The following is a 72,089-nucleotide window of genomic DNA, read 5'->3' on the forward strand; positions in this document are numbered from 1 at the left end:
TTGTTTTTATTTCTCCCCCTAAATTTGTGCATAGGAGAGAAACGAAAATAAATGCGCAAATTTAAACTATCCTAAAACAAAAATTAGTCTTTAAAGTGAATCAGGTTAAGAAAAACTCAGGAGTATAGAGAACAAAACGCAAATCGTAATTCACCGATTGAATCTGCATTCAGAAGGTCTGAGAACAGCAACCATAATCTCAGAACAGATCCGAAAATTCTTCATATCATTAAGCACTAACCCCATGTGATCCCTTCTTTTTTTCCCTTCTTTCCTTTCCCGCAAAGGACATAAACTCTCGAACAAAGTTATGAGTGATGTATATTTGAGAGATGTCCCCTATCATATGCCAGGAGCAGCCACTACCAACAAACCGAAGTCTGATGATATGCCTCCATAGCTGCTCTGACGCAGAGCGAGATCAGTTGGTCTTTGGAACCCAGTCCATTTTGAAACTGGGTCGACCTTTGTCATCAACGCACGATACTCTCTCCCATGATATATCCTTTGGTGCCCATCTATATTCTGGTTTAACCCATTTCTTGTTCGATCCGATAGGTGCCTCGGCACTAGCTTTGGAACTTGAAGCCAATCTTCGAGATGAATTTGACTTAGCTGGTCTTTGTTTCACTGGAGCATCTCTTGGATTTGGCTTCTTGGCAGGAATTTCCTTCTTGCCATTGGGATTCAGATTCTTTGCCTTGTGGGTTTGATTCTGAGCCTTCTGCGCGTTCCAGTCCCCATGGTCTGAACGTGACCTGGAAGGGTTTCTTTTGAAGTATTTCCCACTTGGCACGTTCTGCCAGCCTTGTGCGTAGTAAGGAATGTATGCGCGATTAGGACAATTTCTGGCAATGTGTCCAGGTGTTCCATAGTGAAAACAAGTCTTTTTCTTCACTGTGAAGTTATCTCTTCCTGCCCCTGGTGGCGTATCCTTGCCTTGTCTTTTGCTTTTCCCACACGCACAGTTGCAACAGGCACTCTGTTTAGCTTGAAATGGTGGCATGTATTTACCAATGGCAGGTTGATTATAAGCAACAGATTTAGAGTTCAAGGGGTCGTTTGTTTGTTCAGAAGAACTCTCCTTATTCTCATCCTTTGTTACTTTGCCTGCACAAGAAGTAGCATCATTAGTATCTTCAATATTAATAACTCCTCCTGACATATATCCAACTCGTTTGCCATATCGAAGATGTGCCTCCCTGTCAATTTCTTCCTGTGTCATTGGGATGGATGTGTAGTTATGATTGAAAGGTGGAGTAACACTATCATACCCTAGACCCTTGTTTTGATTATCTTTGAATTTTAATTGGGTTTCATATAAGGACTCGACTGTCTGACTTGATGTAGTATAATTTTTGAAACTGACATCTGTTTTTCCACACTTAATTTTCAATGTGTCAAGTTCTTCAGTTAAAATAGCAATTTGTCTCCTAATATAGTCATAATTTTCACATTTGTTGCTATACTCTTCCTGAAGTTTCCTAAAGTCCTTGGTTTTTGCTTCTAATTCAGCCTTCAGGGGTTTCTGTCCTTTCCTGAGTTGATATCCTTCATATCTCAGGTCCTCAACTTCTCTTTTTAATAAATCAATTTGATCCCGAAGAAATTTAATCGTATCTTTACTAGATAGTGTACATGAAACTTCACATGATTGAGAACATGAAACTTCATTGACCGGGAGGTTTGTAGAACTCATTGTTTTTCCACACTTCAAAGCGTCAATTTCTTCAATTATATCAGCTAGACTAAGACGATTGAGATCTTTTGTCTTCTTGATGACCGCCACGTTCATATCCCACGATTTCGGAAGTGAATTCAATAGCTTATTGTTTATCTCAGATTTGGTCAAGAAGATCCCAGCTATATTCATTTTAGTAGTGAGTGTGGTAAATCGTTGCAACTGAGCTTCGACGGTTTCTCCAGGGATATAATCAAAAATATTGAAATTTTGTCTTAACATATCCTGACGACTCTCTTTCATGTTTTCAACTCCCTCGTAGACCTTAAAATCAATTAAAAAGCACAACTAGAAGCTAAAATAAAACTTAAAAGTCAAACACAAAAGTCAAATTTGAAAAAGTCAAACTTGAAAGTCAAACCGAAAAAGCTAAATTTGAAAATTTAAAAGTTAAACAAAAAAGTCAAAGTTTAAAGTCAAAGATCAAACTTGGAAGTCAAAGTCAAAATTTAAGGTCAAAAGTTAAAAAATAAAAGTCAAAAATTAAAATATAATTTTATTTATTAATTTTAATTTTAATTTAATTTATTTTTATTTATTTATTATTATTATTTTTTATTTTTTTATATAATTTTTTTTTTAATTTTGGATGAAAAGGAATTTAAAATTAAAAAGGAATTGAATTTTGGGTTAAAAGTGTCAAAATAGGAAAACTTGCTGCGAGAAAGACGGGTTATAGTTTAAATTTCGAAGGAAAGGAACAAGTGATCAGGTAGCCGAGTTGGATGAGGTGTTGAATTATTGAGCAGGAGGTCGCGGGTTCGAAACCCGGCACCTCCAAATGCGCTTCTGATTTTTTTATATGTGCGAAGCGAGGCTGGTTTTTGTGAGGCTACTGCTTGCGAGGCCGAGAACTCAGAAGCCGGAAACGTGCGACACCGAGCCGTATACTCCGAGCCGAGGCCGCAAACCTCGGGCCGTGAACTCCTCGGAAACCCTAGCTGCTGGCCGCCACCCCCTCGCAGGTTACGACCAAAAACAGTGATTTTTGCCCCTTTTTTGCTCCAAAACTCGATCAAAAAACTCTTTTTTATAAAAAACACGAAGAACAAACCCCCCTTTTTTTCAGAAATCTATCCAAAAACGCAAGAATATTTCGAAAATAAGATCAAATAATGCTCTAAATCTGAGAAATTGACTGATACAACCAAGCTCTGATACCAATTGTAAGTCCCTAATTTGCCTGTGTATCAGTCAGATCTATTTGATGGTGCGGAATCCCAATCAAATGGATGATGTTAGATCAAATAGAAGAGAAGGAGAAGAAGACTAATATGAATCTCTGTATGAATTGATTAGAATTAAAGTTCCAGATACAAAAGATTCACACACACAAAATGCTCTCTAGTTTCTCTCTTCCTAGGCCGTCAACTCTCTTCGTGTTCATCAATCTCTACTCACCCTAACACCTATATTTATACTTGGAGAACATGGGCTGTAAATGGTTTTACGGCCGTAAGGTGTTTACGACCGTAAACTCAACCGTAAACACGACCGTAAACTCCAGAAATATTACAGAAAAATATAATTGCCCAGAAAAGCAAAGTATAAACCATATTTTGACCCAACAAATGCGGTTGATAGTATCGCGCTCGTTAAAAAAAAGGAGTTTGTAGCTAGGCATGCTACATGTTAAAAATGTGATTATATCACATTAGAATATGAAGGAAGGTATATTCCATTCTAGAATTTGACTCTAAGAGACTTGAGTCTAATCGTTGCATCATACGATGAGAGGTCATTAGAACATGACCCTTCGATCTATTGCAATAGATGAATGAAAGTACTTATCCTAAGAAGAAGAGGGAGTCGTCAATAAGGATCTATTTTGTAACTCGAAGGTTACGATTGAAAGTACAACATAGTACGAAGAGCAGATGCAGCATTGAGCACTACCTACTATTGAGAAGTCCAAGAGTTAAATACTCTTTCGAGAAAACATAGAAGTTACGGTTATTACCTAGGATGAAGAGATAATGTGTGGAATCATTATGCAAGTCTTATTTCGTTGATGATTCTAGGACGTAATCATCCTAAGGGGGAGATAATTGTAACGCCCGTAGATCCGGGCTAGTCAATTTAGAGACGATAAGCAACAAAAATGACTTTTTGATAGAATATTATTTATAAGGATTAATCTTAACCAAGTTGTAGTATATTTCACAAGGTTTCCGTGCATATAAAGAACGCCAAAATCCGAGTTATAACAAAGAAGTTATGACCTGTCGAAGTTTCGCGACAAAACCGACACGACCCAGCGCGACGTAAATAGTGAATTTAAGGTGGATATATATATCTATCCTTAGTGATCTAAACAAGAGTAGAATATTTCTTCGATAGTAGTCCAATGATAAAAAAAGACAGACGCAAACGGAGTTCAGATGAAGGAGTTATGAATTTCGAACGGAGTTTTCCTGTCATCTCCTACTAAAGATAATATATAAGTAATATGTTTATAATATATTAAAAATAAAGTCAAAATTAGCCAATGGAGTCTACATGAGAGTTGTAGATCATAATCTCACCTACGCGTCAATATAAAGAACGTCGAAAACGGAGTTCGTATGCGAAATTATGAATTTCTGAAGTTCGGGGCGCGAAACCCCAAAACTGTCAGATACCACGACGTGGCAAGCAATGCAACGATATGGCAAGTCTTCTGACACCTTCGGGAGTCCGCCGGATGCAACTTGAGATGACGCATGCAGTGACGACCAAGCCCACGACGTGGAAAAAGGTGCCACGACGTGGCAAGGGCAGAGTTTGCCCTATAAATAGATTTGAAGGGCCAGTCGAGTTTGGTTGCTCATTCTATCATATATCTCCCATATTACATCGTTTTACGTGCAATTTTAACCCCCTGAAGCCCCGGTATCACCCCGAGACCCGAAGCAAATCCCGAAGCCCGAAGATCCCGAGAAGAAAAGAGTTTCCGAGCCGAAACTCTACCCGCGAGAAACCCGGTGTGTGAAGTGATCCCGGTTTCACCGAAGAATACTACCATTGCAAGTCGTAGTACTGTCCGATCATCTTCTGATCAAGTGAGTGTGGTCACTTTCTTCTAACACATAAATATTAAGTATTTGCTATGAAATACGTGCTATGTGTTTATATCTTGTTGTTTATTTGAGATGTTGGTGGAATACATTAACTATATAGGTTTTAATGAGTTAAAGCGTATATGTATTTTGTAACTACAAATATGTTTGGTAGGACATGGGTAGATGAGATCCGTGAGTATGGATCAGATCAAAAGATTAGCTTAGATCCGTGAGTAGGAATCAGATCAAGAGGCTAGTTTTAGATCCGTGTGTATGGATTAGACCAAGAGGTTAGTTTTAGATCCGAGAGTATGGATCAAGTAAAGAGATAAACTTGCTATTAGTCCGAAAGTATTGATTAAGACTAAGCTACTTGTCCCTAGTCCGGGAGTATGGATTGGGCACAGTTATAGATCTGGGAGTATGGATCAGATCAGGATTACGGTATAGTTAATTGTCCCTATTTCGGGAGTATGGAATGGGTACAATTATTGATCCGGGAGTATGGATCAGATCAGGAGGTTAGTTTTAGATCCGGGAGTATGGATCAGGTAGTTTTAGATCCATGAGTATGGATCAGGTGAAAAGGTAGTTTTAGATCTGTGAGTATGGATCAGGGGAAAAGGTTAGTTTTAGATTCGTGAGTATGGATCGGGTGAAAAGGTTAGTTTCAGATCCGTGAGTAGGGATCAAGTAAAGAGGAAAATTTTAAATATGAGAGTTTAGATCGTGTCGTTGTGAGGATCGATGGGGTGGGATAAGAGTTGCCTTTATATGGTGAAAATGTACAAGTTTGAATGTTCGATATTTATAAATATATGATATAACACTGTGGGATGAAAACCCAATACGCTCACCAGGCTACCAAGCCTGACCCACTCAGTTTTCTTTGTATCACAGGTATCGATACGAAGACATATTTCACAGAGAGATTTAAAGGAGATATAAATCATTAGTGTAATTAAATGTACGTTCTGTTTATGCTTATACATATTTATCGGAACATGACATCCCGAGGTTTTATTATTAAATGAAAATACATTCTCTTTGAGAAATGTTTTGATAAGTTATTATAATATCTTGTTTTGGGAACAAATTCCGCAACCGTTTTCTTTAAACGAATACTCTGATTTATAAAACAAAGCATAAACAAATCGGTCTTTTCTGGCCGTGAAATTGAGGATGTCACAACATGAGTCAGCCAGAGGGTTTTTTTCAATATAGAGTACCCTAATAGAGTGTGTAAGCTTGAGAAATCCATTTATGGATTAAAGCAAGCACCTCGTAGATGGAATCTTTGCTTTGATGAGAAAGTCAAAGAGTTTGGCTTTTCTAGGAGTGAAGATGAATCTTGTGTGTATGTCAATGCTAGTGGGAGTATTGTTAGCTTTTTGGTACTGTATGTGGATGAGATACTACTCATAGGAAATGACATCCCAACTCTGCAGGAAGTTAAGTCCTGGCTTGGGAAGTGTTTCTCTTTGAAGGACCTAGGAGAAGCTGCCTATATTCTAGGGATAAGGATCTTGAGAGACCAGAGTAAAAGACTAATTGGACTTAGTCAGAGTACCTACTTGAATAAGGTGCTGAAGAGCTTCAGCATGCAGGACTCCAAGAAAGGAGAGTTACCCATCCAGAGTAACGCCATATTGAGTAAGACACAAAGCCCGAGTACTGAGGCTGATATAGCAAAAATGAGTCGAGTACCTTATGCTTCGGCTGTAGGATCGATCATGTATGCTATGACATGTACTCGACCTAATGTAGCCTTTGCTTTAAGCATGGTTAGCAGGTATCAGGGGAACCCTGGCAAGGCACACTGGATTGCGGTAAAGAATATCCTCAAGTACCTACGGAGGACTAAGGACTGGGTCCTTACCCTCGGTGGGAGTGATGACTTGAGAGTTGTAGGGTATAGTGATGCTAGCTTTCAAACTGATAGGGATAATTTCTGCTCTCAGTCAGGCTGGGTCTTTACCTTAAACGGAGAAGCAATTTCTTGGAAGAGTTCCAAGCAAGAAACAGTGGCTGATTCAACTTGTGAATCAGAGTATATAGCAGCAAGCGAGGCAGCAAAGGAGTCGATATGGCTGAAGAACTTCATTGGAGACCTTGGAGTTGTACCATCTATTAAGGAGCCAATGGAAATTTTTTGTGATAGTGAAAGTACTGTTGCCTTAGCCAAGGAACCAAGGGATCATGGGAGATCCAGACACATCGACAGAAAATACCATTTCATCAGACATCGAATAGAAGAAGGACTCCTCGTGGAAAAGAGGTTATCATCGAATGAGAATCCAACAGATCCCCTCACGAAGGGACTACCTCGGGTTAAGCATCTCCAGCATGCTCGGAGCATAGGGCTGAAGAATGATATTAGTTTTAGTAGTTAGATAATTTTGAAATTTGTAAAGTGTAATTGACATTTGATGATGAATAAAAGTTGTGTTTACTTATGAGTAAAGTGTTGCTATCTCTTGTCAATCGTTTACTATATTTCTTTTTGCATGTTTTGACTTCCAGAATAATTACATTTGGTATATTATATTATTCGAATCTCCACAGTCGGTCATATGTTGGAAGTAGGTATGAATCAAGACTATCATGAGGTGGTTGCAGAGGTCTAAGTTGTTGGACATGGCTACAACACTCATGAGTGTTCATAAGTTCTGAGTATTGGACTCAACCCACGCTCACTGGTATCACTTCATGGAATTTATCTCGAGTGATCGTGAGACGGTAATATCATATAAGTCTTCAAACCTAGAGATATCATGTGTTGCCTATAAGTTATGCATTGATTATATGAAAACGCATTGTTAACTCGATGTTATAAAACGAGCTTTTGTGTATAATTCAACAAGTAGTAGAGCAAACATATGAGTCGAAGTCTATCTGTTCCTTCTTGGATTAGAAGCTGATACCTGGGCCCCTCGATGATTTTGTTTTGACCTATGTACCGGGCCCGGTCAGAACCAAATTGATGTGTTCAATTTAGTTCTGTGTCAAACAAATCGGAAATTGGGAAACAAACTGTTGGACAATAAGTAAGACATTGTTCCATGTATTTGTCCGGCTGATATCTAGAACAGAGGATTATACGATCACTTATCTTAAATGGTGTATCATCATCTTCTCAGTTCCGAGAGACCTTGAAAGAGCTACGATTGCTGATCGGTTCCTGAAGTCATACTTGCAGTTATAGTTATTAGACTTATCCAAGTGGGAGACTGTTGGATAAGGTGTCTAAGTCCATAACTATTTCTGGTATGTACTTGACCCGACCCGGCATGGTCCATTTGGGTTGCATGGTATCATGCATTTGGATAGACTAAATGAGAGAAATAACACTTGTGGTTTATTAATATATTATAAGTTCTAATATATTAATAATATTATTTAATTAGTATTGATCAAGAATTAATTTGGAATTAATTAAGTGATCAAAAGATAACTAATTAAATATATGGGTTGATTATGTAAATCATCCATAACTTGTATAGTAGGCTAAAAGGCTTCATGGATTATCAAGTTGGGTTAAACCCATAGGATGCTCCATGGATGCTCCATGGGAGTTACAAACCCATGGGTCATGGAAATCAAGAGTCATGACACATTAGGGTTTACATGGTGTAACCCTAGATGTGTCACATTATATAAGAAACATGCTATCTACCAAAATCGGCTACACTAAGAACATAAGAGGGCTAGGCCGATTTAACAAGTGTGTGCGTTCTCTCAAAGGTCATTCCAAAGGCATTTGGTGTTGTGTGAAGCATTTGAGGCATCACACTTGGGGTTCTAGGCTCACAAGGTTTCAAGGAATCAAAATCAACTACAAGGTATGTAATTCTAGCCATCCTTTTAGGATAAAAGTTCCCTATGTATGCTAGATAGGATTATGAACCTTGGAAATTATATTTTGCAGGTATTCTAGAAAAACATAGATCCAAGGTTTATTAGGGTTGCATGTATACTTAGGAAGTGTTAGAATGCTCAAAACCTATCACTTATGGCCTTCATTGGCGGCCACACACACTTAAGAAAACCATAACGAACCATAAAGCATAGAGAGTGAGGGAAGGAGCTAATTTCATCACCATTAGTACATTCTTGCAAGAAGGAAAGAGGGGATTCAAGCTAGGCTGATTGAGGATCTCAGATCTACTATCACTTCATCAAAGGTTACTGTTTAACGTATGAATCCATGCCTATTTTCGTGTATATAGTAGATCTCATGAATCTAGGGTTTCTTTACCCCCTTCTTTAGTTGGAATATGGAGCATGTGGAGTCCCATTGAGGAATAGACGTTAGATCTGGACCTTGAGAGGTCCAGAGAGTCCCAATCATCCAGCTTTATGCAGTCCCATAAGAGTTTTGAGTCTAGGTTACCATTATAAGAGTTATTTCATCAAATAGAGCCATATGTGTGATGCATGAAGATAAAGATGGGACCTTTACGTGACTTTTGGATGTTAGAAGGTCAAATCTATAATTTAGAGAAACAGATCTAACCTTAGAAGTTCGTTTGAGCATTTCCATGGAGGAAACTCGCCGAGTCCAAGAGAGGACTCGACGAGTCGGATCGGGTTGCCCCGCGATTCGTGATTAGTGGTAACCCGTCGAGTGAGAGGATAACTCGACGAGTCGAGTGAGGCCTTAGGAGGATTCATAGGACACGCATGGACTCGTCGAGTCACCCGAGTGCACTCGACAAGTCTGGTCAAAGTTGGACCGTTGACTGGAGTTGACTTTTGTTGACTTTTAGGGTTTGGTCAACAATTGGACAATTGGACCATTGGAGGGGTAAAATGGTATTTTCCCCTTCTGAGATATTATAGGAAGGGATTAGACTAGCCTTTGAGAATCATTGTTAATTAGAGGTAAATTACTTTAGGTGATAAGGCGGATGCTAGATCAGTATTTCGGATTCAATACTTTCCAAGATTACCCGAGGTGAGTCTTCTCACTATACCTTACCTAGAGTGATAATTATGTGTGACCGGAAGGTCTTATGTGTTATGACAAGTATGTGATATATGTTTCTATGTCATATGTATATGTTATGTATATTATGAGTAGTATGGTATGGACCGGAAGGTCAATAGAGTATGGACCGGAAGGTCAGCAGTGGATGGACCGGAAGGTCGACAAAGTAGGACCGGAAGGTCTACTCAGATTGTGGGACCGGAAGGCCCCTGAGACACATTGACCGGAAGGTCTCGTAGAGCTATAGCCTCGAGTGGCTTATGTGTTGTATGTAGTATTTTGGGAAACTCAATAATCATTTATGCTTACCGTGTTATGTGATACGTGTTTCAAGTATTAGCGACGATCGGGGGAAGGCGCCGTCATTATTTGTACACGCTGACAGAGGATTTTGTATTTGAGATTTTGGGATATGTTTTACTATGATAACATTTGATACACTTGTGTTTTGAGATGATTTATGTGAGACATGTTATGTTTAAAAAATGAAAAATTGTTTTAAATTTTCACGTCGTTACAAGTTGGTATAAGAGCTTTGGTTTGAGGGATTCGGATGCACCTTCGGGCATATCTGAACTAAAACTGAGGATTTGAGAAATTTTTTCATAAAAGAAACATTTTTTCTAAGAAGACTAAAAGATTGTGAGAAAAGAAAAAAGAGCAGTGTGTACGATCAGCAAGCGCCCGAACGGTGATTTCCCAAAATACCCTTACATTATGTGTTATGAGATATTATGTGACGTGCTATGCATGCTAGAGTAGGCTAGGTAAATAATATCTTAGGAATACGGTGGCCTGATATGTGATGCCTTAGCCTAGGAGTTTATGATGCTGTGAGTTGCTCTGAGTGCATGTACGTAGCAGAGAGTAGCTTGTGAGAAGTCTGCTTGAGAGTAGGCTGACTTCAGGGGGTATATAGTACTTGCGAATTGGGATCCTAAGAGGAGGACTTGGTGTGGATACGGATATGGAGTGGAAGGTAGTATTGGGCCAGTACTACTGAAAGCACTGGATCGGTCAATATCCCAAGTAATAATCCTTAGGGTGCTAAGGAACAAGTAGGAACGGTTGATCGAGTGTGAGTAATATCGGTCAAGTCTCTGATTACTTTATGTCATATTTTAGAGGCATTATGGTAGGAATGCGCCACAACCCAGGAGGCAGTGGTACCAGTGGTACTAGTGATGAGGAAATCCGTAGGATGATTCACGAGGAGGTGGCAACAGTCATTCGGGCCGAAATACCGAAGATGTTTGGGTCTATCAAGACCATGTTGATTGAGACATTTGATGAGTGATATGCTGCTCTGACTGAGGTTGTTGCTACCGCAGCCACCACAACTGTTGCCGCTGCTAGGCCGTAGGGGGTGACTCGTTATTGTACCGAGAGCTTAGCAACACGAATCCACCAGAGTTTGATGCGACACAGGATCTGATAGCCGTGATGAGGTGGCTTTCTGACGTTGAGGGATGTTTCTTCACTTGTTCCTGTCCGGAACATTTGAGAGTACGGTTCGCGCTGAACCAGCTTCGCTTGGGAGCGAAGGACTGGTGGAAGTTTGTGACGACAGATTTTACTCTTGCAGAGCTTACCACGGCAACCTGGGAGAGGTTCACCACTATGTTCAGAGACGATTATGTTCACTCGGTGGAGAGGGAACATTTGGCCCAGGAGTTCTTGTCCCTCAAGCAGGGGACGGAGTCTGTGATGGTGATCACGCAAATCTTTCATGAGAGGGCGTTGTTTTGCCCTGAGCACGTGTCGACCGAGCAAGCATTCATGAGTCGATATTTAAGCACATTGAGGAGAGACATTCGGGAGTTCGTGGCGAACTCGACGTACCAAACATTTTCCAAGATCCAGACAAATGCTCGGAAGAGGGAGATTGAGCTAGAGACTCAAGCCAGGGAGGAGGCCGAGTCTCAGAGAAGGGACAGGTGGCCGGTGCAGTCTCAGCCGGCTGCCAAGCAGGCAAAGTCCTCCGATACGAGATCTGGAAGCCAAAAGGGCCGCACTTGTGGGAAGTGCGGTAAGGGACATGATGGATTTTGTCGATCAGGTGCTTGCTACAACTATGGCAAGGAGGGTCATATAGCCAAGGATTGCCCCAATGGATTCATGGTTTTCTTTCATTGCAACCATAATGGCCAAAGGAAGGCCGAGTGCCCACAATTGATTCATGGATCTGCACAGGGATCTGTGCCTTCTACCACTCGAGCTACGGAGAGTCGGCCTGTGAAGGCCGAGGCGCCGAAGGCTCGCGGCAGAGCCTTCCTGTTGACCGCGGAGGAGGTCCGCGCAGCACCTGATGTTGTGGCTGGTATGTGATCTTTTGTTTATTCTTTTGTTTATAAATATGGTGCTAATATGTGATATGTTTAGGTACTTTTCTTGTGAATTCTGTACCTTCTTTGGTGTTATTTGACTCGGGTGCGAGTCGATCTTTCGTGTCATTAGCATTTAGTCAGCATATTAGTATTCGACGAGAGGCGTTGAGTCGACCTCTGTTAGTTTCTATAGCTGACGAGCGAGTGGTTTTTGATACTGATGAGATTCGAGGATGTGTACTCGAGATCTTCGGTGTTGAGTTCCCGATAGATCTGGTCTCGATTGCGATGGGGGACGTTTGTGTCATTGTGGGCATGGATTGGTTGAGCCGATTCGGAGCTGTTATTGAATGCAAGTGTCAGCTGGTGACCATACGAGACCCTAGTGGGGGATTATTTACGGTGTATGGCGAGGGTACCTGATCTGGGTCAACATTTTTCCCAGGTGCCAGAGCAAGACAGAGTCTATAGCAGGCCTGTAGAGGGTTTGTAGCTTATGTGATGGATACACAAGTTGCTACAGAGAGGCCGAGTTATGTCGGTGAGGTTCCGATAGTGCGAGACTTTATGAATGTTTTCCCCGAGGAGTTGCCAGGTGTGCCTCCCGAGAGGCAGATGGAGTTTCGCATCAATTTGGTTCCGGGGGCGGTGCCTATTACCAAGGCACCCTATCGCCTTGCGCCACCGGAGATGCAAGATTTATCCTCGCAGCTTCAGGAGCTCTTGGGGAAGGGATTCATCCGACCGAGTAGCTCTCCGTGGGGAGCGACGATCATTTTTGTCAAGAAAAAAGATGGTTCACACCGGATGTGCATCGATTACCGGGAGTTGAAAAGGTTGACAGTCAAGAACCGTTATCCGCTACCAAGGATCGATGATCTGTTCGATCATTTGCAAGGAGCTTCTTGGTTCTACAAGATACACTTGAGGTCTGGATATCACCATATGAGAGTGCGAGATCAGGGTATCCAGATGAGGTTGGTCACATGAATACCAACTTTCCACAGCTCGCCGCCAAGCCGGCGCATGGTTCCACATCGACTACTTTGAGGATTGGGGATGGGTGGCCAGTCAAGGTGGAGCCTCCGAAGTCTCAGGGGCGCGCCTTCCAACTTACGGCTGAGGAGGCCAAGGCAGCACCAGATTTGGGTTGCTGGTATGTTTCTATTTCTCTGTTTTAGTTATTATATATGTGTTATGCTTATTGGTTGTACTTGTGTTAAGGTACGTTTTAAGTAAACTCTTTGCATGCTTTGTTTTTTTTCGACTCGAGGGCGAGTCGGTCGTTTGTATCTCATACTTTCAGTAGAGGGTTTAGTGTGCCGGTAGATGAGCTTGAGTGTCCGTTGTGGGTTTCAATCGCCAACGAGCACAGGGTCTCTGCTTCTTCGATCTACCGGGGATGTGAGTTGGAGATCTTCGGGGTGTCCTTCCCGATAGATCATATTCCTATTCCCATGGGGGAAGTATGTGTGATCGTAGGGATAGATTCGCTTAGTAGATTTGGAGCCATGATCGACTGTGAAGGATAGCGAGTGGTGGTTTGAACCCCAAGTGGGGGAGAACTGGTGGTATATGGCGAGGGCACCAGGATGGGATCAGGGTTTTGTTCGGTGGCCAGGGCTCAACAGTATATTCAGCATGGGTGTGCCGGTTATTTAGCGTACGTGGTGGATACGCAAGTTAGGGATCAACCCTCGGTTTCGGAGGTCCTAGTAGTTAGAGAGTTTGCTGACGTGTTTCCGGAGGAGTAACCCGGAGTGCCTCCGGAGAGGCAGGTTGAGTTCAGGATTGATCTAGTGCTGGGTGCGACCCTTATCGCTAGGGTGCCATACCGTTTGGCATCGCCTAAGATGCAAGAGTTATCATCTCAATTGCAGGAGCTGCTGGGTAAGCAGTTTATTCATTCGAGTAGTTCACCATGGGGAGCACCGTTCCTTTTCGTCAGGAAGAAGCACGGTTCGCACAGGATGTGCATTGACTATAGGGAGTTGAATAAGTTAACGGTAAAGAGCCGTTATCCACTCCCGATGATAGATGATCTTTTCGATCAGTTGCAGGGTGAGGGAGGAAGATGTGGAGAAGACCGCGTTCCAGACTCGTTATGGTCATTACGAGTTTGTGGTGATGTCGTTTGGGCTCACCAACGCGCCGGCTGTATTCATGGATTTGATGAACCGAGTCTGCAGACCGATGCTCGATCGCTCGGTTATTGTGTTCATAGATGATATCTTGGTGTATTCCAAGACCCGAGAGCAGCACGAGGGGCATCTCAGGGAGCTGCTGGAGGTTCTGCGGCGAGAACGGCTGTATGCCAAGTTTTCGAAATACGATTTTTGGTTACGAGAGGTCCGGTTCCTCGGACATCTCGTTAACCAGGAGGGGATTTTGGTCGATCCGGCCAAGGTGGAGGCAGTTATGTAGTGGGAGATTCCGAAATCTCCCTCAGACATCTGGAGTTTCTTGGGTTTAGCAGGGTACTACCGGAGATTCATTCGAGATTTCTACAAGATTGCAGTACCCCTCACTCGTTTAATGAGGAAGGGTTGGATTTACGGTGGGGCCCTGAGCAACAAAGGGCATTTAAGACCCTCCGACAGTGTTTATGTGAGGCGCCGGTGTTGACACTCCCTGAGGGAGTCGAGGATTTGTAGTATTTTGTGATGCATCCATCTCGGGTTTGGGGCAGTCCTCATGCAGAGGGGACAGGTGATAGCTTATGCATCACGACAGCTGAAGTCGCATGAGACTAGATACCCTACACACGATCTTGCGTTGGGAGCGGTGGTTTTCGCTCTCAAGATTTGGAGGCATTATCTGTATGTTGTTCGTTGCATTATATATATGGATCACAAGAGTTTGAGACACATCATGGATCAGCCAAACCTGAACATGAGGCAGCGTAGGTGGCTGTATGTGGTCAAAGACTATGATTGTGAGATCCTTTCCCATCCTGGTAAAGCGAATGTGGTTGCGGATGCTTTGAGCCACAAGTCAGTTGGGTCTTCTACCCCAGCAAGGTGTATGAGGGATAGCGGTGGATTCCCCGCTTGTGAGCTTGATTAGGGATGCTCAGGTTGAGGGTATGAGACCGGAGAACTGGAAGTTGGAGAGAATTAAGGGCGAGAGCGCCCAGTTTGTTCAGGATAGCCGCGGGTTGTTGACCCGATACAGTCGGGTTTGGGTTTCGATGTCCGGAGGGGTTCGGCAGACAGTGATGGATGAGGCTCATAAGTCTCACTTTTCTATTCATCCGGGGGCCACCAAGATGTATCGTGATTTGAGTTTGAGTTATTGGTGGCCTGGAATGAAGCGAGAAATTGTTGGGTATGTTGAGAGGTGCTTGACCTGTAGGATGGTCAAGGCCGAGCATCAAAGGTTGTATGGTAAGCTATAGCCTCTGGAGATTCCCATGTGGAAATAGGAGCAGATCACGATGGATTTCATTACGAAGCTGCCGAAGACGGCGAATGGGTTTGATGCTATATGGGTCATCGTGGATCGGTTGACCAAGAGCGCCCATTTCTTGGCCATATAGGAGAGTTCGTCGGCTAAGAAATTGGCCGACATGTATGTCAGCGAGATTGTCTCATGCCATGGGGTTCCAGTTTCTATCGTTTCTAATCGGGATGTCAGGTTTACTTCCCGTTTTTGGCAGAAGTTCCATGAGAAACTAGGTACGCGATTGCATTTTAGTACAACATTCCATCCGCAGACCGATGGCAGAGTGAGCGGACCATCCAGACCATCGAGGATATGTTGAGGGCGTGCGTCATCGACTTTGGTGGGAGTTGGGATTCCCACCTACCACTTGCAGAGTTCGCCTACAACAACAACTATCATTCCTGTATTGGCGCCCCTCCTTTCGAGCTGTTGTATGGTCGGAAGTGTAGAACCCCAGTCTACTGGGGTGAGATTGGGCATAGGGTGATGGGGCGGACATAGGTAGTTCTGCAAACTACCAAAAAGATACATCAGATTAGACAGCGTTTGCAGATCACTCAGAGTCGGCAGAAGCGTTATGCCGACAGACGCTGATCTGAGTTGGAATTTTAGGTGGGTGACATGGTACTTCTAAAGGTCTCACCTTGGAAGGGTGTGATTCGCTTCAGGAAGAGGGGAAAATTAGGTCCCCATTATATTGGTCCATTCAGGATCATTGCCAGGGTTGGCAAGGTGGATTATAGGCTCGAGCTCCCGGAGGAGCTTACCCGAATCCACAGCACGTTCCATGTCTTGTAGTTGCGAAAGTGCATTATGGATCAGGAGGCAGTAGTATCATTGGACGAAATTCAGGTCGATGAGCGCCTGAATTATGTGGAGAGGCCGGTGGCCATTTTGGAAAGGACGAAGAAGAATCTTCGGAACAAGGAAATAATTTTGGTGAAGGGGCAGTGGGAACATCGGAGGGGGTCCGAGTGGACATGGGAGCCGGAGGCGGAGATGCAAGATCATTACCCAACATTTTTTATTTCAAGGGACTTCGAGGGCGAAGTCTAGTTCAAGTGGGGGAGAATTGTAACGCCCCGATTCTCAGGTATGGATTTAAATAAAAGGTTCTTTGGTTTTAAGTCCTACTCGACGAGTTGGTTGCCCTACTCGTCGAGTAGCAGCGAGGTGGGACTGTGTGTTTAGTGACCTACTCGCCGAGTCTAGGGAGGGACTCGATGAGTAGGAGCTGGCAGAGGAAACCCTAAATCTCGGGGTTTTGCACCCTATTTAAGGAGGCGTAAGCCTCCTTTGGCCTCTTTACAATCTGTGAGAGCTCAAAACCCTAATTCGTGTGGTACTCTTTTTGGTGTGTTTTAAGCCTTGGAAAGAAGGTTGGCTAGGAGGGAAAAGCTTGAAGAGAAAAGGGGTTGAAGCAAGGAAGGTGTGGGAAACAGAAGTTACCTCAGCTAGCATCTTTTAGAGGTATCAAGTTGCAATCTTTACTCCCCTTTTCTTCTAGAACTCTTGGTGGTTGAGTTTTAGGGTTTTATGGATTATTCGAGTCAAGTTGGTGAGCTATGGGCTAGATCTAAAGTTGTAACTTCAGATCTGGACCCTTCTCAAGTTCTAGAACCATAAAGTTTCTGTTTTGGTCGTGGATAAGGCCCTCCTTGTGCATGAAACCCCATTAAGAGCTTATATTTGGCATCAAGAGCCTTTTTAGTCATGCATGCACGTAAAGTTTGCAACTTTGCGTGAAAAACATGCCCTAGAAGCTTGGATCTGTAATTTGGAGCCATTACATGGCTTAAATGAGTCTGTATGGCTTAAGGACTGAAGGAACTCGCCGAGTCGCAAGGTTGACTCGACGAGTCACATGAAGATGGTCATGAACTCAACAAGTTGGATGAACAACTCAGCGAGTCCGATGAAGATTGCCATAGACTCGACGAGTTGTATGAACAACTCGGCGAGTCGGATGAGTTTTCCCCAAGTTATGAATGTGTGCGTATCTGTCGTGTTGCCAGAAGGAAAATCGACGGGTGGTCTTAGGGTTTCGATCGAAAATCGTAGGAACTCGATGAGTCACCCCGGTGACTCAGCGAGTGGGATAAAACTTCAAGGGAATCGGCGAGTAGCCGAGGGTACTCGGCGAGTTAAGGTCAACATGGACTGTTGACCTTGACTAAGGACTTTGACTTTGACCAGGGGTTGTCTAGCTGGTTTATGGAGTACCTTGTGAGGTTGAGGACTTATGAGTATATTCGTACTATGGTAATATGTGGAGGAATCTTTGGCAAGTGATCCGAGAGTTGGGATTTATCTACCGAGTCGACATCTGCGAGGTGAGTTATCCTCACTGTATCAAAAGGGCCTAGGGCACCAAGGTCGGCCCTGTAGTTGTTATGGTTATGATATGATATATGCGATTATGATCTGACAGATCGAAATCAGGATAGACAGTATGTTATGTTTTGTGATCCTTAGGGATTGGTATGTTAGTGGTCGGCTAGGCCTGTGCTCTAGTCATGAGAGATTGTTATGATTGATGATCCATAAGATAAATATATTTGATGTCTGTATATGCCAGTTTATTTTAGTTATACGCACATGATTACTTGTTTGTTGGTTGGGTTGAGGCGGTCCTGCTTTGTGCTGAAGGCCAACATACCTTATGAGCGGTCTGGGGAAACTATAGGTCCATGTGGCGGCCCAGTCATGCCGAAGGCTCAGTATAGATTCACTTAGACTGTAGGCCCTATAGGGCGGTCCAATTAGACCAATGGCCCAGTATGCATATTGATTGATTTGATTATTACTGATATGATATTATCAGTGTGGTATTGGTATTTTGGGGGTAGCTCACTAAGCCCTCGGGCTTACAGTTTACAGTTATTGTTTCAGGTACTTCGGGAGATCATGGCAAGGCGAAGGCGTGACCGTACCATTCCTCATCCTTATGATCTGACTTTTGGGACACTCTGATTGAATAATGATTTGAAAACATTTTTGTACACGATACTATTGGGGTTTTATTTATGATTGAAAAAGTTTAAATTTGGCTTAAAATTTATGGTTGTTACAACTTTGGTTAAGGTATAAAAGGGATTGCATAACTTAACTATATTTAAATGATTGCATACCTTAACATCCACACTTCTGCATATGTGTTTCTATGAATAGTCTTTTTGTAGATTTATTCAGCTCCAATTAAATCTATTAGCAAGCAAAACAATAAGATTATAGTAACAAATCTTGATTTGTATATATACAAACAAAGGGTTCCATCCTCATAAAAATGTAGTCCAGTGATTAACTAAAATGCAAATTAGTAGATCATAGATGAAAACACAATGAAATAGAAACATACTTTGAAACATTATTCACTCAGACATTCATGAGGCAATTAATCTACAAACTTAAAAGGAAAAAAAATTCATTGTAGGCTTTAATGGGCTTTTATGACAAGATGAGTTAGTTTTTAAGGTTTGAGTGTGCCTACTTTCTGTTAAGTGTTTAACATCAAGAAACTATGTTATAGCCTTTTAAAGGATATTATAGTTATTTCCTTCAATGTTTGTTTGCTTTGTTTAGATTTCAAATATAAGTTATAAAAAGATGGAGTATATGTGTTTTATGGCAGACCTACTTTGAAATGTTTTGTCTTTGTCTTTGTTCATTGAAGGGTGAAATTGAGTAGAATAAACAATTGATGAGAATGAAATATGAATTAATAGGGTAGGAAAGATGTTGAAGTATATGACCTCTGTTGTTCTTTTTAAACCACCGAAGAAACAACCACTTAAGAAATATTTCGAAAAATAATAAACACTTGGTGTGCGTGTAATCCATGTCCTAAAACAAAGGGTAAAGAAATAGGAGGAAAAAAAAAAAGCAAACACCTGGTATGCATTATAACCAACCAAATAGGAAGACAATCTTATTATACAAATAATATCAATATTTAGATAAAGAATAAACCATTTAGAGGGGGAAAACGCATACGCATATGAGAAACAAAAACAGGAGGTGGATGTTACTAACGTGAAAGTTTCATCTGGCAAACTTGAAGGCATTTTAAGACTTTGTAGATTCATGAAATCAAATATCCATTACTTGCACATGTCATATTTGAAATCGATGTCATTTTCGATCAAGTATATATATATATATATATATATATATATATATATATATATATATATATATATATATATATATATATATATATATATATATATATATATATATAGGAAAAGTAAATATACCCTTAAAGGTATATAAGCTTAGGTACTCAAACCCACCATAATACGTCATTTTGTTTGATATGTTCATTATAATGTTCTTAAACTTCAACCCCTAACTTGATTTACTTTCTGGATTTTCAAAATTTTACTATTATCTTCCTCTTACATCACATCTTTTTTGTCGAACACTACTAGACTATATATATTAGAGTTGAAAATGAATATTATGTAAAAAGAAGATAAATATGAAATTTATAAAAATCTTCGAAATAAATCAAGTTAGAAGTTGAATTATAAGAACATTGGACAGTTACAATGTATATATATATATATATATATATATATATATATATATATATATATATATATATATATATATATATATATATATATATATATATATATATATATATATGATACAAAACGACGTAATATGGTGAGTTAGGGTACCTAAGCTTATATACCCTTAAGGGTATATATATATATATATATATATATATATATATATATATATATATATATATATATATATATATATATATATATATATATATAGTTAAAAACGAAATTGGAAGAAGAAGCAAAAATATCCATACATTTTTTCTTTGACTGTCACAAATTGGAAATGTAAAGAAAATTACTAAACATTAGAACTTACTTTACTTGTTTGGCTAAGTTGGAGGCCGACGGATAAGAAATCTATATAAAAAAATCCTTACATAAAACCAACAAATCTTTGTATACACGCACACAGAATAGGCACATAAGAATGTAAGATATATGAAATTTGGGGAGGTATAATCGATAATCAATTACATTAAATTGAAGCAACAAAATTGAAATATAGAAATTAAATCGAAGCTAAACAAAAACATATAAGAAATACCATATGCAAAAAAGCAACCAGATTAAAGAAACCACACATTTGTGGCCTTCATCCAAACATGCACCAGTGGCGGAACATGGTGCGTTGGGGTACTATAGCATCCAAAAAAAATTATATATACATAATTTTTTTTATAAACATGCTTTGTTATTGTATCCCCACTCCCAGCTAAAATGTTTGTACCATATTTAGATTTTAGATATGGAATAAATAAATACAAAACTCATAAAAACTATATATATTGATTATATATTCAAATCCAAACCTAGTTGAGCCCAAAAAAATGTCCGCTCCTATTTTATAAAATAATATTTATTTTATTGTGGGTCTCAGTTGCCTAATAACTTCCATTCCAATTTGACGTTTCAATTTCATTAATTTGACGTTTCATACCCTTGCCGGCAAGTGCAAATAATTCATCCCAAGTTCGCAAGTCGCAACAAACTAAGACAGATCGACATTTACATCAGGTATGTTTTCGCTTCTTATGTTTTTTAAAATTATTTTCTGTTTTATGCTTTCAGAAAATTATATTTAGGAATATGATTTTAATTTGTGTCATAAATGCTTCTGTTATTGATTATTGATTATTGAATATTGATTTTCTTAATTTTATATGTTCGGGTTTGTTTAAAATAATGAGTAATTCATCCATATCAAAAAATCAAAGTGAAAACAACCCGATCTTCGACAATTTATGTTAAAAAAGATGAAATTTGAAGACACTCAATGTTCTTCACCAATTGATTCAAATTTGGGTGGTTGAGATGCTAGTACTATATCATTAGAGGATGATGAATTAGTTTATGATGTTGAACTTCTTCCTCATGATCCGGGAGAAAGAAAAAACATTATGGATTATCCTCCAAATCAACGAAATGTTGTTTGGAGAGCATACATTCTTAAAAAACATTGTCAACCAAAAACTTATGTCTTTCCTACAAGAGACATTGGAGGTCCACGTCGGTTTAACATTTCTTGGTATAAAAAAAGGTATTGACTTTAATATAGTATTTACAAAGATGCGACCTTTTGTTTTGTTTGTTACTTGTTTAAGAGTGAAGTTGAAACTAATGTAGGTGGAGATGCATTTGTCAATGGCGGATTTCGGTCATGGAATAAACGAGATAGATATACGAAAACATGTTGGTGGACTTAAAAGTGCTCACAACCTTGCTTATGAGAAATATGTGAATTTAAGAGATGGTAAAAAGAAATCAATACATGTTGCTTTTGGTAATGGAAATGAAGCGGTTCAAAGTGCATATAAAATTCAATTGAAAGCTTCAATTTCTTGTTTATCTTATCTGTTACGACAAGGATTAGCATTTCGTGGGCATAGAGAAAATGAGGAATCTCTTAACAGAGGTAATTTTCTTGAACTTTTGAAGTGGCTAAAAACACATAATGAAGACGTGTCAAATGTCATACTTGAAAATGCTCTAGGTAATTGCCAATTAATATCCTCCATGATTTAAAAAGAAATTATTAATTGTTGTGCTAAAGAAACTACTAAGCGAATTATACATGATATTGGTGATGACTACTTTGCTACCTTGGCTGATGAGTCAAGTGACGTGTCCCAAAAGGAACAACTAGCTCTTTGTTTGTGTTATGTCGAACGAAATATGGGAAGAATAGTTGAGAGGTTTCTTGGACTTGTTCATGTTAGAGACACCACTGCATTCACTCTAAAAAAATGCAATTATTAGTTTACTTGTTGAACATTCTTTAAGTCCATCTATGATTAGAGGACAAGGATATGATTGGGCTAGCAACATGGAAGGTGAGATAAATGGCCTAAAAAATTTAATTCTTGTTGAAACTCCTAGTGCTTACTATGTTCATTGTTTTGCTCATCAGCTTCAACTAACACTCGTCGCAATGGCTAAAAAGAATAGTGATTGTGCTTGGCTTTTTGATATACTTACAACATTGTTAAATGTTGTTGGAGTTTCTTGTAAGAGAAGAGAGATGATTCGAGAAATTCAAGCTCAAAATGTAGCTCAAGCATTGGAAATGGGTGAAATTAAAACAGGAACAGGGTTAAAATCAAGAACTTGGTTTGTAGAGACCCGATGAAACCCGTTGGGGATCTCACTACAAAACTATTTTAAATGTGATCGGCTTGTTCCCTACAATTGTTGTACTCACTAGAGTCATTTGATTTTATCTTTATGGCGCAACTAATGTCTACTATACTTGGATACACCAATGATTTGTCTCTTTCTTTGCAAAGAAAAGATCAAGACATTGTTAGTGCTATGAGACTTGTTTCGGTGACTAAAGGAGTTTTGCAAAATATGAGGGATCTTGGATGGGATAACCACATGAATAAAGTCACATCATTGTGTAATAAGTATGACATTGTTTTTCCGAATATGGAAGATCAGTATATCCTTCAAGGAAGGCCAAAGCGTTTTGTCCAACAAGCAACAAATATTCATCATTTCCGAGTTGAAGTGTTTATTGGATTAATTGACTTATTGCGTCAAGAACTAGATGGCCGGTTTGATGAAGTGAATATGGATTTGCTTACATGCATGACTTGCTTAAGTCCCAAAAACAGCTTCTCTTCTTTTGACAAAGATAAATTACTCAAACTTGCTACTCTCTATCCTTATGAATTTTCAAGCACGGATTTGATGACTCTTGATTGTCAACTTGATATCTTCATAAATGATGTGAAAAAAGATGTTGAGTTCCAAAATATCCATGACGTTACTTCCCTTTCGGTGAAGTTTGTTGATATAAATAGACATGTGGCTTATCCACTGGTGTTTTTGCTTATCAAGTTAATGTTGATTCTTCTAGTTGCTACACAAATGTAGAGAGAGTGTTTTCTGGAATGACATGTCAAAAATAAGTTGCGGAATAGGATGGGTGATCAACTTTTAAATAATTGTTTAGTCACTTTTATTGAGAAGGATGTGTTCCTACAAGTTCCAGATGACGATATCATTGATCAATTTCAAGATATGACGAATCGGCGGATTCAATTGTAACTTTTGTTTAATTTATGTTTTTCCGATTTACGATTTCAAATGTTTAGAAACTCTTTGAAAATATTATTTTGAATCTTGACAATTACTATTTTGAATTTGATAATTTTTGTACCCCGTATCAAAATTCCTAGCTCCGTCACTGACATCAACTTCACCCACCAAACATCAATATAAAAAATAAAAAAATAAAAAATAAAAAATCTTACCCGTACAACACACGTGTCTCATCACGAGTTTGTATTAAAATCTATATTAACATGTTTTATTACAAATCTAAGAATTAAACGATCTAAACCATATATAATCCTATAAATGTTTTACGCGGTTTAAGTATCTTCTATTCAAATTTAACAATACAATTATACAAAAAATGTTGCAAATCAGGTGCCATGTCAAATGTCAACCCATGAAGGTTATACCAGATGAAATATCCTAACTCCAGTTGCACCATTTTCTTCTTTTTATATGATCGATTTGGGTAATAATTTCTCTTAATACTAACTTTTTCAAATATTAAACAATCTGGACTTTGTAGTAATATATACAAAATATAATGGGCTACATAAAATAGATGGGCTAACTAGCTAATACAAGGCTAGCTATTGGCTATACATGATAATGGGCTATAACGACTATACGTACACTAATAATTTGTTACTGATCTACGTTTCTTTTAATAAATTGTCTATAAAATGTGGTCAAAAATCTTTTGCTCCTACGTACTGATATTGGTCAAATTTGATTTTCCTAAAATGATAAAATCAATTGTTTCACAATTTAGGTGAGCCGTCTTTTCCTATTAGTTGGTTAATCACCAGTCGACTTCGAGTCTCTTCCTAAAATTAAAGATGTTGGTATATGAGCAACATGGAGAATAACGGTTCTATAACAATTGGTTCATATATATATTTCAGAAAGAATAATACAAGAATCTTGATTTTTAACGACACGGTATTAGAATAGCACCCATGGGTACCTTCAACAAACATAACGATAACGATGCTTAATCAATGGATCAGATTTCAGTAGTGATGATAATAACGCTTCATCACTACGTAAAAACTTTGATTAAGGGATTTTTCAGACTCTATAACATTTAATAAAACATGTGGTAATATGGATGACAATGGAAAGTCCATGTGAGATACTGACAATAGTGGTATCCATTTGACACACACTTATTAGACGCATGAGAATTCTTAGAGCATGAGATTTATTAAGAGCTTAATCCATTCATCTTACTCCGATCACCACAAACTCCTAGACAGATGCAACTCCATCTGAGGCTTTCACGGTTATGACCTTATGATAGTGACTTTCTTCACATTCTTTACCCGGCATTTGTTCTTCTAGTGCTATTATCTTCTCGTCAATAGGTACAGATGGATTCTTGGTGTCCTTGCTAAGACCCCAAACAACAAGATAAAGCCCTGCAACTATGACAATGGCTCCAATAACCCTGTGAAAAATGTTAATTAATTAGCTAGCTTATCATTACTTCATGTTAACACTACCAACCAAATTAATGAACTGAAAAAGATACCTTCCTAGGTACATTTGCTCAGCTAGAATAATGGAACCCATCACAGCTACAATTATCATGCACAATGGACTAAATGCAGTCACAAAAACAGGACCTTTGACTCTCATTACTAGTCCTTGGATGTAATATGCTAGACCCGAACACACTATCCCCTGCATTAGGATCACACAATCAGAGATCTTTAGATTCACACACACACACACACAAATTTGTTGATTCAACATGCAACCTTACCGTGTATACAGTTGCCATTAGTGTTGTGTCCCACTTTATTGCCCAGGCTGCGGGATTTCCCCTCTCCATTATCAATGCCAATATCCCTCCCTCAATTGTTCCCATTAAGCATATCCAAGCAGTTAGAGAAATCTCAGAGGGATAAGACTTTAGGGTGATCGACTATAAGTATAAGGAACAAGTTAGATATATAATCTAGGTATATTTGGTTGGATGGAATGGAATAAAAAAGAATATAATGATGAATATAAAAGAATAAGGAAGAGAATGAAATGAGTTGTTATAAATATTTTGTATGATCATGTTTGATTGGTGTAAATGAATAATAATGAAATGAATGTTTTATATATACGCAAGGTATAGTCTAAACATTGTTTTTAATTTTAATTATTGAATCTGCTATTTACATAACTAAAAAAAATAAACAAAATAAAAACTTATTGAAAATCAAAAAAGAAGTTACTTTTAGAAAATAAATCTATAATATAACTATAATCATGAAGTTCTTTCAAAAAAGATTTTTGTGATAAAAGATTCTATAAATAAATGTGGGTTATCTTGCACTTTTTAAAATCCGTTTCATGAAGGAGAAAAAAAAAACACACGGAATCAAATTAAAAAAATGGAAGAAAAAAAAAAGCAATTAAAATAGGCAAAACGAGGGTTTTTTTTTTTTTTTCAAATTCCACAGAATTAAACCATTTCATTTCTTTTGTCAGACTAAACACTAATACTACCATAGTTTATAGGGACTCTTACTTGCAGAATCATGAAACCAGACCAACTGACGCATCCAACAGTGATCATAAAAGCACCCTTGAGAGAATGGTGAAGATCTACCCCACTGGTTGCAACTTCATGATACGTTCTTCCTTTTGTCCAAAAAAGCTCTATAATCGGGCCTTTCATAAGTGTCATCACCATGGCACCTGCAACAGTTGTCACTGTCCCTAATACCTTGGCCTGGCTATGGATGCTCTTTAGGTTTAGCTTCTCTACTCTGAAAAAATCATCATCTCGAAGTTTTTTATACCTAAACTTATATATTATAATAGTCATGTCTTTTCTTCATGCATGTTAATAGCTTTTTACCTTAAAATACATGCCATGACAAAAGTTATAGCAGGAAGAACGTTCGACATTGCAGCTGCAAAAGTCGCTGTGGTAGCTTTAAGGCCCATAAAGTAAAGATTCTGATCAATAACTGGCCTGCCAAAAACAAATAAAAGCTTGTTATTTAAGCACAAAGGTAGAATCTCTTAGATGCGGTTTTCTTAAACTTACTCCAGTAGTGCAAGCATCATAATCTTGAAGAAAATCGGACGTGTCATTTTTGGCCTGGTTTTCCTGGTTTCAAAAATGTAATTAAGAATTAATAAAACACAAATCCATATAAACTATGTTTATCACGTGGGACATGACAGGAGTGGACAAGTTTTCAAGGACTCGATGATATCATCACAAGAATGGTATTTAAAACTTTTGCAAGACAAGAAATAGAGGGTGTGTCCTTGTTCCATCTTTTTAGGCGAGACAAACAATTGCAATGTTGTCCCATTGACATTGCTATTGTAGTCTTGGTTTCACTCCACTACACACCAAACACAGTATAACCTGTCAAGAAATAACCTGTCAAGAAGAAGCGCGAAAGGGGCCATGACAAGAGTGGCGACTGCATGGCGATAAACAACAAATACGTAATTGCTCATTCCTTCATTCAATGCAACTTTAGAAAGAATGTCCATGCCTGCAAACCCGAACTGTATGAAAACAACAGCAAAAAATGGCTTCCCCTTGTGAAAGAATTCACTCATACCCTCAGATTTACTCATCTCGCTATGTATGGAAGCTAAAGTTGTTTAATATGAGATGTGTAATGGGTGTTTGGAGATTCTTGCCTCTTTGGTTTATATACTACACTTGTTAAACAGTTGGACAACTTTTATGACAAATCTTGTTGCCACTTTATAATCTAACACCTTTTTTGTTTGTGGAGATTTATGACATTCTTTTTAAGTTTATCTGCGTTTTTAGGACTCATGTTGTAACCAATGTCACATGACTAGACATTAAACATCGTCGTTGTATAAGAAAAATAGGATTTTGCTAGAGTTGAACTTGCTCCTTTCCAGTAAGGTACTAAGACCAGACCATGCATGGACTTCATATCTTGCAAATTTGTCACATAGTTCTCTTTCTACTTTTGGAAAATATTTGCAACGCCAAGTTTTAGACCATATTAAAAGAATCAAATTAAAGTTGATCATTTATTATTTTAATTACTCATTAATTTATCTATTTCGTTTATTTAGAACTATATAAATATAATCAAATGTTAATATTTTTAGTTTATGTTTTATTATAATTGATTAACTAACTTCCATATTATGAAACTAGGTAATACAAATTAATACAATTAATAATGTAAACTTAATATATTTTAAAATATAGTAAGACTTACATTACTTTTGTTTAAAAATATATCTTATGTACCAAGTCTTGTCATGTCTCTTTGATGGCGATGATTCAACTCTTGTCCGGGATAGATAAAATTAGGAATAGCTTGTCCAAAAAAAAGTTTACTGTATTCATGTTAATATTTTATGAAATATTTGTTAATCATAAATAATTAAAAATGTTTGTTAAAAATTACAAAATAGTTGTAGATATATTTTGTATTGCCTAAATTTAAAAAAAGAAAAAAAGTTGCACTTTGTTGAACTTTTGTTGCAACCTTTGTTGTATTTATGTCCCGATATAAAAATATCATCAAATATAAATATAAAGTAAATTACAAAGATGATCTATATATATTTGTTGTATAATTGTGTTTGCAGTCGAAATATTTTTTCTTACTATTCCGTTATTTGGTTGTATTTTTTGTTACCATGATGGTCTCTTCCTTTAACTATGTTAAAGTTTTACTATTAGACTCACGTAAATCAACTATATACGTTATCCCTTTTTTTTTATCGTAATTGATGAACACCACCCCACCTTCACCATCATCGTCCCACCTTGCCCCCTACTTTTCACCACCCCTCATTCCAATGAATTTCTATCATGAAATACATGGCAAACAAGTTGTTTGCTATGAATAAAATGTTTAAATGTTAACTTTCCTATAAATATGATTATTTGCATGAAAGAATTGTGATATTCGTTTTAAGTTATCAGTAATGCAAGCATGAAAAATGTTTATAGATATGATTTTAACTAATTGTATAATATGAAGTTTTCAATATTGTTTCTTTTCTAGAATTTTTATCAATAATTAAAGCAAAATCTTGCTAACAAGAATTGTATTTAATTTCTTGTTTTGGTTTATATTAGAACCATTATCATAAGTTTAAAAATATTTGAGAATATGACTTTTAATTTGGTTCAATTTTATGAAGAGAAATCTCCGATAAAGCCTCAGTTTCCAACATTTATCAGATTTTTATATAGTATCAGAGCGGGATGCACATTCCTGCTAAAATGACCATGACAGGTACAACCCCGGCGGCAACTATTCCAGCACAAACCCATCATCGGACCCCATCTCACCCTTATACATGCATCCTACTGACTATCCTCAACAAATCCACGTCAATGAAATTCTTAATAACAACAACTATTTCGACTTGCCAAGGGAGATGAAGGATTTTCTCTTGGCAAAGGACAAATCAGGTTTCATTGATGGAACCCTCATCAAACCGATGCAAGACGGCTTGGAAATTAAGGAATGGGAATGTTATGATCCCTAATACGAGGTTAGATAATAGAAGAAATGGAGAACGATATACGAAATAGTGTCAAATATGCCAATATATCCCAAGAAGTTTGGGATGATCTTGAAGAACGATCTGGAAGAGAAAGCATCCCTCAAGCTTACGAATTCAAGCAAGCACTAACGATTTAAAGACAAGACAACACCACATTATCAACTTATTTTACTAAGTTGAGAGCCATTTAGGTTGAAATCCACATTGTTTCACTAATTCTGAGATGCACCTGCAGCAAGTGCACATGTGCCCTTGGAAACGACTCTTCGAGTCAATATAAAAAGAGTATATCTATGCATTCCTCTTGGGACTTGATGATGTATTTGGAACCATCAAAACCCAAACCTTGAGCACCAAACCAATGCCAAGTCTTGGAAACACATACCATCTTGTAGCAGAAGACGAACAATAATGAAGTATATCCTCTTCAAGAAGAATCACTACTGACATTGTTGCTTATCAGGTACATAACCAAACAATTGACAAAAAATTTATGAAAAATAATTTAAAATTCATGAAGGTTCCAGAACGTTGGGATTCTCGCAACAGAAAGAAACCAAGAGATCAACAAAAGGCAACCAAACCAACACCATTGGCAACAGATATGGAAATTGAGTCTAGCCCAATACTCAGGTTCAACCTGGATCAATATTCAAAATTAATTAAGCAATTAAATAAGTCCACAATAAAATGAAAAGTCGACATGGCTGGTAAGTTTTATTTTAATACCCCTTGGATCATTAACTCATGTGCCACTGAGAACATTGGATGTAACAAATCCTTTCTCTTAAATCTAGAAAACCCAACGAATGAAATCATGTTAGTATACCAAATGGTGAAAATGTTCCAGTTCAAGGAGTTGGAACTGCATGTCTCCCAATCACACAAAAAATGATCATGTTTTACACATTCCACACTTTAAATGCAACATACTTTTAGTCAACAAAATTACAAAGGATTTCAATTGTTTAATGACATTTTAGTCAGATTATTGCCTAATACACGACTTACGTTCTAGGAATCTGATTCGCATAAGGAGATGAGAGAATGGTATATGTGTGTGTATACATACACACACACACATATATATACATATATATATATATATATATATATATATATCAATTGGAAGGAACAGATTTAAGAATTGTAGTAATGGCGGTAAAAGTTGATTCAGACATTTGGCACAGAAGGTTAGGGCATGCATCCAACAATAAGCTACAACACATTGATTCCATAGGGAAAATAGTTTACGTAGAGCATTGTGATCCCTATGAAAAAGCAAAGCAAACTAGATTCTATTTTTAGATAGTTCTATAAAATCTTTTACTTGTTTTGATCTTATCCATTGCGATATTTGGGGACGTTATCGTGTGGCCCTTACCTACAGGGCTCATTATTTTTTTTTATCATCGTCGATGATTTTAGTCAATGTACATGGGTATATTTGATCTAAAACAAGTCTAATGCAAGCACTATATTAATGGTTTTTGCAATATGGTAAAATCACAATCTGAAAAAGGGGTCAAGAAAATTCATAGTGACAATGGAGGTGAGTTTGTCTTAAAACAAATGGTATGATACTATGAATATAATGGAATCATCCACAAAACATCATACATACACACCTTTCAACAAAATAAGGTTGTTGAGAGAAAATATAGTCATTTATTATAAGTTGTAAGAGCCTTGAAATTTGAAGCAAATTTACCCATAAAATTTTAGGGTGAATGCGTATTGACTGCCACCTACATCATAAACAGACTACCATCTAAAGTGTTGAAGAACAAGACACCCTATTAACTTTTATTTGATTATAAATCGTATTATGATCATATGAGAGTTTTATGGATCTTAGTATACATAAAAGAAAACAAAGCATCAAAGGACAGGTTCCAAGAAAAGGGGAGACCTTGCGTTTTCTTGGCTATCAATCGACACAAAAGGTTACCATGTTTATGATTTAAAAGAAAAGAAGATGTGAGTTTCTAGAGATGTGAAATTTTTTGAATGTCAATACCTTTTTCATTACATACACCCTCACATCCTTGATATCGAGGATGTTCTTTCCAACTCCAATTTTTGGCTGACACCATACGATTATGCCCTACCATCTACCCCGGTAACAAAAAAATGCAATCAGATTCTACTCTTGATGTAACACCACCTATAGAAATCGAACACTAAAAAGAAACTCTACTCAAACTACAACTAAAGAGCAGTACACAACACAATTTTCATTTAACCTCCATTCCAGTGCAACACCATCGACTAGAACGAGTTAGATATCTTCCTCAATAATTTGGTGATTATGAAGTGAAAATGCCACCTTCCTTAGACCATCCTCTTCCCAACGTCAATTCAACATCCTCAACAATGGTACACACGTTATCTAACTTTTTTTCTTACAGAAAAAATTATAATGCCACAAATCTTTTTTAACTGCCATCACAACACAGTGAGCCCAATCACTTATCTCAAGCAGCCAAAGATATAAAATGGCAAGAATCAAAGAAAAATGAAATCCAAGCACATGAAAGAAACAATACTTGGATTTTGACTGGTCTCCCTTTAACCAAGAAAGTAATCGACTCCAAGCGGGTTTATAAAATAAAATACAAACCCAAAGAAGAATTTTAGCATTATAAAGTGTGTTTGGTCGCTAAAGGTTTCATCCAAATCAAAGGTCATCGAGAAAATTGTAACAATTAAAAAAATATTAGCAGTTACATTTCGTTGAAAATGGACCATTAATGAACTTGACGTCAAAAATACCATCTTGAATGGTGATTTAGATGAAAAACTTTACATGAAATTTCCATAAGGTTTTGTTAAAACTAGTGACAAACACATTAGCAAACTTCAAAAATCCTTATCTGGTTTACGATAAACATCTTGTAATTGGTACAAAAAGTTCATTGATGCCTTATTAAGAATTGGTTTCAATATTACAAAGTTGATCATTCACTCTTCATCGTTCAAACACATACCACTTATGTAGCTGCACTTATCTACATCGATGATGTCATTCTTCTCGGCAATTATTTTGATCGCATTAATTAAGTCGAGTGATATCTACACAACCAGGTTTGTAGCATCCCAAAAATAGTGGTAAAATTTTTATTTTTCAAACTCCCAAAGTAACATTAATTTGTTCCAAACAACCATAATACAAAGTATTCTCAACATCATAGTGAAATCAAAAGTCAATGCAGAATAAAATCAAGGGAGATGATATACGATCACGTGTGGCCCTACCTTTTCAAACTGGAAGTACCTAAAAATATTAAACCACAAAACCTTAAGCATAAATCTTAGTGAGTTCCCCAAAATACCACATACCATATAAATGGGCCCGGCCCAACATATAAATAAATAGGACCAACCCAACATAGTTTATTTAGCCCAACCCAACATACATTGGGCCTAACCTAACATAAATAATAATGGACGAAAGCCAACATACAAATGGGCCCAACCTAACATAAACATGCAAGAGTCACAATACAACCAGCATAATCCAGTGGGCCGGCATTGGTGCCTTCAACCTACGAGAATAGTGAGAAGCTTCACCTCAATCTAAAGACAAACAATTCTCATGCTCGAGTTGCCGAAAATGGAACTTCCCACACTAATCAATATACCACAAGACCCTAATTAGAAATCAAAGCAATAATTCACAACAAAGGGTCACAGACCAAAATCACTCTCTTTATATCTAGGTAAAAGACCATTTTAACCTTCCTTGGCCATAATCCACTAAACATGACCTAATACCCATTTTAACCAAAATTCCACTTATGGGCTACGCCATGCATACCATGCTCTATGCCTAGCGTATAGACTTTGAATGGAATCAGGACAAAATTAGGCTACGCCATGCGTAGCCATGATTACTCCCCACGTAAATGCTCTATTTTGCCAACTTCTTATTAAGTCCTTAGTTCACAAGGACCAAACGTCTAACTCTCAAATATGGTCCGAAATAACATCCTAAGTGATATAGTCTTCAACTTTATGCCTTTACATAGCTTAATGGAGCATAATACCAAGACCTAAGTCCAAAGCACACTTCAAATCTCAAGAACTCAAGCATGAATGGATGAGATCAACCAAGTTCCCATTTTTATCACTTTACATCCTCAGAAATGATAGATAATAACATCCATGAGGTCTGGAGTAGCTTATACTCACTAAGACCAAATTTAAGGGGCAAAAAGCTCATAACACCCATAACTAACTAGATCTATCAAATAAATCATCAAGTTTCGAGCTTTATACCTCCTGGAGAATGGTAAAGAATAGCAAATTCTAGATCTACAAGCTTGAGGTTCACCAATGCCTCTCTAATGGACTCCTTCTTTTCAGTGTACCGCTCTGTGGGTACATGAATAGAAAAGCACGGACGAGCCACATGCAGGGAAACTTGCATGTGTGGTTCGAGATGGGGGTCGGACCATCCGATTAATAGCACTTTGCCTACTACGTTAGCAATAGTAGTAGTCTTGAAAAAAAAAGGAAACAACGGAGGGATCCGAATTGGACCTAAATGGGAATGACATGAAAAGTCGTTACTTGATAACTTCAGCTAGCTGACTGCCTAGCCCGCGGGAAACAGAAGGTTAGGTTAGGAAGGGAGAAAGGATATTTACGAGAGCTTGGAGTTAGACCCTAGAAGGAGTTAGTCAAAGCCTTCCTTTCGCCCTCCCACCATTCTTTAGCAGCGACCTTACCACGCTTACCACCAGCCATTTCACATGAATCTGGGGCGAGGAGGGCAACTACTGAAGGGCGATCTCGGCTGGGTCGGAACTCGACGATAGGAAAAGAGAGAAAAACAAAGCAATGCCAAGAGCTCTGTCAATCCGTTGTTCATATCAACTCACCCCCCTCTTCCACAAGTAGGTGGAGACTAGGAGAGCCGGAAACGCCAACGGGAACCCTTCACCGCGCCACACGATTCTTTCTCTCTAATGGATTCCTTCTTCACTAAATGTACACCAAAACAATACTTAAGGTTCCAAAATGGACTCCTTCTTCACTAAATGCACACCAAAACAATACTTCAGGCTCCAAACTCAAACAAAGAGGTTAGGGTTTCGAGGTTACAATATGAGAGGTAAGAGGCTGAGAATAAGAATGATCTTAAAGGATTAGAGCCTTTAAATAGGACTCATAAACCCCTAATTAGGGTTTTAGATCCAACGCTCATATGACATGCGTAGCCTTTGGTATACCCTGCGTAAGGCATTAAGTCCCCGCAGTGACTTGTTAACCTACGCCAATACGTAGGTGACTTCCTATCCCCTGCGTAAGACCAAATTTTTGGAAAATAAAATTAAGGCTTAAATAATATAAGAAATGTACCTGAAGAAACGGGTGTTACAATTCTCCCCCACTTGAATCATACTTCACCCACGAAGTCCGATGTTGTAAATAATTCCGGGTAATGCTCCCTCATTTCCTCCTCAGGCTCCCACATCCACTCCAAACCCATTTGGTGCTACCATTTCACCTTAACTAACCTCACCACCTTGTTGCACAAGGCCTTAGTCTTCCTATCAAGGATCGCAATCAGTATCTCCACATATTTTAGGCGTTCGTCCACCTGAATATCATCGAAAGGAACCACCACGGAATCATCAGCTAAACACTTCCACAATTGAGAGATGTGGAATTTGTTGTGGGTCTGGCTGAGCTCATCAGGCAGATCCAACAAGTATGCAACCTTTCCTACCCGGGAGATAATCTTGAAGGAACCAATATATCAGGGGGCCAACTTGCCCCGCTTCCAGAATCGAATGAAATCTTTCCAAGGTGACACCTTCAGAAGCACATAATCTCTCACCTATAAATCAAGATCTGATCGTCGTCGGTCAAGTTAACTCTTCTGGAGACTACATGGTGTGCAATCAACCTCGCATCTGCTGAATCAACATGGTGGTCTTGAGTACTACCTTAATACTCCCCATAACCCAACGCCCGAACTCTCTCCAATAAACCGGAGGCCGTCACTTCCTCTCGTACAACATCTAAAAAGGTGCTCGATCAATACTAGCATGATAGCTGTTGTTACAGGAGAACTCGGCCAATGGAAGATTAGTATCCCAACTCCTGCCAAAATCCAACATGCATGACTTGAGCATATCCTCGAGCATCTGAATAGTCTGGTCGCTCTGTCCATCGGTTTGGGGGTGGTATGATGTACTGAAATGCAACTAAGTAACCAACTCCTCATGGAATTTCCTCCATAACCTGGAGGTAAAACGACATCCCAATCAGAGACCCTTGTAACTGGAACCCCGTGCCAAATCACCACCTCCCTAACGTAGAAGTTTGCCAACTTCTCGGAAAATATACTATCAGTGATAGGTGTGAAATGAGCACTTTTGTTCAACCTATCAACGAAGACCTAGAAAGAATCAACCCCACAGCCCATCCTTGGAAAATTTGTGATGAAGATCATGGTGATCTCCTCTCATTTCCACATGGGAATAGGTAATGGTTGCATCTTTTCGTGGGGTCTCTGATGTTCAGCCTTGAATTTTCAGTAATTCAAGCACTACTCCACAAACCATGTCACCCCTTGTTCATACAGGGCCACCAATAAATCAATCTTAAGTGTATGTACATCTCTATGGCTCCTAGATGATCGAAAATTTTGACTTATGAGCCTCCTCCAATAATTTTTGCCTAACCCCACTAGCAACCGAAATCCAAACCCTGCCACACTGAGTTAATAACCCACAACTATCTCTGACTAATAACAGAATATGGCCCCTGATCTTCTTTTCCTTCTAATTTTCCTTCTTCAACCCTTCTACTTGCGCATTATTGATCAACTCTAACAGTGGTGAGATAATAACCATCCTCATATATAAATCTCCAATTGGCTCAATCATCACCTTGCGGCTTAAGGCATCGGCCATAATATTGGACTTCCCTGGGTGATACAAAATCTCACAATCATAATCCTTCACCACATCCAACCATCTCCGTTGTCGCATATTCAAATTCGACTGATCCATCAAGTATCTTAGGCTCTTGTAATCAGTATAGATAGTACACTTGACCTAAACAAGTAATTCCTACAAATCTTGGGATCAAAAAAGACCGTCCTAGCTCCAAATCATGTGTCGGGTAATTCGTCTCATGATGATTTAATTGCCTCAAAGTGTAAGAAATCATGTGACCCATCTGCATAAGCACGACTCCTAATCTCAAAATCGACTCATCATAATAAAACACAAAATTATCCATACCCTCAGGGAGAGAAAGAAGCGGAGTCCCGTACAGTCTCTGTCTCAGAGTCTTGAATGTTGCCTGTTGATCAGGCCCCCACCGGAAAGTAACACTCTTTTTTGTCAAGTGGGTCAATGGTACAACAATCTTGGAGAAATCTTGAATAAATCTTCGATAATAACCCCCTATACCAAAAAAGCTCTGAATCTCAGATGGTGTCCTCGGAACCTTATACTACATCACTGCCCCATTCTTGGCCGAATCAACCAATATACCATTATGGTTGACGATGTGCCCCAAACACTGCACCTAGCCCAACCAGAACTCACATTTGGAGAAATTGGCATAAAGCCACTCCCTCCTTAAGGTCTCCAAAACTTCCCATAAGCGCTCCTCATGTTACTCATTTGTCTTGGAGTAGACCAAAATATCATCAATAAACATAATCACCGACCGATCAAGCATAGGTCTGCACACTCGATTCATAAGATCCATGAACGTTGCTGGTGCACTGGTAAGCATGAAATGCATCACCATAAACTCGTAATGACCATAGTGAGTCCTGAAGGCTATCTTCTGTACATCCTCATCTCGAACCCTCATCTTATGATACCCTGATGGCAAATATATCTTGGAGAACCAAGATGCACCCTGAAGCTTGTCAAATAATTCATTTATCCTTAGGAATGGGTAAAGATTCTTCACCGTTAACTTATTCAACTCCAGATAATCAACTCACATCCCGTGTGATCCATCCTTCTTTTCATGAACAAGATTGGTGCTCCCTACGGCAAACTACTCAGACTGCTAAACCCTTTATCTAACAGCTTCTGAAGCTGCATAGACAACTCCTGCATCTCTGGAGAAGCTAAACAATGTGGCGCCTTGGCTATCGGTGCAACATTGTTAATCAAATTGATCTGAAACTCCACCTGTCTCTCAGGAGGCACTCCTGAAAAATCTTTGGGAAACACATCAGGGAACTCTCGAACAATAGGCACATCACCCATGACTTTCGCCCCCTCAACTCGAGTGTCCATCGCATAGGCCAAAAACCTAAAACATCCCTACTGAAGGCATCTCCTAGCTCTCACAGCTAAACAAAGAGTCAGTCCATGTTGAGAACCCTCATCATGAATAACTAGTTCTTCCCTACTTAGGGTTCAAACTCTTACCAACTAGTGCTCACAATCAATTATTCCCCCATTAGGGCCTAGCCAGTCCATACCCACAATAACGTTCGAACCTTATAGAGGAATCAGAACCATACTACTAGAATATCTTGTGTTGAACATATATTCAGAACATAGCCCCGATGAACGGTAAATGCACTGATTGACCAACCATCAGCAATCTCCACCTCTAAAAGGTAATCCAGAGTCCATAGAGCTTCGCTAATCCTCTTGTTGAGTGCAGGAGATACAAAAGATCAGGTAGCACCGAATCAAAAAGGACATGAGCGGTCATACCATTGACTAAGAATTTCCCTATACATGATCAATAAAACATAAGCATAAATAATGAAATCAGTAAAAGACATAGTAAAGATACAAACTAATAACCACATTTGGTGTTGCCCGTACGTCCTCAAATGTCAACTAGAATGCCCTACGCTTCATCACAGGTGTCTCTGTCGTGCCCTGGTAGCCATCAGTGATCCTCAAAGTGGTTGGCATAGGCGTCGCCACTTCCCCTCCTATCAACCTCGGCTAATCAGTATTTTTATGGCCATTCTGATTACAGTAGACACATATCAATGCTCTAAGAGGGCAATCTCTGCTAAAATGGTATGATTGGTTGTATCCGAAACAACCCCATCCTTGTATCAACAACTGCCTTCATGATTCTTCCCAAACTTGGCACAACAGCCCCGACCCTGATGGCCCCTCGATCTCAAGTCAGGAGTCTTGGGCCTCTTAGCCTAGCCCTCCGTTATTGGTGTCTGCACTAGTCTCTACTTCTTCAGAAGCTCCAAATCGATTTCCCGTTCTAGGGCGCCAGCAATCATATCATCCAGGGTTTTGCAACCCAACTAACTCACAAACTCTCAAATGTCATATCTTAGCATTGATGGGTTTTAGCCATAAGAACTTTCCTATGTGCGCATGCAAAACCCTAATGCTTGGATCTAGGCTTTCTAATTAAACATGCTTTGAATCCAAGACTTCTAATGTCTAATTAGGTTAAATAACAACATTGAAATAGATCTAGAACCATACCTTTGAATTCCTTGTTGATCTTGTTGTCTTGGAGCTTCTAGAGTCACAATTGTCACTCCTCTAATGGCTTACAAACACCAATAGCAAGGAAGATGATTTAAGAGAGAGGAGAGGGAAGGAAATCAGCCAGGGTTCTCTTACTTTTTCGTGAGGTCCCGATTTCCCTTGCCCATGGGATCTATTTATACTTGTAGACTCCTTAAGGGTTACAACCTAAACCCTAATTGGATAATCTTCTCTTAAGGCTATCCAAATCCTTTCCTTAGATAACTCATTGGACGATTTTGAAGCTATCCTAGCTTCTAGAATCCGTCCACTATATATCTATAAGGATTTATAGTCTAAAGCTTAACTATCAAACAATTGACAATTTATACCCCTTTATTTAATTAACCTCTTTAAGTCACCAAATTAATTAATTAATTCTATGACTTATATTAATCAAATAACAATATATTATTCTTTATATTATTCCCATAATATATTAATAATATTTACTCTCTCTTAATAAATCATCCTATCAAGTTGCTATGGTGAAGGCAACCCAAAAGGACCATGCACAACCGGGTCAAATACTTGCCTAATATAGTTGTAGCCTTAGACATTATTCCAATAGTCTCCCACTTGGATAAGTCTAGTAACTATATGCACAAGTACAATTCGGTTTGCAATCGTAGCTCTCAAAGACGTTGTCAAACTCTGATCTAATCAATCTTGTCCTTTAGATAAGGGATCGTACAGTCCTCTGTTAGATATCATGCTGACAATCCTATGGAATGGTTAGTCAAGCATTTAGGTTTCTCGATCTCTGATTTATTTGACATAGAACTTAATCGAACACATCAATTCAGTTCTGACCGGGCCTAGCACATAAGTCAAATCAAATCATCAAGCGGCCGAGATATCATTTTTACCTTCTTAGATAAAAGTTACAGATAAACTTCGACTTATATGCATTTACTTATTCATTAATCAACTATACACAACAATGCGTTTTATAACACCGAGTTACTGATGCGTTTTCGCATTATCAATGTACAATCAATTAACAAATAACAAACCATATATCTAGGTTTTAAGACTATATGATATTATCGTCTTGCGATCACCTTTTTATATCATATTCCATAAGGTGATTCCAGCAAGAGCGGGTTTGTTCCAATGCTCAAAACTAGTTCATAAGCACTCATGAACGTTGCAGCAACCCTTTGCTATGTCTAAAACCATTTAGACAATCTACACACCAATTCATGACAATCTTCATTCATATCTACTTCCAACATATGAACGATTGTGGATAATTTAAACAATTCGATTATTTTTAATAAACTCAATTATTCTGGAAGTCAAAACATGCAAAGTGAAACAATAGTTAAACAATTAACATAAGATAGTAACATTACTCATAAATAAAACTCCTTTATTTAATCATCAAATGTTAATTACATTTATCTATTACACGTTTCTAATACTATCTAATCTATGCTAATATCATCCTTCAGCCCAATACTCCTAGCATGCTGCAAGTGCTTAACCCTACTCAGTCCCTTTGTAAGCGGATCTGCTGGGTTATCTTCTGATGATATCCTATTCACTACGAGTTGTCCTTCTTCTACACGATGTCTAATGAAATGATATTTTCTGTCGATATGTCTTGATCTACCATGATCCCTCGGTTCCTTGGTCAAGGCAATCGCTCCTTCGTTATCACAGAAAATCTCTATAGGCTCCTTTATGGAGGGTACAACTCCAAGATCACCGATGAAGTTCTTCATCCATATTGCCTCCTTCGATGCTTCGCTCGCTGCAATGTACTCTGATTCGCACGTTGAATCAGCTATGGTCTCCTGCTTGGAACTTTTCCATGTTACTGCTCCTCCATTTAGGGTAAAGACCCAGCCCGACTGCGAACGGTAGTTGTCCCTGTCGGTCTGAAAATTGGCGTCACTGTACCCTCGCACCTTCAAGTCATCACTCCCTCCGAGGACTAAGAACCATTCCTTCGTCCTTCGAAGGTACTTAAGGATATTCTTCACCACAATCCAATGTGCTCTGCCAGGATTCCCTTGATATCTGCTAACCATGCTCAAAGCGAAGGCTACATCAGGGCGAGTACAAGTCATAGCGTACATGATCGAGCCAACTGCGGAAGTGTATGGTACTCGGCTCATTTCTGCTATCTCAACTTCGGTACTCGGACTTTGAGTCTTACTCAATTTGGCATTACTCTGTATCGGTAATTCTCCCTTCTTTGAGTTTTCCATACTAAATCGTTTTAGTACTTTATCCAAGTAAGTGTTTTGACTAAGTCCAATTAGTCTCTTACTTCTTTCTCTTACTATCCTTATTCCCAAAATGTAAGAAGCCTCTCCGAGGTCCTTCATAGCGAATCACTTCCCGAGCCAGGACTTAACTTCCTGCAGAGTCGGGACGTCGTTTCCTATGATTAATATGTCATCGACATATAGAACGAGGAAGCATACTACACTCCCACTTGCTTTGACATATACACAAGATTCATCTTCGCTTCGTACAAATCCAAACTCTTTGACTTTCTCATCGAAGCAAAGATTCCATCTGCGAGATGCTTGCTTAAGTCCATAAATGGACTTCTCAAGCTTACACACTCTATTCGGATGCTTCGGATCCACAAACCCCTCTGGCTGAGCCATGTAAACATCCTCAGCCAACTTTCCGTTAAGAAAAGCGGTCTTCACATCCATTTGCCAAATCTCATAATCATGAAATGCGGCAATTGCTAGCATCACTCTAATAGATTTAATCTTCGCAACTGGTGAGAAGGTATCATCATAGTCAACTCCGGGAGTTTGAGTAAAGCCCTTCGCAACCAATCATGCTTTATATGTGTGTACCTTTCCATCCACGTCGGTCTTCTTCTTGAAGATCCATTTGCACCCAACGGTCTTACGTCCGGGCACATAATCAACCAAATTCCAAACTTGGTTATCATACATGGATTGGATCTCACTATCCATTGCCTCTTTCCAATTTGCAGACTCCGGGCCTGCCATGGCTTCCTTATAGCTATTAGGTTCATCAAGATTTATTAGTGTACCATCACTAATATACGTGTCCCCTTCGGTAGTAATATGAAAACCATAAAACTGGGGATGAACTCTAACTTTATCAGAACGTCTAAGAGGTAAGGATTCGTCAATCGGTTCAACCGGAGTTTCCTCCTCGGGTTGAGTGCCAGCGGTAGAGGTTCCTTCATCTATCGACTCTTGAATCTCTTCAAGCTCGATTTGCCTCCCACTGTCTCCTTGGCTTATGAGTTCTCGCTCTCGGAAAACTCCTCTCCTCGCAACGAAGACAACATTTTCCTTCGGTCTATAGAAGAGATATCCAAAGGATGTCTGCGGGTAGCCGATGAAAATACATCGCTCACTTCGAGGTTCGAGCTTGTCGTGAGTATCTCATCTTAAGAAAGCCTCGCAACCCCAAACCTTGATATGTGCCAACGAGGGAGCTTTCCCTATCCACATCTCGTGAGGTGTTTTGGCAACCTTCTTAGTAGGGACTCGGTTAAGGATATGGGCGGCAGTCTCTAAGGCATACCCCCAAAAAGAGATAGGTAGTGAAGCACGACTCATCATAGAGCGAACCATATCCAATAAGGTTCGATTACGCCTTTTTGCCACACCATTCAACTGCGGTGTCCTAAGAGGCGTCAATTGCGAAACTATTCCACACTCCTTGAGATAATCGTGGAATTCAAGACTTAGGTACTCTCCTCCTCGATCGGATCGAAGCATCTTGATTTTCCTGCCCAATTGATTCTCCACTTCATTCTTGAACTCTTTGAACCTTTCAAAGGTTTCTGACTTTTGCTTGATTAAATAGATATACCCATATCTACTATAATCATCGGTAAAGGTCACGTAGAAGCGGTTTCCATCCTTCGTGGTTGATCTAAACGGTCCACATACATCGGTATGTATTAGGTCCAATAGACCTTCACCCCTTTCACATGTACTTGTGAAGGGTGACTTGGTCATCTTTCCAAGTAAACAAGACTCGCATGTGTCATCTTCCCTAAGGTCGAATGACTCCAACACTCCATCCTTTTGGAGTTGGGCTATGTGTTTCTTGTTGACATGTCCAAGACGACAATGCCACAAGGATGCTTTATCCATACTAGTGGAAGAATCTATATTCAAAACGTCATTTCCTAAGTTATCAACAATCATAACAGTTTCATATATTCCATTACATGGTATAGCTTCAAAGTAAAAGACACCATTTAGATAAGCCAAAATAGAACCATTCTCATTATTAAAAGAAAATCTAAATCCTTGTCTATATAAACCATGAAATGAAATGATGTTTCTAGCCATTTCTGGCGAATAGCAACAATTGTTCAAATCTAAACACAAATTATTCCTAAGCGCTAAAGAATACACTCCAATCTTGGTCACAGGCGACGATCTTCTGTTCCCCATGATTAGATTGATTCTTCCTTGCTCCACATCCCTACTTCTTCTTAGTCCCTGCACATTAGAACAAATGTGATAACCACAACCGGTATCAAGAACCCAAGAAATAGCATGATTAGAATCGTTAGATTAAATTGTGTATATACCTGCGAAAGATGGCTTGATCTTTCCTTCTTTGATTGCTTGCAGGTACTCTGGGAAGCTTCTCTTCCAATGTCCTATCTTGTGGCAGTGGTGACACTCTGCCTCCTTCGGGTTAGGACAGGGCTTAGCGGGATCAACTTTGGTCCCACTAGAAGAGGCACCATCTCGGGCTTTGACCTTGCGATAGTTCTTCGATGAAGCCTTCCTCTTCTTTCCCTTTCCTTGACCAATAGCCAAGACAGGAGCAGCAGGCGGATTGGGAGTTGGCGCAACAGACTTGTCTTTGAAGTTGCTCTCAGCAACCCTCAAGAGACCTTGGAGTTTGCTTAGGGTGACCTCTTCTTTGTTCATGTGGTAGGTCATCCTAAATTGGTTGTACATCGGAGGCATAGAGTATGTCGATCGCCAAGTCTTCCCCAAAGTCAACATTTAACTTGCGAAGGCGGTCGACATACCTTTGCATCTTTTGCAGGTGCACGGTAAGAGATTCTCCATGACCCATCTTAGCCGAAATCATGTTGGTGAAAATCTCATAACGCTCTTGTCTCGCGTTTTGGTGGTACCTCTCCAATAAGTCTTGGTGCATCTCGTACGGGTACATGTCCTCGTAGGACTTTTGGAATTCGGAGTTCATGGTAGCAATCATGATGCAATGTACCTTCGTTGCATCTCGCTCATGAGTCTCAAAAGCGGTGATTTCGGCCAGAGTAGCGATTTCAGGGTTGATTTTCTCGATCTTCTCATCGAGGACATACTCCTTATCCTCATAGAGAGCAATGGTGCGAATGTATCTTATCCATTCGCTAAAGTTCGTTCCATCGAAGGTGACCTTTTGGCAAAGGCTCATCAACGTGAAAGAACTAGCAGCAGCGTTGTTTGCGTTCGACATCTACAAAAGAAAAGGACAAAGATAGATTAGAATAAGAATCCCTAATTATCACCCAATAAGAAAATTAGGGCTAGGATCCAACAATAACATTTACATACTAGAAAAGGGATGCCGTAATCTAACATGCAAATAAATTGAAGGTAAGTGAATGACGATTCACTAATTCTCCATCAAAACTTAACTATTAGTCCTAAGTGTATTGAGAATTCCTAGGTTCGAATGAGATTCATTGAAACTATTCAATGGCATGTTTAAATCTCGATATGCCCCTCTTGTTTGTGACTGGGATGCCGAGGATCACAAAGCGGGTGTGAATTACCATGCAAATTCACATGGTGCCTTCATTGTTACAATCACCTATTCGATGTGCCGGTAAACCACACACGCTCCATCGAACTATGATAAACAATGAATCACCCTTTGGCACCTTTGCTTAGAACCAATTAGTGTGCCGGTAAACCACACACGCTCCACTAACTTCTTAGCAAGGGTGCAAAGTGTAATTTCATGGGATTGCATCAATTCACTTTTCCTAAAGTAACTAAGATTGGGAAATTTTAAAATATGTGTAGTTACTTTGTATTTCTTATTATACTTTTAATGAGACGATGAGGTTGCCCTATCCTACCCGTTCGGCTAACGACCCTCCACCAATCAACCAAGTGGTGGGTGTGAGTGTACACCCATTAAGCGCCATTTTATAGGCCGCAACCTTATACCCACCTTATAGATCGGCTTCGTGAATGAGGCCTACTAACGGTAAGACTAGCATTTAGTTATACATATATATATATATATATATATATATATATATATATATATATATATATATATTATTCTAGTAATATCATATTAGTATAGGGTTGTATTTTAAACCTTTTAAAATCTAGGGTTTGAAATTTAAGTTGTCTAAATTAAAACTTTTAATCACAAATATAAATTTCAAAACTTGAGGGCAAGTTTTAAACATTTAAAACATAGAGGATCAAATAGCAAATAATTCCAATTAACAATTAATATCCTAATTATCTATATTTGATTTTATTCAAGATTTCTTTGAAAGATAATTACCAAAATAATTAAAATAATTAATTAATTATCATATAAGGAAATTAAATATTTTATTAGTTGATAAATACCTTTAACTAGATCAAGATAATAGTCATATATATCAAAAAATTGGATTTAGGTTGATCTATTATGATTAAGATAAGTTTCCATAAGATAATCATCAAAAAATCCCGAATCTGGCCTTTCCTGACGCTCGGACTCGTCGAGTTCCCAACTGGACTCGTCGAGTCAGGCCAACTCGTCGAGTCCACCATGGGACTCGTCGAGTTCATGACTCAGAAACCAAAAATCGAATTTTGCAGGTTTGTTTCAGTTAATCAAGCAACAATTTAATGAAAACCAAGCTAGGCTCTAAAACCACTGATGGGTTTTAGCCATAAGAACTTTCCTATGTGCGCATGCAAAACCCTAATGCTTGGATCTAGGCTTTCTAATTAAACATGCTTTGAATCCAAGACTTCTAATGGCTAATTAGGTTAAATAACAACATTGAAACAGATCTAGAACCATACCTTTGAATTCCTTGTTGATCTTGTTGTCTTGGAGCTTCTAGAGTCACAATTGTCACTCCTCTAATGGCTTACAAACACCAATAGCAAGGAAGATGATTTAAGAGAGAGGAGAGGGAAGGAAATCGGCCAGGGTTCTCTTACTTTTTCGTGAGGTCCCGATTTCCCTTGCCCATGGGATCTATTTATACTTGTAGACTCCTTAAGGGTTACAACCTAAACCCTAATTGGATAATCTTCTCTTAAGGCTATCCAAATCCTTTCCTTAGATAACTCATTGGACGATTTTGAAGCTATCCTAGCTTCTAGAATCCGTCCACTATATATCTATAAGGATTTATAGTCTAAAGCTTAACTATCAAACAATTGACAATTTATACCCCTTTATTTAATTAACCTCTTTAAGTCACCAAATTAATTAATTAATTCTATGACTTATATTAATCAAATAACAATATATTATTCTTTATATTATTCCCATAATATATTAATAATATTTACTCTCTCTTAATAAATCATCCTATCAAGTTGCTATGGTGAAGGCAACCCAAAAGGACCATGCACAACCGGGTCAAATACTTGCCTAATATAGTTGTAGCCTTAGACACTATTCCAACAAGCATGTCATGGTACCTCATCTTCTTCATATCCTCATCTACTATATACTATGGAATCAATAACGCTCTCTCTTGGAACTTGGCGGTGATCTCCACCATAGTCTCTGTGGTTTGGCGAAGGTCCTGAAACTCCGTTGCTAGTTGTTGCACCTCAATCACTGGAGAAAACTTCGCTCTGAATCTTGACACAAAATCATCCCATGACATGGCCACCTTGACTGAAGATCCCAATGCATGACCAATCTCTACTCACCAATCATGAGCTCAGTCCTTCATAAGGTAGGATACGAACCCCACCTTCGACCCCTCAGGGAAGAAGCTTTTTTGCTGAGCATTTTCCATGTCAGTGATCCATCAGTGGCTAGTAATGGGGTCCTTAGCCAAATGAGAGAGTTTGTGCCCCTAACTCCCAGGGAAGAAGCTTTTGAGGCTCTACAAGCCTTAAACTCCCAAATGAGAGAGTTTGTGCCCCTAACCATCCCACGGCAATATTGGCTCAAAAGGCCCCCAAGCGCTTGTCCAGAAGCTCTATAATCCCCTCCTTGATGGTACCGAAAATCACAGGGGTGGCATCCATATACCGCGAGTAATCTCTAACATGATGAATTCGTGCATCCACTCATCCATCCGTTCTGCACCAAATCCAAAACCCAAACAAGAACCTCATTCACAAGTGGTCAACATACTTAAATACAAACATACAATGATCAGAAACAATACTCAAAGGGTCCCTCAGATCACAAGTTCCTTAGAATCTCCAAGATCATCTTTGACTCGAGTACAGATCCTGTTCTTTCGGTAGTACAGTCCTAATACTATCTTCTACACCTATCCATATTTTATTCAAGGACCATCCAAAATCCTCTAAGTAACTCCACTAAGGAAAAACATACAACTCTATGATAACTAGTATACACAGCTTGGCATATTATTTCCTAAACTCTCTAAGAAATCCTCATCTCACTTACTCCTACACTACAAGGAATGTCTACCAACACTGTTAGTTTCTCTATACATGCAATTTAGACAAAAAAAAAAGCATAATATAGACTATCGAATAAATGATTCTACCCTAAGCCAAAACCCAGAAAAGGAAAAGGAAATTAGGCCAAACCACAAATTCTAGGGTTATATAATCCTAATCATATACAATTATTAAAGCATACACATAGCGATTAACTGAGTCGATACAAATCTCAAGTAATACATAGCATCCATTCTCCCTACATTGTAAGGCATCACACAAATTAGGCAATTCTAGCATGTGATTCCTAAAAGGTATCCTTACCCTACTCTATCATGTAATTCATATAGTAGGCATACTAGTTATAATACTTAGGAATGGGTATTTTTAAACATAACGCACCCCTTTTGTTTCTTAATATAAATATTTTTTAAAAATTTGTTTCATTTTCAAAATATTATCAAATCCTCAATTTGAGTCCAGACACACCCAAGAGTGTGTCCAAATCAATCAAACCAAGGCTCTGATTCCAACTAGAAACATCCTAAAAATAGTGGTAAAATTTTTATTTTCCAAACACCCAAAATAGCATCAGTTTGTTTCAAACAACCATATTAAAAAGTAATATCAACATCATAGTGAAATCAAAAGTCAATCAGGAATAAAATCAAGGGGGTGTTGTGCAATCCCGTCAGGCCATTCTCTTTCAAACTAGAAGTACCTTAAAATGTTTAACCACAAAACCATAAGCACAAAGTTTAGTAAGTTCCCCAAAATACCGCATACCACATAAATGGGCCCAATCCAACATACAATTGGCCCAACCCAATATAAATAAGTATGGTCCCAACCCAACATACAAATAGGCCCAGCTCAGCAAAAATAATAATGAGCCTAGCCCAACATAAACATGCAAGAGTCACAAATACAACTAGCATAATCCAGTGGGCCAATGTTGGTGCCTTCGAACCACGAGTATAGTGAAAAGACTAACCTCAATCTGAACACAAACAAATCTCACACTTGAGCTGTCAAAACTAGAACTCCCCACACTAATCAATATACCACAAGTCCCTAATTATAAATTAAAAAAATAATTCACACCCAAGGGTCATAGACCAAAATCACACACACACACACACACTCTCTCTCTCTCTCTCTATATATATATATATATATATATATATATATATATATATAGGTAAAATACCATTTTACCCTTCCATAGCCATAATCCACCCAACTTGACCTACTACTCATTTTGACCAAAATTCTACTTCCAGACTACTCCATGCATACCATGCTCTAGCCCAGCATATAGCCTTTGATTGGAATCGGGATAAATTAGGCTACACCATGCGTAGCCAATATTACACCCCATGTGAATTCCCTGTTTTGCCAACTTCTTATTAATTCCTTAATTCAAAAGGACCAAACGTCCAACTCTTAGATATGGTCCCAAATAACATCCTAACTGATAAAGTCTTCAGCTTTATGCATTTTCATGGCTTAATGGAGCATAATACCAATACATATGTCCAAAACACACTTCAAAGCTCAAGAACTCATACATGAGGTATGGAGTAGCTCATACTTACTACGACCAAATTCAAGGGAAAAAAAGCTCATAACACCCATAACTAACTAGATGTATCAAATAATTCATTAAGTTTCAATCTTTATACCTCCTGGAGAATGATGAAGAGGAGAAAAGTCTAGATCTACAAGCTTGAGGTTCACCAATGCGTCTCTAATGGACTCCTTCTTCACTAAACGCACACCAAAACCACACTTAAGGCTCTAAACTCAAAAAAGGCTAGGGTTTTGAGGTTATAATTGTTTGATAAGGTGTCTAAGTCCATAACTATTTCTAGTATGTACTTGACCCGACCCGACATGGTCCATTTGGGTTGCATGGCACCATGCAATTGGATATAATAAATGAGAGAAATAACACTTGTGGTTATTAATATATTATAAGTTCTAATATATTAATAATATTATTTAATTAGTTTGATCAAGAATTAATTTTAGAATTAATTAAGTGATCAAAAGATAACTAATTAAATATATAGGTTGATTATGTAAATCATCCATAACTTATATAGTGGGCTAAGAGGCTCCATGGATAATCAAGTTGGGTTAAACCCATTGGATGCTCCATGGAGGCTCCATGGGAGTTACAAACTCATGGGTCATGGAAATGAAGAGTCATGACACATTAGGGTTTACATGGTGTAACCCTAGATGTGTCAACACTATATAAAGCTCATGTGTTCTCCCGAAATCGGTGAGACAAGAAACAAGAGGGCTAGAGCCAATTTTAGAGTGTTATACTTTCTCTCCAAGTTTACTCCATAGCATTTAATGTTGTGTGAAGCATTTGAGGCATCACACTTGGGGTGCTAGGCTCACAAGGTTTCAAGGAACATTTACAACAACAAGGTATGTAGTTCTATCTATTATTTAAGTTAAAATTGTTCCCCATGTATGCTAGATAGGATCATAGCCTTGGAAATCAACTTTTCATGATAATTAGACAAACATAGATCCAAGGTTATTAGGGTTGCATGTACACTTAGGAAGTGTTAGAAAGCTCAAAACCCATCAACAATATGATAGGGTGGAGGCTGAGCATGAGAAGGCTTTCGAGGGATTACAGCCTTTAAATAGGGCTCACAAACCCCTAATCAGGGTTTTAGATCCAACGCTCCTATGCCATATGTAGCCTTTTGTATGCCCTGCGGAGAACATTATGTCTCCGCAATGACTTGTTGACCTACGCCATGCGAATGTGAATACCTATGCCCCACACATAACCAAATTTCCCAAAAATAAAATAAGGCTTCAAATAATTTAAAAAACGTACCTGAAGAAACGCATGTTACAAGATTAACATAAAAGATTTGGGACCATTAAAGCTTTTTCTTAGAGTTAAAGCAACTCGAACTACAGATAGCATGGTTCTCAGTCAATGCAAGTACACTTTGTAAATTCTTGATGATTGTGGTCTTTAAGACTGTTGACCTAGTGTTTTTCCAATGGAAAAAAAACTCTTCTTCTTAACAAAGCAAGCGACACATCTATTGCTGATACACGTAAATTTCAGCGACTTATAAGGAGAATGTTATACCTATAATTTACTTATCCCGACATCACTCTTCCCATATAAACTTTAAGTCCATTTTATTTCATCTCCACGGTAGCTGCATTTTAACGCAACCATTCTTATCCTACGTTACTGTAAGATCCGGTTTCATGTGATTTCATTATTTCAGAAAGGCATACTTTTATTTAGTCAAAAGGGGTTTCAAGTTTTAAAATATAAGGTTTACTCCTTAAATGAATGGGAATTTTGGGTTATGAATGTAAGGATTTGTATTAAAGGTTTAGTTTTGGGCTGAGAGGTAGTTGGGTTTAATTGAATTGAGGGCCTTGTTGGATCGGGCCCACCATAGTGTGGTTATTAAGTTTTTATGGCCCGACGAGTTGTGCAACCCAATCCCATGATATTAGGGTTTACCTTGTACTTAAAGGCCATGATCTCGATTTTTAGGTCATCTTTAGCCCCTATCACCTCAAAGATACCCTTAGAGTAAACCCTAACCCCCATGTTCTTCATCTTTCATCACATGCAAGTTTTTGAGGATCTTGGACGCTCTTAATGGAAGATAGTAGAAAAAAGGGATCATTAGATGATTGTGAGTTGACTTCCCTAGAGTTCATCTTCACTTATGCAACTTCTGGACCATGGTATGATTTAAAGCTTCCACCTTTATTCTTATTTGATGTTAGATCTAGATTCTAAGTTTCTTAGTGATGTCTTATAGTCTCTTTTATGGTCTTTTAGGAGCTTGGGTGTCACACCCCTAAACCGGAACGACGGAATTGTTCAGGGGCGTAGGACGTCATGTATAGTATCACAATAATTAAATAATAGTAATCAAAGCAACCACAACCATTGTATTGATAAATATAGTGTTTACATTGTATTTGAATCACATATGATTGACTCCAAAAGTAATTAGCAAAATAAAAACTTGAAGCTACAATGCTCCGTCTTCTAAAACCTGCACGAGTACATGTCTACTAGTGCCCTGAGAATACAAGTGGTTTTGAAACTGTCAATATTAAAGTCGGTGAGTTCATAAGCTTTTTGTTTTAGAAAATCGGTTATTTGTTCTTTGAAAACATGATGTGTTCCTCTAGGAAATCCTATATCTCCTGATGTAATGAATGATAAGTAAAATGACTCATACTAGTTCCTTCCACGAGTACTTAGTTTATACAGGTCATATATAACCAAGATCGAATAGGTAATAAACTATGTGAATCTGATCTAAGCCCACAACCAAACAAGGAACAAGAAATGAATCGGAAATCACCCATCCTATTACCTATCGGACCCTATAGTTATAAATAACCTTTGACGCATAAACCAAGAATTTATAGTGTTAACATTATAGGTCCCTTTTGATTTGTATGCTCATGTTACTTGTAAAACTGTGTGGTCTTATTATTATGATAAAACATGTGAAGTAGTGTTAATCCCGTAAACATCGTTTATATGATACTATTGTGAGTTTCATATAACCATACTAATATGACCTAGTGGCCTCTACGATGTTCTTCAGGCGTCGGTATTTATGACATTTGTCACCCCCAGGCATGCATGTCTAACTGTAGCTAGAATTTTGGGTGTGGGATTGTTAGTCTCGTATAGATCTATACAAAAATCTCATGCTCTCCATCCGAGAGACTCTGGTTATAATTTATAGGACTTTAACCTGTACCCTTGGGGTATAATGAAGTAATGCCTCACAATCCTGTATTAACTATTTTACGTGTAGTGTTAGAGTGTTCGCTTGTATTAGTAATTGTTTGTATTATCCTGTAGTGATGTACTTTGTAATACATAATAATTATACTTAAATCATTATTTTAATACTGTATCCTGGTAGTGGTGAACTAGAGTAGTATTCCATAAACTATACATATTATAACTTAAATGTATGTTCTGTGAGTTCTGTATGCATTGAAAGCCTTGTAACTAAACAATTTGTATAACCCGAAAATGATGAAAAAGTTTCCATTTTGCTCGACATGTTATAAAAGGGTTAAATATTTATTTAAATAGAATTTTTATTCATACATGTATAAGACATATACATATACACCATACTTTGAAATTAAACTATAAAATATTTTGATCAGTTGAAACGACTTGATGTACTTTAAAACTATTTGAAATCCTTTGAATATTAACACAAAATTTCTTTGTGTTTTACTTGTATTCCCCCTAAAAATGTTTAAAAATAATAAAATGTAGGGGTATGAACTCACCTTAAATGTGCATTCAATGGAAATAGCGAGTTGTAGAGATGATCCCCATGTAAGCGTACGCGCTAATAACATTACCCTAAAAATAATTGTATTTGTCGTCGCATTCAAATTAATAATAAATTAATTTAAATAATGGGTTAAATAATTAATTATGTAAATAATACTTACAAAATTTACTTGGAATTATTGGAATTGTTGAAGGATGAATTCGGTGGCAAAATAGAGTTTTCGGTGAGCAAATGGGTGAATTCGGTCAAGCTTGAAGATTTAAATATATGAGTGTGTGTTCTTGGTGTTTTTGGTGAGAGTAAGAAGATTTGAAGATCTTCTGGGCAAAACACATGTGTTTTTAGAGAAATTTTGGCAAGAGTTTGGTGGGAAAATGAAGGAAAATGAGGTTGAATTCGGTTGAACCTAAATATATAGCATGAGAGAAATAGGTTAAGATGGGTTTGTGCTTGGATGAATTTGGTCCTAATGGGCCGAGATCTTTGAGAATTCATTCATAGCAAGATCGAATTCACAATTTATTGAATGTTATGGCCGAATTCACAATATGAAAAAGATTCCCAAAACCGATTCTAATTTGTTTTTGATTCCTTGATCGAATTCACCATTTAATGGAGAATATTTATTGTTTTAACCCTTAACCTTTTGTTAATACTTTAATTATACAACCCTAAACCAATTTATCTTTCAATCCAAGCTTAGATACAAGCTTAAAAACAAGCCCTTAAGGCTATAGAGGACACATTTCAACATGGAGTGCAATGTAGGCTCACTTGTGCTAGGTTATGGTTTAGGATTTGCTAGGTTTAAAATTTCGAGTTGTGACATCATCCCCCCGTTAGAGGGAATTTCGTCCCGAAATTCAAATTATGAGTGGTTACTAGGAACTAGGAAAGAAGTGGTTGCTTTGGTTCCCTCTCAACTTCTCGATTCCCAAGTGAATTCTGATCCTTGCTTGGCATTCCAACGGATCCTCCCTATTGCGTTTGTTGTGCTAATCGGCAGGGAGTGTATGGGTTCGGTTTACTAGTCTATGTTCGTTCGAATGGTAGGTGCTCACTTGTAGTCCTAGATAGCTTTGTCCTTAATTTCATGGTAAGACTCATACCTGGTTCTTTTATCATCACCTTTTGAATACCAGTTGTATATATTTAAGATTAATAAGATGATCGGATGGGTGACTCTGCCCCAGGTCCACAACCAAACAAGGAATAGGAAATAGAGCAGAAACACACATCCTAAGTCCATAGAATCTAAATTATATACCACCCTCGCGCATACACTTAGTAGTGATAGGTTAACCGTATTCATCTCTAGCCTATGTGCTTGAACGTGACTTGCTGCACGAGTGGTATTCCGGAAAGGTTTGATGGGAATACTTCAGAAAGGTTTTGGAAGATGTAGTACTCCTTGCATGAGTACTTCGGTGTTTCGTAACTAGAGATGATTCTGAGGTCTTAGTTAGGTTTGTAGTTATAAATGACGACAGTTTCGTTAGTCGGACGGTTTAGGGCGAAGGGTCATTCGAGTAACACATGCGATTGTTATGGTGAGAACCAATCCAATCCATGTCGAATGGCATCGGAACTTCTTAGTGACACGTGTGTCAAGTCGATTCGGAAGAAGTGTTTGCTAGGGCGATAGTGCATCTGTGTGTACGTTTCTAGTGCTTCATGTTTTAACCTTGTTATTACTACTGCAAACGTTTTGTACCGTGTTAAGCAAATACTAGCAGTAAGAGTGTTCCGATAGATAGTGATGATACTTCCCACTATGATTTCGACTAGGTTTATCTATAATCGCTTAGTGTTTACAGGTCACATATAATTAAGGATGATAAGAAGGTTGACTGAGTGACTCTTCCCTAAATCCAAGATCAAACAAGAAATAGGAAATAAGGTGGAATCACGCACTCTAAGTCTATGGGTTCTTAATTATATATGACCCTAGCGTATACATTAAGCCATCACAGCTTACCTGTGAGGGTCTTTAGTTTTATATGCATGTTGTAATCTACTCCGACGAGAGTGCAACTTATGGTTATGATTTAGGTGTTAACCGTTTTCTGTGGAAAAATTCTGCGGGGGGCGTCTTGGTTCACCAAGATAGACTTAAGGTCGGGTTATCATCAGATGAGGGTTCGGGATGAAAATATCCAGAAGACAGCGTTCAGAACTCGTTATGGGCATTACGAGTTCGTGGTGATGCCTTTTGGGCTCACCAATGCACCAGCAGCACTCATGGATCTCATGAACAGGGTGTGCAGACCGATGCTGGATCGGTCGGTGATCGTATTCATTGATGATATTTTGGTGTATTCGAGATCTAGAGAACAACATGAAGAGCATTTGAGGGAGATCCTTGGAGTTTTGAGATCGGAGAGGCTTTATGCTAAATTCTCCAAGTGTGAGTTCTGGTTACGAGAGGTCCAGTTCTTGGGACATCTCGTCAACCAGAATGGGATAGTGGTCGATCTGGCCAAGATTGAGGCGGTCATGAGGTAGGAGGTGCCGAGATCGCCCACCGAGATCAGGAGCTTTCTAGGATTGTCCGGCTATTATCGGAGATTTATCAAGGTTTTTTCCTAGATCGTCGTGCCACTCACCAAGTTGACCCGGAAGGGTGTCGCTTTTTCCTGGGGTCCGGAACAGCAGACCTCATTTGAGACACTTCGCCAGAGGTTGTGCGAAGCCCCGCTGCTCGCACTCCCGGAAGGGATGGAGGATTTTGTGGTGTACTGTGATGCATCGATATCCGGGTTGGGAGAAGTGCTTATGCAGAGGGGGCATGTGATAGCATATGCATCAAGGCAGCTGAAGCCTCATGAGTCGAGGTATCCCGCCCACGACCTGGAGCTGGGGGTTGTGGTGTTCACCCTCAAGATCTGGCGTCACTATCTATATGGGGTTCGGTGTACCATATACACGGACCACAAGAGTTTGAAGTACTTTATGGATCAGCCCAACCTAAATATGCGCCAGAGGAGATGGTTGGATGTGGAAAAGGATAATGATTGTGAGATCCTATACCTCCCGGGCAAGGCTAATTTTGTAGCCGATGCCTTGAGCCGTAGGGCGGAGAGCGCCCCCGATACGAGACGTTTTTATGAGATTAACAGTGATGACTCCGGTGTTGGACACCATTCGAGGGGCCCAGGCGGAGGCCGTGAAACCGGAGAACTGCAAAAGGGAGCGGGTGATTGGGCAGGTACCGGAGTTCGTTACCGATAGTCGAGGACTTATGACCTTTCAGGTCGGATTTGGGTACCATTTATGGGCGGAACGTGTACCATCTTGATGGAGGAGGCACACAGATCGAGGTTCTCGATCCATCCCGGGGCCACTAAGATGTTTTTGGACCTGAAAAGGGAATATTGGTGGCCCTATATGAAGAGAGATGGGTCGTACCGGTGCCCTACAAAAATGAGTAGTATGCCCCTTCCGGAGGAAGTTCTTGCAATTTAACTCTCGGCACCCTCCGGTGTGATGGAAGCCGCATTGGCTACACTTCGGAAGGATTCCGGCATATTTCCTAGCCGGTGCTGGAGTAGTAGGTGTTGTGGCGGCATGAACCATAACAATCTATTATTCTTCCTAGGGTTATTGCGTTTCTTGCCTCTTTTTCTTGTTCATGGACTTTTGCTTATAGTCATCCTCCCTCGCTGGCTCGGGAGTAGGAGTCATCAATCCTTAGCAGACTCCATGGTCCACCAGTGTTTGTGCCACACGTTTGGCACTGTCAAACATGAGGGTTTTCACCGCTTTCACATTCCCTTGGATGGGAGAAGGTATCCCCCAAATGTATCTCTCTATCTTCTTGCTCTTCGGGGTAACCATCCCGGGGCATAGCGCCGCTAGATCACTGAATCTATCAGTGTAGGCTACTATGTCTGAGCCTGCCATGGTAAGGGTCCACAGTTCTTTCTCCAATGTTTGTATATCGTCCCTCAGGCAATACTCTTCCATCATCATCTCCTTGAGATTTTCCTAGCCCATCGTGTTTTCCACTGGTAGGGTCAATGACTTGACATGGCTATTCCACCATGTTAGAGCCCTGTCAGAGGAAGTACAGGCAGTAAACTTGACTTTGCTCCCTTCTGGGCACGCGCATATCTCCAATATGGACTCCGTTTTCTCTAACCATCGCATTACAGCAATGACTCCCCCACTTCCATCAAAGGATTTGGGTTCACAATTCATGAAGTCCTTGTACGAACACTCTTTTGTGCGTCTGTGGCTTTCTCTGTGGTTAGAGTTATTAGTACCATCACCCGATCCGCTGGTACCACTAGTGTGGATTTGGGGCATAACAGCTGTCACTGCGGCTGTTACTGCATCCTGAAAGACAATCGGATCATACTGTGGAGGTGGTAGCGGTGGTGTGCTATTTTTGTGTCTGTTCGACTTCATCAGTGGCATCTTTCTGCCATAAGGTTTAAAGGATGAAATGGTGGTAAGCCTTTAGTATTGTTTACAAGTCGAGTGTTATTTGAATCCAAGTTATCTTGGTTCTGAGTGAGTTATGTTTCAACTTTTATAGTCTTATGAAATCAATTCATAACAGAGGTCTATGCAAAATAGACTTATGATTTTTTGATAGTGACCACCTTCTTAGTGAAGTTCTGCGACCTGCTTTACCGTTACTAGTTGTTATGAAAGAGGCGGTAAGTGTAACATCCCGAAATTCAGGATCAACCATTTAAACCTTCTTCTTTTCCAAGTTGTCATGTTAGGTCCCTTTATGTAAATGCTAGGCTTGTGAGTACGCTGCGCATACTCGCGCGCTTATTTTGTATGCGGATTCATCCGGGTACGTTGGGCGTACCCAAGGTTACGCCGGGCGTAACCGGCCCAGATGCAAAACCCTAATATGACTTGAGGGCTATAAAAGGAATGAGATGGCCTTGTCCCTTAGCCACCATCTCACAGAAAGAATCCCTAAGAGAGTATTCCCTTCGTCCTTAGCTTGTGTGTGAGTGTTCTAAGCTTCAAAGTGCCATTTCAAGGTGGTGAAAGAGAAGAGAAGGCCATTGTAGGAGTTAGAAGTTGGTGGACAAGAGTAGATCTGAGGTCTACAGAGATTGGAGCTTCTTCCTGAGGTATAAAGGTCAAAACTTGCCCTGTTACTTGTGTTGTGTGCTTCTTGGACCAAATTCTAGGGGTTTTGGTCCCAAGATGGAGACTTTATCAGCAAATAGTCTCCATTGGCCTAGATCTATCATATTTCTGGACTATATGAGTTGTATGTTCATAAAAATGCAATCTTGGATGTAAATGTTGAGCCATGCATGAGATCTAGACTTTCGGAGGAGAAAGGAAAGGTGTTAGAGGGTGTGGGAACCTTTATAGCCATGCAAAGGCTTAAAGGTTTCGACTTTATGGATTAAGAGGTATTAGAATGGCCAGATCTGGAATGTGAGATTATGTATTAACTGTTTAAGACCTAAAATGAAGAAAGTAGGAAACTGGGATTTACGTTGGGCGTAACCCCAGTACGCACCGCGTAGGGGGTCGCGTTCCCTGATTCTGGAGTGCAAGGGTACGCCCCGCGTATAGGAGTTGGTACACCCCGCGTACTGCTTACTGTTGACTTTTGTTGACTTTTAGGGTTCTGGTCAACATGTGGACTTTTGACTCGGGGAGGGGTAAAATGGTCTTTTACCCTTCTGTGGGATTGTAGAAAGGGATGTAGTATAGCCTTGAGAGTCGTTAATGATTTGGAATGATTACTTGTTGTGATTAGGTGAGGCTAGGTCGTCATTTCAATATTCAAAGATATCGAGCACGTGAGTTACTAGACATCATACGAGGTGAGTCTTCTCACTATACTGTACCTGGAAGGGTACCTATGTGTGACCGGAAGGTCTAGTATGCTATGAGATATATGCATTGTATGCTATGTGTGACCGGAAGGTCTAGTTGCCTATTTTGTATGTGATATGTATGTTATGCTTGATATGAGCCGGAAGGCGTTATTATATGGGCCGGAAGGCATTATGTTGTGGACCGGAAGGTCAGGGAGTTTTGTACCGGAAGTTCGACACGGGTAGGACCGGAAGGTTTACCGAGTTTGGACGGAAGTCCCTGAGACACATGGACCGGAAGGTCGTGTGGAGTATGGCCAGGAAAGGGGTATGTGTGTAAGTGGTATTTTGGGGAGCTCACTAAGCTTCTTGCTTACAGTGTTTATGTGTAATGTGTTTCAGGTACTAGTGAGGACCGTGGGAAGGCGTCGGCGTGAATCGTACACACACACAGGCGGATTTGGATATGTTTGATCTTGGGATTTGATATGTTTTGTATTATGACCATGTTACATTGGATTTTATGGTTTGTCTTGAATGAAATTATGTTTTCAAGAAATGAAAAAAAAAAATTTGAAAATTTACATCGTTACAATAAGTCTAACACATAGTGTGAGCAGTGTATTCACTAACTCACTAGGTTATAATTAGTTTATTAGTTCTTAGTATGACGCATAAGGTGCTCTGCCTTCTCGCATGATCCGTGAATGATTCCTTCTCAGAATCCTCCTTATGAATACCTCCTTGTTCTTCCTTGTTTCTTCCATTGACTATCGTAGTGGAGTGACTATATCTATCTAGGTTTTTCGTGCGAGAATAAGAATGTCTATAGAATCTTATTAGATTAAGTAAAACATTTCTTTTGATGTTTTTGGTGATCCAAACTGGGTCCTCCTATAACCACGCAGTGCATGCAAGTTGTATATAACCAAGATCAAATAGACCTTCGAATAAGTGATCCTACTCCAAAACCACAACCAAACAAGGATTACGTAGTAGAGAGAATACCACTAATTCTAAGTCTATAAGATCCCAATTATATATAACCCTGGAAGAATACATTCACAATTATACACCTGCCAGTAAGGGTCTTTTAGTTTCCACATAAATTAGTTATAGTTCCTAAAATACTCCTATAGTATTTTAATTGTACGATTGTTTCTAAGGTTTATGGACTTGGTAAGCTTTCATGTTTTGTTCTAGAGATCCTTTATATATAGGGTTGGTAAGTTTTAGACTCATTGCAAAACCACTATCACTCCCAAACACATGTTGGTCATATCTCAAATAACTGCCTAGGTTTGACTGTAGTGTCCAACATCTAAGTACTTTTGTTTTGTCCTTCTTGTGTTACTTGTTCTTAGTATGTATGCTTGTTCGTATACTTCTTGTAAAATACTTATATTTTAAAAGTATACTTTTAGCCAGAGCACTTCAGCCCCATTGTATTTATAGTTTTATATCTTTTATAGGTTGATATACTTAGTTCACTATAAACAATGCTCTGATACCAATCTGTCACACCCCCAAACCGGAACGGCGGAAACATTCGGGGGCGGAGGACGTCATGTACAGTATCACAACAATTGAATAATAGTAATCAAAGAAACCACAACCATTGTATTGATAAATATAGTGTTTACATTGTATTTGAATCACATATGATTGACTCCAAAGGTAATTAGAAAAATAAAGACTTGAAGCTACAATGCCCTGTCTTCTAGAACATGCACGAGTATCTATCTACTAGTGCCCTGAGAATACAAGTGGTTTTGAAAGTGTCAACATTAAACTTGGTGAGTTCATAAGCTTTTTGTTTTAGAAAAACAGTTCTTTGTTCTTTGAAAACATGATGTGTTCCTCCAAGAAATCAAATATTTCGTGATGTAATGAATGATAAGTAAAATGACTCATACTAGTTCCTTCCATGAGTACTTAGTGTATACAAGTTATATACAATCCAGATCGAATAGACAATCGATTGTATGGTTCTGCCCTAATCCCACAACCAAACAAGGAACAGGAAATAGGGCGGAAGACACACATCCCACTGTTTGTCGGACCCTCATTGTATATAACTCTAACGCATTCATTAGGTACTTACAGAGTAGACTATAATGATCCTTTTAGAAATGTAAGTATGTTCCTCCAAAAAATCCTATATTCTCTGATGTAATGACACGTAAGTTCCGTTGAATCGTACTTGGAATATTAATGTAATGTAACAGTATTTGTAGTGTGACCCTTTTTTTATGCATATATCATATTATCCGTTCTTCCAGGAATGTATGTTTTTGTACTAGAAAATAGTTTACTATACTTTTATATAGAAACTCGACCCATACTTTTTCCCCCTATAATTACTTAGTTTATACAGGTCATATATAATAAAGATCGAATAGGTAATAAATTATGTGAATATGCTCTAAGCCCACAACCAAACTATGTAGTCTTATTATTAGGATAAAACCTGTGAAGTAGTGTTAATCCCGAAAACATTGTTTAGTTGATACTATTGTGAGTTTCATATAACCATACTAATATGACCTAGTTGCCTCTACAACGTTCTTCAGGCGTCAGTATTTATGACGTTTGTCACCCCCCGGCATGCCTGCCTAACTGTAGCTAGCAATTTGGGAGTGTGATTGTCACTCCTGTATAGATCTATATATAAATCTCATGCTCTCCATCTGGGAGACTCTGGTTATAATTTATAGGACATGAACCTGTACCCTGGGAGTACAATGAAGTAGTGCCTCACAATCCTGTATGAACTATTTTATGCGTAGTGTTATAGTTTTCGCTTGTATGAGTAATCATTTGTATTATCCTGTAGTCATGTACTTTGTAATACACAATAATTATACTTAAATAATTATTTTAATAGTGTATCCTGGTAGTGGTGAACTAGAGTAGTATTCCATAAACTATACCTATTATAGTTTAAATGTATGTTATGTGAGTTATGTATGCATTGAAAGCCTTGTAACTAAACAATTTGTATAACCCGAAAACGATGAAAAAGGTACCCTTTTGCTCGACATGTTACAAAAGGGTTAAACATTTATTTAAATAAAAATTTTATTCATATATGTATAAGACATATACATATAAACCGTACTTTGAAATGTAAGTATAAAATATTTTGATCAGTTGAAACGACTTGATGTACTTTAAAACTGTTTGAAATCTGATGAGAATATTGTGCGATAAGATCGATAGATTCTAAATAGATCAACTAAAGTAACAAAGTAAAGAACATGAGAATGGATCAAAAGGTGTCGAATGATTAATATCTCACACCTCAGAAGAGCTCGATGAAGAACTTCGGCTATTGAGGTGTGGCTAGGGTTACAATGCAATCATAATTTATGAAAACGTTAACTTCAAACCTATACATGCGTGCATAATATATACGCTAACCCTAATGCTTAAACCACGGTTGGACAGGCCCAAATCGGGTAATCAAAATGTTAACTATAAGCCCATATGACGCAACACTCCAAACCCAACAATCTCCCCATTTGCGTCAATAGAGGCGAGATCTTAGTTCGGTTGAGAAGGAGCAGACTTCTTCACTGTCTTGAACACCTTCGGTACAATGGCCAAAAGAGTGTGATGAAACTGAATATAACACTGAAGCATGTCATAGAAGTTCTTCTTTTCCGTATCACTGTTTTGTTTACATATGTGAGTGATATCAAGTACATGCTCCAAACAGGAAGTGGAGAAGAGATGTTTGTCAACAAGAGAGAAAAGAAATCTTTCACCTTCGCCTCTTATGAACATGATAGTGTGATGTACCAGATCAATCTTACCAATTTTCATCTTGTTGAGATCACTTGGTTTCCCAATGGACTTCACCGTTGGTTTCTTCCTCAAAACATGTGCCACTTCTTGATCCATCTTAGCAACTTCATGGATATAGGAAGCCAACATCCTCTTTATGTGATCTAGGATCAGCTCGTATTACTCTTGATCAGTAAGCAGAATGTTGAACAATAGAATCCAATCATGTGTGTTCAAATTCGAAAGATCAGCTAATGAAATCATGTGAGCTGAGTCATCAGATCCTCGGGTCACTCTAAACTTGACATTGATAAATTTTCCAGCAACAGTCGGCTTAATACCTTGACAAAGGTTATTTTCTAAGCACTCCATGTCAAGTATTGAGGCTGAGCAAACTCAAGATAGTAATAAACTAAATCTCGATCAACCTTTGGATGAAGAGAGGGGACTTCAACCATCGGATCAAAACAATGGAACATAAAAGCTTTGCAAGTGATGGGCATATCAAACTGTGAGTCCTTCGAATTCTCACAATCAAACGAGGCACAGGTTCCAGCCAGTGAGTGCTAGCAGACTCATTATTAGTCTTTTCCCTGGTCCAAGTAGGAAAGAGAGCATGTTTACAAACCAGAGCATCATGAACTTCTTTCTGTTTTCGCTCTTTCTCTTATGTCTCTCTGGCTATTCTAAAGTTTTCATCAAGTTCACTATCCATTTTCTTCCTCTTTAATGCCTCAGAAATCGTTTCTTCTTCCTCATCATCACTATATTCTACAACATTCTTCAGTTTTTCTTTATTAGAACCCAAAGCTACATTAACCTTCGGTACGTTTTTGATAATGACTTTGGGTGGAATTGGAGGAGTTTGAGCAGTGTCTCCCCCTTGTTGCAGAGTAACCAAGGGCTCCGTAACACCCTAAATCTGACTCAATATCTAAATAGCAGGAAGAAGTTTAGCAGTCAAGTGATTCCGGATAGTAAGGGTGAGAACGGGATCATGAGCATTAACAAGAGTACTGAGAATGGAGAGAACATCCCCAACACAGCTTTTAAGTACTCCCGGCTCAGTTTTAAGTGATGCAATCTCCTGTTTGACTTGAGCAAGATGAGCAGCCTGGACTTCAATTTGTGTAGTCTTACAAGCAAGTTCATCCATAATTTTGTTTTCCATTTCCAGGTCAGCCTGAAGCTTATCAAGGCGAGAGTTGACCGAGGTGAGAAGAGAATTGTGATCAGTTTGAAGATCAGAACGAACAGAATCAAATTTGAGTTTCTCTTCTTGAAGGGATTTGGAGAGGTTATCAACAGAATCATTGACTTTTGTTGCATTAGAATCAGCATGGCTTTTGAACGATTCCAGAAAAACTTTCGACTCTTGAACAAGCTCTGTCACTTTGGACAAGGCTTTCTGATAGGAAGTTGTAGAGGCTTTCACAACTTTGGTTGATTTGTTAATAGAGGATGTGTACTGCTGAAGAGCAGTATCAAGAAAAGCCTTCAACACCATATCAGAGTAAGTGGATAGGGAAGCCAGTAATTTGTCAAGCTTTTCATGAACACTCTGTAAATTTTGCCTTGTTACGGGAGCTTCATCGTCATCTTCACTAGGAAGGCGGTAACGACTGTAATACGTGGAGTCAAACTCAAAGTCTGCACCTCCCAGAATAGGTTTAGATTCTAATGAAGAAGAAGGGGATGGAGGTTTAGTAGTTGAAATTCCAATGGTATGTGCCCCCATATCTGATACGTTGACACTCACCGAAGGTCCAGTTGTTGTGGTTGTTGTTGTCGTTGTTGCTTGAGAAAAGACTGGAGGTGGTAGGCGAACAGTAGAAATTGGTTGAGTAGTGACTGGCAGTGGAATGGGAGCAACTTTGATTGGTATTGTAGTTTCTTTTGGAGAAGGAGGAGGAGTAGAAACATGATCTTGTACCTGATGAGTTGGAGATCGAGGAGGAGTGTTTCCCCTTGTTAAGTCTTCATGTTGAGCCTCCTCTTCTTCCTCAGCAGAGCGTTCCTCCTCATTGGAATCAGTAGGCGAAGGTACCTTCGGTCGCTTGACCATTTTATTCACCTTTTTCTTTTTAGGAGCCGAAGGTGCAGCTTTATCAGCCTTATGCTTTTTCGGAGATGAGGGACCTTCGGCCTCAAATTTCTTAGATTCTTGTTTCTTCCCCCTTTTGGTCGGTTTATCAGCAGCATCCAAGGCACTCTGCATCTCAGTAGTGAGTTGGCGTGGACCCGAAGGTGTCAACTTCTTGTATTCATCGATTACTTTACTTTCACTTGAGATACAACGACTCATTGATTCCGGAATAGAACCGACATACATAAACTTCATGCGATCAGAGAAGAAGATTTTCGTTATGTGAAACGTAGCGACTGAAAACAAAAGAGCATCCGTCATTACTGGAATCTGAAACTTCTCAACAGCCCGACGGGTGATTATCGTCCAGAAACGGCCACATGATATCTCAGAATGTTTTCATGAAGAGTTGAGACTCTGTACTAGCTACGACCAGATCAAAGATCCATAATCCAAATGGATTCCGTTGTAGAGACCATAAAGGATGGTCATGAAACCCTTACTTGCCCCATCTGACCCGGCAACCCGTTCTGCCAACCCCTTGTAGATTAGTGTAAATAGACCGTTCCATTGTGGAGGTAAACACGAATTCTTGAATTTCGTCACAGTCGTAAGAACATCTGTGTAGCCCATCTCATAAAACATCGAAAATAGTTGAGATCTTGTAATAAAGTCTGGTGAGATGACAGAGGCATCAGTAGCAAGCCCTAGAAGGGAACAAAATCGTGTCTTGGATACAGAGGTTTTGTGATTAAATATATCAAAGAAGATTCTTCTTTGTTTTTGTCATATGAAGTCGTTGAATAGACCTGAGAAAGAAGGGACATGGGCACAGACTCAACCTGTGTAAGAGCGATCACCAATGGTGAATACTTTAGACATTCAACCACGTGAAGCATATATGAATCATAAATGAAAGGATTCGGTTGTATAATCAGGCTCTGATTGGGTTTGATCGAAAGCAAAGTAGATGAAGCGGTTTGTTCTTGTATAGAGGAAGAGTCTGCCATTGTTGCAGTAAAGAAGAAGATGAACAGTTGTAATCGGGAGAGAGGTTGAAGAAAGTGAGAAGGTATAGTACACATGAGAACCCCTTTTATACCATTGCCTGGAGAGAGAAAGAATCATATGTGATGATGATACGATCTCTGAAACGGCGCCTGAAAAAGCACGATTTGACAGCTTGGAATTCCTGGATTTACGCCAGCAAGCGTGGGTACAGGAAACGTTTCAAATTCACATGCCTAAATCTTATCCCGTGTGGAATTCTTATCCGATTACTGTCTCTTCAATTTCTCAAAGTCAAGTATAACCAACTTCGCTCCTCCATAAGAAAGTAAACCACTTTAGCCTTTAGAACCGAAAGCACAAATCGTAAAGTTGCCATTAGAACCACAAACAAGAGTTTGGAAAATCACAAAGATTTTCGTGCAAGAGTATGCCAACGAAAAAGAAATAAAACAAGATGAGTGTGGGAAAAATGTGATGTCTTTGAAGACATAAACTGAATGATCCCGGGCACGAATCTCTTCCTTCAAAGTCAAGAGAGACGAAGAAGTGTTTGTGTGGTTTCCCGTAAAATACGATCAAATGTTTGTAAAGAAACATTGAAAGACATCTTTTCACGTGTAGGCCATAGTGGGTGGTTTATCTTCAACATACTTCGATACTCAAAATAAGACCGAAAGTAGGATGAAGTACTTGTGAGACCGATGTGGCCTGTTGAACAAGTAGGTGGGATAATATTTAAAGTGACTAGGGGATTATGAGGAATCTCAAAAACAAAAATAAAACTGGATCTTATGGGAAGAAACATCTTAGTTTTAGACGATTTCATAAATATCACTCAAAAATAAAAAGAGATTCGATCAAGGTAACAAGTAATAGCTTGAACATTGTAGTTTTCATCGTCAATTCATTCATGGTATTGGATTTTGGGTTTCACTCAGCACGTGGTGAACATATCTAAGATCATGAACACAGATGTTGTGTAACCATAAACCTCGGTGGTAATTGCTGAGAGTCTCAAGGGTTACAATTGTGAAACGAAACGTGATGGAAAAAAATGAGGGTGTTTAAGAACCGAAAGTAGCTCTGCTAATTAACAATGACAAAGCAAAAAACTCTTAACTCAATGTGAGAAGAGTAAGGTAGCTCATGAGTTGAGTGAATTTTGCAGCCTATTTGGGAAGAAACGATAGGTGTAGATCGAATCATTAAGGCTTCACTCAGAGTCTAGGAGGCTTCGGTCTACATGCAGCAGCATGCTTCTAAGGACTCTTAACTAGTACATAGATGGAAAGAGACATACCCGCCCTAGCTCCACGCGATGTAACAGTTGTGATCATCAAGCCTAAGAAAGAAAAGAAACACACACGAAACAAAACACAAAAAAAAATGTTTTGAAGTTTTGAATTTTTCTGAAAAATAATAAAAACAGAAAATAAAATATTTTTTGAGTTTTTGTAATGAAAATAAAGGGAAATAATTAGTAAGCGAAAAGATATACAATAGATACAACCGAAACCGAACTTCATAAAGATGAAGCGAAATGGGCCGAGCATTCGGTTCATTTCGTTCCCCGAAAATTCTAGAACCGGAATAGACTGAGCGTTCGCTCTATTTCGCTTCTCTAATTTTAATGAAATGGAAGAGGTTTCGATACCGACTCAGGGGGTGTTTGGGATGGCCTTTTAAACATCAAAAGTCCTTTTTGTAGAATGACTTTTTGTAAAAGAAGCTCTTTAAAAAGTGTTTGGATTAGCAAAAAGACTTTTAGCTTAACTTTTACATGAAAAATCACAAAAAGTCACAAAAAGTCAGGTTTTTGTGACTTTTTGAAACCCCTCATTTTACTCTATACAAAAAGTCATTTTAAAAAAAACTTTTCTATTACCCAAACATCTTTTTAACTTTTTGAAAAGGTTAAAAGTCAAAAGTCATTCTAAAAGCAATCCCAAACACCCCCTCAGCTTCCATCATACCCAAGGTAGGGCCTTAGTGAAGATGTCAGCCAGTTGATCAGAGGACCGAACGAAATGAATTTCAACATTCCCATCTTCAACGTGGTCCTTAATGAAGTGGTATCTTAGTGCAATATTTTTAGTCTTTGAGAATAGCACTGGATTGTGACATATTCGAATAGCACTTTCAGAGTCACAGTAGAGGGGAATCTTCTTCATACATAAGCCATAGTCTCGAAGTTGGATTTGGATCCAAATGACTTGTGACGTACATGATGCTGCATCGATGTACTCAGCTTCAGCTGTGGAAAGAGACATACATGTTTGCTTCTTTGATTGCCATCTGACAAGTTTGCCATCAAGAAACTGGCACCCACCAGTTGTACTCTTTCGGTCTAATCCACACCCACCTAGATCAGCGTCAGAAAAGGCTTGAACAAAGAAACCAGATTTTCCAGGATACCATAGACCGAGAGACGAGGTTCACTTCAAATATCGGAAGATATTTTTCAGTGCAACCATATGAGGTTCTCTTGGATTTTCTTGAAACTTGGCACAGTAACATATAGAAAACATTATGTCCGGTCTACTAGTCGTTAGATACATTAATGACCCTATCATTTGATGATAGAGAGTCATATCCAAAGCCGGTTTCTCAAGAGATGGAGTCAGCTTCGTGCCAAATGCCATTGGAACTTTTACTTTGGAATCTCCCGTCATGTCGAACTTCGCCAACAGAGTCTTCGTGTATGCTTCCTGATTAATGAAGATGCCTTCTGGTCCCTGTCTAATATTCAGTCCAAGGAAAATTTAATTGGACCCATTGCGCTCATTTCAAATTTAGTCTCCATCAACTTCCTGAATTCAGTCGTTAAGCTAGGATTCGTGGAGTCGAAGATGATGTCATCGACATAAATCTGAACTATCATTAAGTGTTCGCCCTCTTTCTTGCGAAAGAAGGTTGGGTTAACCAAACCTTGTTTGAATTTTGACATTTTGAGAAAGCGTGTAAGAGTTTCGTACCAGGCCCTTGGAGCTTGCTTCAAGTCGTAGACTGCTTTATCCAGAATGTAGCAATGATCAGGATACTTCTCGTTCACAAATCTAGGTGGTTGTTCTACATAAACCGTTTTAATAGTTCTCCGTTCAAGAAAGCACATTTTACATCCATTTGGAAAAATTCGAAGTTTTTATGTGCAGCATATGCTAGAAATATTCTTATTGATTCCAACCTTGCTACGGGAGCGAAGTTTTCCTCATAATCCATTCCTTCCTCATGACAATATCCTTTTACCACAAGCCTTGCTTTGTTGTGAATCACATTACCCTCTTTATCTATCTTGTTCTTGAAAACACATAATAAACAGACTACAGATGCATCCTTTAGTGTGGGAATCATCCTCCAAACACGATTTCGTTCAAATTCATGAAGTTCGTCTTGCATAGCTTGCCCCAATCAGAATGATCAAGAGACACTTTTACCGTTTTCAGTTCAATTTTGGAGACAAACGAATTAAACATGCAGAATTCTACTTGAGAGAATAAAGCAGCTTGTTTTGCCTTCTATTGAGAGTGTGTGAGAACACCCTCAGATGATTAACCAATGATTTGAGTTTTAGGACGATTCTTTGTCCATTTTATCAGAGGAGGGTAATTTGGATCGTAGGGGTATCCAACTTAGCATTGATTTCTTCTTCAGGTTCTGATTGATCTCCTTCGTCATTTGTATTTTCATTCTCCCCCTCAAATGGCGAAGTGTATCCAATATTTCGATCAGAATCATCCCCCTCGAATGGACTTTCATGAGTAAAATTATGTGATACTAGTTTCTCCCCCTAGAAAGACAATTCAATTGGTTTTGATGGAGAGGACTCCTCCCCCTGGAATGTAGAGTTTCCTGTTGGAGGAACAGTTAAAGCTAGACTTTCATCTGTTTCAATAGGTTTGCTTGGTGTCTTCTTGTTGACTTGAAGTTCACTTTCCATATCTTTTGCAGCTTCGTCGATGATCTTCTTCAAGTGATCGATTTGTTGTCTGCTGCTTTCGCTTCCGATTGGTCTGCCTTCTCTAGTTCATCAAAGAGTAGCATATATTCCTCAAATAAAATTGAAATAGGAACCGAGACTTGACCTGATTCTTGAAAGATGTCCTTCGTTGGACTTTCGCTTGTTTGAATCTTTTTCATGTAGTTATCATCAAAAGTTACATAGTAGGTTTCTTCAATCTTCTTTGAGCATTTATTGAGAACCATATATGCCTTTGAAGTAAGTGAGTAACCAAGAAAAATCCATTCGTCAGCTTTTACGTTGAACTTATTTCGGTTCTCTTTAGAGTTGAAAATAAAGCATCTTGAACCGAACACGTGGAAAAACTTCACATTAGGCTTGCGATTATTTAAGATATCGTATGGTGTGATGGAAAACCGCTTGTTGAGGAAAGATCGATTCTGAGTGTAGCATGGAGCAGCTATTGCGTCCTCCCAGAAGTATAGCGGAAGAGAAGCGAAGGTCAGCATGGTTCTGGCTGCTTCACATAATGAATGGTTTCGCCTTTCAACAATTCCATTCTGTTATGGAGTGTAGGGAGCAGAGAAATTGTGAGTTACTCCCTTTTCTGCCAGAAATTCTTCAAAATTTTTATTTTTGAACTCCAGACCATTATCGTTCCTTATGTTTCTTACCACCTTTCGTAGATGTACTTCAATTTGCTTGATAAATATCTTCAGCTTTGGAGTTGCTTCTGATTTCTGTTTAAGAAAAAAACTCGGGTGAAGCGTGAAAAATCATCTAGAATAAAAAGTATAAACTTGCTACCACCGATGCTTTTGATAGCCGAAGGGCCACATAGGTCGATGTGTAGTAGTTCAAGAGGTTCGATGATTTTTGTATTGATATGAGAAGGGTGACTCTTTCGGATTTCCTTGCCCATCTCGCATGCAGCGCACAGATGTTCCTTGTCAAATTTGAGAATAGGGAGTCCTCGCACATGATCTCCAAGCACCAGTTTATTAATATCTTTGAATTTCAGGTGCGAGAGTCTTCGATGCCATAGCTAAATTTCATCTGAATTTGCCTTTATCAGTAGGCATACAGCTGGATTTCCTCTTATTGGGTTGAGATTCAAAGGATACATCTCCCCTTTTCGCATGGATTTCAATACGACTTTCTTGGTTTTCTTCTCAATTGTTTCTAAACCCTCATCATCGAACGAAACATTTAATCCAGTGCCCACTACTAATTGAGAGACACTTATTAGGTTATGCTACAATCCTCCCACATAAGCTACTTTACGAATCGAGAATTCGCTGTTTGTTTTCATCCCATATCCTTTGATCGTGCCATATGAGTAGCTTTCCATATTTTACACATCCACCATCCTTAAGGGACCGAAACTCCCTTTACTCTTCCCTCCTTCCTGTCATGTGACGAGAGCAACCACTGTCAATATAACATTTGTGATCGAACTGCTCGTCACTGATAACCTGCAAAAAATTAAGCAAATTTAGGAACCCAAAGTCTCTTGGGCCCTAGTGAGTCTTTTACAGAATATGGAATTGCAACAGAAAGATCAGCCAAATATATTATTTTTGCTAATGTGGTTTCATCTTTTCGTGTAATGGTGAAAACTTTGATTTAATTTTTATCTTGCTTCCATTGGGGTTTATTATTGATAGTTTATTTTTCAGTTCAGGTTTTCTTTGGTTTCCTAAGGTCAGCTGCCTTCTTCTCAACTTGAGCTTTACGATCAGAGACGAGCTTTCCCTTTCCCTCGATATCCTTCACCGGATTTGGTTGAGGATAATGGGGTTCAGGACCGAAAATAGACTTTCGATTCTTTGCGTAGTAAGAGTTGGGACCAAAACTTCCTTTTCGGTTTGTCTGAATACATGTGTGGCAATGCTTGCATGAAGGAGATTTTTCCTTTGATTTGTAGTTTGCATTGGGATTGGACACCTTTTTTGAGTGAACATAATTAGGGTTTTGGGACTGCCAAAACTGTTTTCTCTCTTTGAGATTCCTCATGTATCTCTTTTTCCTCTGGCATTTCTGTTCAACATGTTGCTCCTGAGATTTGTGGATGTTCGCTCTTGGTTTTGACTTCTCTTCTTTGGCTTCGGTGGTGGTTGAAGATGCAATAGATGCTCTCATTAGTTCGTTTGGTATTTCTTTCGTGCCACTTGTACTTGGCTTATCAAAACTTGAAGGTTTGTTGATGGGTTCAGCCACGTATCTGCCCTTGACTCTCCATGAGATTCGCTCTGACAGGCCAACCGTTTTGTCTGCATTGTCGATGGGTGCACACCAGAAGTATTTGTCACAAACTTCAGCATTATCTACATCAACCAAGGAGGTCAATTATGTTGTTTGTTTCTTAGTTACACCGGTAACAACATACACTTGGTTCGGCATTGTTTGCACCTTTTTGGTAGACAACCGCCTTCTCTTTGAAAACCATGGACTTATCCTTGGATGTTTGAGCGAGCTCAAATGAATTTTTAGAAATGAGTGATTTCGCTGGCTCAGGTTCGCTCTTAAGAAATTCCGAACAATCGACCTCGTCTTCAACTGAGATTTCGCTCATCGCACTGCCGTCATCAAATTCAGAACTGTTTTCTATGTTCATCTTATGTTCTGAACTTAGTTTCGCATGTGATGCATCAAACTTTTGTATGGTCTCGGTTTTGATTTTTAATTTATCATTTTTGTCCAGCAAATACTTTAACATACATTTATGTTCTTTAAACTCGATAAAAGACTCAATTTTGTCCAGT

The 72,089-nt window shown here is 38.9% G+C and overlaps 3 protein-coding genes across 3 annotated transcripts; 2 read left to right on the forward strand and 1 right to left on the reverse strand.

The window, feature by feature from the left end:
* The first annotated feature begins 21,761 nt into the window (after positions 1–21,761).
* On the forward strand, positions 21,762–22,746 carry LOC145059714 (uncharacterized). Its single transcript, XM_079007518.1, has 3 exons — positions 21,762–22,110; positions 22,171–22,312; positions 22,416–22,746. The coding sequence occupies exons 1-3, from the start codon at positions 21,762–21,764 to the stop codon at positions 22,744–22,746; spliced, it is 822 nt and encodes a 273-aa protein (XP_078863644.1).
* Positions 22,747–22,841: 95 nt separating this feature from the next.
* LOC145059715 (uncharacterized) lies at positions 22,842–23,495 on the forward strand. Its single transcript, XM_079007519.1, has one exon. It carries the CDS (start codon positions 22,842–22,844, stop codon positions 23,493–23,495), a length of 654 nt encoding a protein of 217 aa, XP_078863645.1.
* A 1,055-nt stretch (positions 23,496–24,550) lies between these two features.
* Positions 24,551–27,339, reverse strand: LOC145058129 (WAT1-related protein At2g37460-like). Its single transcript, XM_079006043.1, has 7 exons — positions 27,076–27,339; positions 26,731–26,793; positions 26,539–26,655; positions 26,206–26,446; positions 25,447–25,608; positions 25,213–25,364; positions 24,551–25,128 (listed from the first exon to the last, which is right to left on the reverse strand). Exons 1-7 carry the CDS (start codon positions 27,276–27,278, stop codon positions 24,930–24,932), a joined length of 1,137 nt encoding a protein of 378 aa, XP_078862169.1. The 5' UTR covers positions 27,279–27,339; the 3' UTR covers positions 24,551–24,929.
* Positions 27,340–72,089: the final 44,750 nt, after the last annotated feature.

The sequence above is a fragment of the Lactuca serriola genome, chromosome 6 (assembly GCF_051521515.1).
Source record: "Lactuca serriola cultivar US96UC23 chromosome 6, Lser_US96UC23_V15, whole genome shotgun sequence".
NCBI lineage: Eukaryota > Viridiplantae > Streptophyta > Magnoliopsida > Asterales > Asteraceae > Lactuca > Lactuca serriola.

Excerpts from the sequence above, each read along its gene's own strand:
- LOC145059714 (XM_079007518.1), top strand. The coding sequence starts at position 21,762 with ATGGCGGATTTCGGTCATGGAATAAACGAGATAGATATACGAAAACAT. Across the intron at positions 22,111-22,170 it reads CATACTTGAAAATGCTCTAG|AAACTACTAAGCGAATTATA; the intron begins GTAATTGCCAAT and ends GTTGTGCTAAAG. Across the intron at positions 22,313-22,415 it reads ATGGGAAGAATAGTTGAGAG|AGGACAAGGATATGATTGGG; the intron begins GTTTCTTGGACT and ends ATCTATGATTAG.
- LOC145059715 (XM_079007519.1), top strand. The coding sequence starts at position 22,842 with ATGGCGCAACTAATGTCTACTATACTTGGATACACCAATGATTTGTCT.
- LOC145058129 (XM_079006043.1), bottom strand. The coding sequence starts at position 27,278 with ATGAGTAAATCTGAGGGTATGAGTGAATTCTTTCACAAGGGGAAGCCA. Across the intron at positions 26,794-27,075 it reads TTCGCGCTTCTTCTTGACAG|GAAAACCAGGCCAAAAATGA; the intron begins GTTATTTCTTGA and ends TTTTGAAACCAG. Across the intron at positions 26,447-26,538 it reads GTCATGGCATGTATTTTAAG|AGTAGAGAAGCTAAACCTAA; the intron begins GTAAAAAGCTAT and ends TGATTTTTTCAG.